The sequence below is a fragment of the Momordica charantia genome (assembly GCF_013281855.1).
Source record: "Momordica charantia cultivar OHB3-1 chromosome 7 unlocalized genomic scaffold, Mcharantia_2.0 BLBB01000007.1, whole genome shotgun sequence".
In the NCBI taxonomy this organism is placed as follows: domain Eukaryota; kingdom Viridiplantae; phylum Streptophyta; class Magnoliopsida; order Cucurbitales; family Cucurbitaceae; genus Momordica; species Momordica charantia.
In genome coordinates, this window is record NW_028275165.1 from 15,003,946 (window position 1) to 15,076,034 (window position 72,089).

Genomic DNA, 72,089 nt, shown 5'->3' on the forward strand with positions numbered 1-72,089 from the left:
TCTCGTGTATTTTGTGTTTCGAAAAATAGGAAAACTAATTACTGTTTGTGCCTTTTTTGTTCTTGATTTTTTGGTGTAATTTTATGTCGATATGGTCTTTGTGTGTGAGGGTGTGAGGTTTATTTGAAATATGTCTGTAGGAGGTTCATTTGAAGTATTTGAGGTGGTGTGGTGGGAGGTTGAAGAAGAAGTGCTCTCTGTTATTTTTCTCGGGTTCGACCTCAGCCGAAGTTGAGCCCGAGGTATTGAAAGATGTTCAACCTCGATGTTGAGCCTAAGGTTGAGCCTCTTCAATTACCAACCTCGAGGTTAACATCGAGGTAACCTCGGGCGCAACCTCGCCCGAGGTCGAGCCCGAGAAAAATAACAGAGAGTGCATGTTTGTTGTTTGAACTTTGTTTGTTTAAATTTGAGTGTGCATGTTTGTTTGCATTTACTTGTAGGAAATGGAAATGGTACCGAAGGTCCCTCCCACGATGTATGCCTCGTCCCAATTGTCTTGTCTATCGCACCTAGCAAAGACAGCCCAGGATATTAAAAAGAAACTTACCCCGTCAGCTTCGTCTTTTTAGGAAGACTGTATTTGGCCATCTCATTGATGTGGATCTATTATTTAACGGGTCGTTAATACATAGCTTGTTACTTAGGGAGTGTTGGGATTTTCTCTACCTTTAAAAAGATTAGAGACTCATGCAAGCGCACACGGTCACAAGTAATACTCGGAAGTAATCCAAGGTCGAATCCTCAAGGACTTGTTGCTTTTCAAAATCAAGTAATGTAGTGAAATAGTTCAAATATGCAATTGTGATTTAGGAAGAAAATAATGGTGAAATGTGTTGTTTGGAGTTTTAACTATCAAGCAATTTAATGAAACTCAACCTCCTTGTCTCCTACCTTAGTTTTGATGCAAAACATGGAAAACACATTATGTTGAGAAAATGCACCAGGCGAAATTCCTAACTTATCTTGGGATTTGAGTTTTACTCTTTCACTACCGCTTTTGGTTGCTGTAGAGGCTAGGGTAACCTACAATCATATTCCTATGTGTGATTACAATCCTAGAGAATATCTACCAACTCATTTGCATTATGGGTCAGATGGCCGATGCCTAGGACCATGTTTTATGCGCTTATTCCTAAGTCACATCCCATATTAATTTCCTATTATTTTACCTAACTCACCTTTCCCAAGGTTGGGCTTTATTGTATAAATCAAGTTCCCACTGGCCAAATGGAAAAAAGATGTAAAGAGAAGTTTTTAGAAATCAACCCAAAAAAGTGTCAGGCGCAATCTGGCCAAAATCCCGAGCGTGTTGAAGATCAAATCTTTTGACTAAGGCATTCCACAAGGAGGTTGATAATTAATTTAGAACATAATTAAATGAAAGTAAATGCACGAAAACATAAAGAAAATATTTTTCATTGAATTTAAATGAATAAACGAGTGGTACAAGGAGTTCTAGCTTAACTCTCTTCTCTCTCGAGCGTGAGGGGAGTTGAAACTCGCTAAAGAACTTTAAAAGAACAGAATGAACAAAGAACGGAAGTAAGAACTCGAATTAAAAGCACTACGAAAGGTAAAAGCGTGAAAAACAAAGAAATGAACAACTAGAACATGAACATAAACCCTAAAAACGTGTTCTACAACTAGAGAGCATCTAAAAGAAGATGAAATGAAGCTTGGAAGGGATGATTTGCTGAGGGATGGATGGCTTCCTTTTATAGCACCATAGGTTGGTTAAAACTCCCCTCCATTTTAGGTGGAAAAGGGTTGAGATTCACCTAACCACCTCACTTGGACTTGGACTCACGGTTTTGAACATGTGGGAAATGTCCTCCTTGCCCTTCATTAATCAAAACGTGCGTTTTGACAAATTGTCCTCCAAAAATGCGCCAGGCGCAATTCTGCAAAAGACAGAATTCTGTTATTTTCTTCCAACGTTGACCGTATTTATCTCATATTTTTCCTAAAGTACCATAGTTTGACTTTTATGCATAAATAATCTATGTATGTTCTACTTTAAGAATATATGGTCCTTTTTGGCAAATAATAATGGGAAATGGGTCAAAAACGTGGTCAAACAGGGCTACCGACACATGTTTCTGCAGTAAAAAGTCAACCCTAACACACCCCCAAACTTAGCCATTTGCTTGTCCTCAAGCAAAAACAACAACAAATCTAAAACAATCAACATGCTGAAAATATGAATGATCAACAATCCAAATGTTCTAAGTGAATGAATCATATAAGTCTCAGGAAAGCCTCCACAGGCTAAACGTCCTAACTTTACTCTCAAGCCAACAACCATAAACCATCCTTTGTTTTGAAAATAAAAACGATTCTAAATCTTCTTCTTTTCTAAAACACAAAACTCTTTTACAAAACCATGGAATATGCACACTTCCGTTTTGATTCAAAAATTTTAACATCAATTGAACCGGCTACTAGCCCCTGTGGTTTTCAACACACTAACATCGGTTTCAAACCACAGCCACTCATAGAAACTTGTTAGGTAGCAACCCGGCATAAAATGATGTCAACAATGGTTTTCACGAAGTCACCTTAATATGTAGGCTACCACCCTCCAAGATGCTAACGCCACCCATTTAAACAAAATGAATGTCTATAGTGGGACTCGTGAAAAAGTAAGTGCATTTTCTTTCCTCTCATGTTTCTTACCACTCTTTTCTTACTCTCACTTTTATTTTTCTTTCCCCCACTCTTATTTTCACTCATGACACTTTTTTGACTTGCTTTTCTTCTTTGGACTCTTTTTCATACTCTTTCTTTCGAAAAAAATTTTCTTGCATATGACTCTTTTATTGCTTGCATTTTCTTTCTTGACTCTTTTTCCAAAACATAAAATGCATTTTCTTTCTTAAAACAAAAAGACACACACCGTCCCCCCCAAACTTAAGGGAAACAGTGTCCTCACTGGGGAAAGAAATTTTGAGAGATGCAAAATTTTGGCACAAAAAGGACAAGGGCTTCCAAAGCAATGAAAAAGTTAAGGTTTTAAAACAAAAAGAAGCAGAACACAGTTTTATAACCAAAACAAAAAGACTGGAAAATGACTCATGGCTTGATCATAAAACTAGGAAATCTAACCTATTCATGCCTTTAAGAATCCTCATTGACAAGATACAAAAACAAAGAACAAAGGAAAGCATTTCATTAAAAAAATGAACATGTTGGTAGTCTTAGAAAAGATGCATTAAGGAAGCTAAGGACAAGCTAGTAGCTAGAACAAGGAAGCATGCAAGCTTGAACTTTAAACATATTCAAAAACACACTTTATAAACATTCCTAACAGCACAACATCCCAACACTAACCTAAAACAAAAACTAAACTAAACAACCATCATGCAAACTAAACTAAACAATCTAACATACAAAATCAAGATCAAAATATCAAAACAAAAAGAGGGAGATACTCCCCTATTCATCATCGGAAGACTCATCGTCGTTGGAATCGGTAGGAAGACGGAAAGAAGATGGTAAATCGGTCGCTAGCTCATCGGGGAAAGAAGGTGCTTCATCACCGTATATCTTCTTAAGGAAAGCATATGTAGCACGTTGAGTGACTAACAAAAGCTCATACTTGTGCCTAAGCTCGTCATACTGCTCCCTAGTCACCACCCCTCGGGTCTCGGGATCCGCGGCGATAATGAGAGAATCTTCCTCTCGAACAATGGAATACCCCCGAACTCTTCTCAGATATGTGAACGGCTCCTTGGGCATCACAACATTGGCATCATCGGCCGCCACTCCCGCCTGCAAGCATAACTCAGTTATTAGTCCAGGAAAAACAAGTGGGCCTACCATTTTCTCCGAGCAACTCCGTATCTTATTTCTTATGAGTTCCCCAAAGTTGAACTCAACGCCCTTCATGAGAATGTACACCATCATCGCCCTATTGCGCTTAATGGAGGAATCGTGAGAAGTGGGTATCAACCAGTTCTTCACCACATACATCCAAACTGTCGCTTGCTCATTAATGTCAAGGGGCTTTAAGGAAAGCTTCCCCGTGGTTGAGATAGTCCATGTCTTATGTAGTCTACAAATAAGTCTACGCGCCTCCTCCACTTGCTCGTCCGATGGATGCACCAAAATCTCATTACCTATGGCATTAAAAACATCCAACAAACCATAGTGAGTATTAATAATGGAAGGCGAGAATTTTACCACTTTACCCCGTACTCTCACTACATCCCCTCGGTTTGGGTTAATGGCAACGTAAAACTCTTTCACCAAGTCCTCTGATACACATGTAATGGGGGCAAACAATGTCTCCCAACCATTCTCCACAAGCCTCCTCCTAACATATTCTGGCACCGGCTCTTGGGCCTCATCAAAACCTCTCTCAAGGAGGATGTCATGTGTTGTGAAGGTGGGCCTTCTCACCTCCAATCTCACCCTTTTTACTCTTGATGGTGTCTGCTCGGTAGAATCGGTCTCCTCTTCATTGGCCTCCTCAAGTGGCTCTTTTTCCCCTCTTTGCATCCTAGCCCTCTTGGCTTTTTTAGATGGACCGGCCTCGGCTTCTTTTTGAGCAGCCAAACGTGCTACAATGGCTCGGGTCCTAGGCCTAGAAATTGCGCCTGGCGCAATTTCCGCCACTTTTTTCTTCTTTTGTGTTTTCTTCACCACTTCGGTCAAGCTCACCTCCTCATCTGAAGTCTCTGCATTAGCAACAAAGTTTGGGTCAGAAATCTTCAAACTCGACAAAGAAGGGGTCTTACCTTGTGAAGAAGAGGAAGATGATTCCGCCATGGCCTCACTAGGGACATCCACAGGACCGGATGTTCCTTCTTGCTCTTTTGTAGGGGGCTCCTCATCAACTTGTTGAGATTCGTGCACTGGAGTTTGTACTCTCACTTCATATTGGAAGATATCGTCATTGTCTTCCTCGTCCTCAAACTCGTCTCCATGCACTTCTTGGGGTAATTCTACAAAATCTTCATCTTCTCTATCAGCATTCAATTGTTCTTGTGCTGCTCCACTGTTTCCATCATCCTCCAATGGATCCTCTCCTCGTGCTTCATTCAACGCCACCAAAATTTCGGCAATTTTCGACGTTGTCCTTTCCTGTTCTAAATCATCAAAAACTAGGGGCTTTTTAGTCAAGATAGGATCTGGAAAAGATGGAGACAAAATACCTTGTAGAGTAGCCGGTGGAGTCTCATCCATAATTGCGCCAGGTGCAATTTGGCATTGAATTTCGACCGTGGCTGAATCTGAATGCTCCAAGGGCTCCGTGTCGTGTTCTGAATCCCCACTACCCTGTTTTTAACCTTCAACATGCACAGCAACAGTAGTGGAAAGAGGGGGAGGGATAGACAGTTCTAAAGACTCGGAAACGGGGTTATCTTGAGAAAGATTCATCCTACGACGTATACTCATGCTATTTAACTCAAGTTGAATCTCCTCACTCAATTTCTTTGAGTTTTCCATGAATTCTTGCCATTTTATGTTTAATTCCTCAATTTTCGCGTAAACCCTCTCATTCTCTTTGTCCCTAATTTCGTTATTTTTACTGAATATCTCTGCGCTCTCTTGAAGTCTAGCTATTTCTTCATCTAAAACAGCACCTTCTTCCTCTAAAGATTGATTTTTTCGAAGATAGACTTTATTAACTTCTCCTAATTTCTTCTCACTATGACCCTCTTTATTAACCCTAGCATCCTTAGATTCCATCTTAATTTTTTCAGAATTTGTACCACCTAAGGATTGATTTCTCCTAGGGTTCATTCTTATAGCTTCCTCATATTTTCTTCTTTGTTTCCTAGGATCAAAAACTAACTTTTCATGAGAAATTCTAGGAGGTTCAAGAGGAATCATACCCGGTTTGGTTGGTGGAGGCAACAACACTCTCTTCTTTTCCTTCTCTTTGTCGTGTGGCTTGGAGGAAGATGAACCTTCCATGGTTCTTGAGTTTGCTTCACGATCGACAACGAAAATCCCTCCAATAAACCCTAAAAGTGACGAAAAAGAGAGAGATGAAAGAGACTTTGAGAATCTTTGAGATTTCTTGAGAGAAGATTTGAAAACAAGTGAGAAAATTATGGTAAAAATCGTGAATGGGGTGTTTTCAAATTCTAGGGCTTTTTGTTTTATGTTTTAAAAGCTATTAAAGACATAATTGGGTTTAAAATTGGGCCTATTTTTGATTTAAAAACAACCCAAAGCCCATTTAAACATAACCCACATAAAGCCCACGAAAGCCCTAATCCATAACTAAAAAAAAAAATCGAAATTGTCTCTTAAATTGCGCCTGGCGTAATTTTGGCGTGGGTCGGATCTTGATCTTGCAAAATTCAAATGAAAAAACAAAAATTAGATTTGTAATCTACACCAAAAAGCCTTAAAGAAAATGTAAAAATTTCGTAAAAAGAAGACAAAAAATATTTTACATAAAAACGCCCTCAAACTGTCCGAGGGATTGTTTCCACTGTTTTCTCATGGGTCTTTCAGTATTACAGAGGTTTTACCTCTGTCAATATACTCGCCATAATATTTATTGACCCGATGCCCATTTACCTTAAAGATATTACCTTTAGAACCCTTTAAATCCACCGCTCCATGTGGATAAACATGTTCAACTACGAATGGCCCTGACCATCTAGACTTAAGCTTACCTGGAAACAACTTTAATCTAGAGTTAAAAAGCAAAACTAAGTTTCCAGGTTCTAAATTCTTGTCCATTATCTTTTTATCATGCCACTTCTTAGTTTGTTCTTTGTACATCTTGGCATTCTCATAAGAAAGCTGACGAAATTCTCATCCAACTCATGTAACTAGAGCAATCTCGCTTCACCTGCAGCAACATAATCAAAATTTAGTTTCCGCGTAGCCCAATATGCTCTATGTTCTAATTCTAATGGAAGATGACATGCTTTACCAAAAACAATGCGATATGTGGACATGCCTAATGGAGTTTTATAAGCAGTTCTATACGTCCACAAAGCATCATCAAGTTTAATAGCCCAGTCCTTCCTATTTACATTCACAGACTTCTCTAAAATTGATTTTATTGCCCTATTTGATACCTCTGCTAGTCCATTAGTTTGTGGGTGATATGCAGTAGCAATCTTATGGTGAATGTTATACTTTTTAAGCATATTACTTACTGCTCTATTCAAAAAGTGCGTACCCTCATCACTAATCAAGCATCTAGGTGTACCATATCTAGTAAAAATAAACTTTTGCAAGAAGACAGAAACTACCTTGGCATCGTTAGTAGGGGTGGCCAAAGCCTCAACCCATTTTGAGACATAATCAACAGCCAAGAGAATGTAATTCTTACCGAATGAAGGTGGGAACGGACCCATGAAGTCGATGCCCCAAACATCGAAAAGTTCAACTTCCAATATTGGGTTTAAGGGCATCTCATGCTTCCTTGTCAAGTTACCTGATCTTTGACAGCGGTCACATCCTTGAGTGAATATATGAGCATCTCGAAATAGAGACGGCCAAAAGAAACCACTTTGGAGGACCTTTACTGCAGTCTTACGTCCAGCAAAATGCCCACCATATGGTGATTTGTGGCATGCCTCTAGAATCTCCTTCTGTTCATGCCCAGCAACACACCTACGAAGAATATTATCAGGTCCTAGTTTAAACAAGAAAGGTTCATCCCATCTATAAAACATGACATCATGAAAGAACTTCTTTATTTGGTACTTACTCAAATCATTAGGAATTATTTTGCTCGCCAGATAGTTCGCATAGTCAACATACCGAGGGACTTCAGAAATAGCTAAAAGATACTCATCCACAAAATGCTCTTTAATCTCACAACTATCATGATGCAAAGAAGACTCTAGCCTAGATAGATATCCGCTACTTGGTTTTCTGTTCCTTTTCTATCTTTTATCTCTAAGTCAAACTCTTGTAACAACAAGATCCATCTAATCAACCTAGGCTTAGCTTCTTTTTTAGCAAACAAATATTTAAGTGCAGAATGATCGGTAAACACTATCACTTTTGTCCCAATCAAATATGAACGAAACTTATCAAATGCGAAAACAACAGCCAAAAGTTCTTTCTCAGTCACCGTATAGTTCAACTGACTACTATTCAAAGTTTTACTTGCATAATAAACAGGATGAAGAATTTTACCTTTCCATTGACCCAACATCACACCTACAGCAAAATCACTTGCATCACACATTAGTTCAAATGGCAAGTTCCAATCTGGTTCAATTATGATAGGTGCTGAGCTAAGTGCTTTCTTAAGTGTCTCAAAAGCTTTCAAACAATGTTCATAAAAAACAAAGGGTCGATCCACTTCCAACAACTGACACAAGGGCTTAGAAATTTTCGCAAAATCTTTTATAAAACGGCGGTAGAAACCCGCGTGTCCTAAGAAACTTCTAACACCTTTTACAGTTGTAGGAGGGGGTAGTTTAGCAATCACATCTATTTTAGCCCTATCGACCTCAATTCCTTTTTCTGAAATTCTGTGACCTAAGACTAAACCTTCACGTACCATAAAATGGCACTTCTCCCAATTAAGCACAAGGTTAGTCTCTTCACACCTTTTTAAAACATTCTCTAAGTTCTCTAAACAAACATCAAACGACTCACCAAACACAGAAAAATCATCCATAAAAATCTCTACCGTGCTTTCTATCATGTCTGAAAAAATAGCGATCATGCATCTTTGGAAGGTAGCGGGAGCATTACAAAGACCGAACGGCATTCTCCGGAATGCAAATGTCCCATAGGGACACGTGAACGTGGTATTTTCTTGGTCCTCCGGAGCTATAGTAATCTGGTTGTAACCCGAATACCCATCGAGGAAACAATAACATTCCTTCCCTGCAAGACGATCAAGCATTTGGTCAATAAAGGGTAATGGAAAATGGTCTTTTCGAGTTACCTTGTTTAACCGATGGTAGTCCATACACACTCTCCAACCAGTCACCGTTCTAGTTGGGATCAACTCGTTGTCGTCGTTTGTAATCACCGTCATACCACCCTTCTTGGGAACGCATTGAACCGGGCTAACCCAACTGCTATCTGAAATGGGGTAGATCACTCCAGCATCTAACCATTTTATGATTTCCTTTTTGACCACCTCTTTCATTTTCGGGTTAAGCCTCCTTTGGCACTCGATAGAATTGGTGGCTCCTTCCTCCAGGATGATTTTGTGCATGCAAAATGTAGGGCTAATTCCTCTTATGTCCGCTATGGTCCATCCAATAGCCCTCTTGTACTTTGATAAAACCTGCAAAAGCAAAGATTCATGTTCATTAGACAAATATGAAGAAATGATAACGGGCAAAGTATCGTTTAAACCCAAATAAGCATATTTTAAATGAGAAGGTAGAGGTTTCTTTTCCAATTCTGGAGGTTCAATGATGGAAGGTTGCAAGGCCTTCAAATCCGCTATTGTCGGCTGCAAAAACTCAAAATGCTCAAATTGGGGCAAAATTGCGCCAGGTGCAATTTTGGATTCTTTTTCTGCGGCCTCCAAATCTGCTTCCAAGTCTTCCACCATCATTTGCTGGAGTTCCTCCATGATTGCTCCTATTGTAGAGCACTCCTCGACTTCATCCGGGAGACGCATCGCATCGAGGACATTGAAGGTTACCTGTTCATCATTGACCTTCATCGTGATCTCTCATTTCCTAACATTGAAAACTGTATCTCCAATTGCTAAGAATGGCCTCCCAAGAATGATCGACACCTCAAGATCTGCTTCACAGTCCAAAATTATGAAATCGGCGGGAAAAATAAACTTATCAACTTTAACAAGCACATCTTCTATTTTTCCTTCCGGTTTCTTTATGGATCTATCAGCTAGTTGTAAAGTGACAGTAGTGGGACAAGCTTCTCCTATATTTAACTCTTTAAAGACAGAAAGAGGCATAAGATTAATGCTTGCTCTTAAGTCACACAATGTTCTTCCTAGGTTCTTACCTCCTATTGAGCAGAGGATGGTAAAACTTCCTAGGTCCTTACATTTAACAGGCAATGGATTCCCTAGAGCATCACTACTACACTTTGTCAAGGCTACCGTCTCATGCTCACCTAACTTCTTACGCCTAGATATGATGTCCTTTAAAAACTTAGTGTAGTTAGGCATTTGTTCTAAAGCATCTATGAGAGGTATATTGATATGCAACTGTTTTAGAATCTCAAAGAACTTCTTAAAATGACCATCCTGATTCTTTTTAACTAGCCTTTGGGGGAAAGGTGGAGGAATCTTAATATTACCTACCTGTGGAGTAGTGCTGGGCACTACTTGCTTACCTTTATCCGCCTTCTTATCTTTTTCTTCTGAAGTTACAGGTTCTGCTTTCTCTTCTTGTTGTGGATTGGAGGTGGATGCAGGAACAGATGTAACTACATGAGTTCCTTCGTCTGGAAGTGAGGGTCCTTCATAACTTAATCTGCTTCTTGTGATAACCGCCTTACAGTGCTCCTTTCCCTCACGATCTCGCTTCAGGTTTTCTGTGTGTCCAGGCAATGTACCTTGGGGTCTAGATTTCTGGTCATTTGCAATCTGCCCCACTTGCATCTCCAAGCTTCTTATCGCAGCATCAGTTCTTGTCATGAACTCTTTCATCATGGCCTCCAAACTTGCGTTGCTACCACTTTGCTGAGTAGTATTTTGACCTCTTTGCTGATTGTATTGTTGAGGCTGCGACGCCGGTTGAGTTGGAAAACCAGAAGGAGTATAGTTTTGCTTGTATTGTTGAGCGGGTGCTTGTACACTACTACTAGCTACTCCTTGGTTACTCCAAGAAAAGTTTGGATGGTGCCTCCATCCAAGGTTGTAAGTGTTTGAATACGGGTTGAAATTCCGCTGGGCACCTTGACCTACATAAAAAATAGACGCTGGATTAGCTGGACAGTTCTCATACAAGTGGTTATCACCACAATAGACACAAGATATATATGAAATTTGCAAAATAGGAGAGGGTTCAGGTATCGCCGAAGTGACGGTTTTGGTTTCCTTCTCCATTGTCAACTGCTTCAACATTTGGTTCATAGCCGCCATTTGGGCTTGCATTGAAGCTACTGTGTCTAACTCAAAGATTCCAGCTGATACTTGCTTCTTTGGTAATGACCTTCCTATTTCGCCTTGGTCATTAATGTCTGTCATCTTATTCAAGATATCAACGATCTCATTTACCGACTTCTCTAACAACAAGCCATTGGCTGCGGTGTTCAACATCATCCTTGATGAACGATCCAATCCTCTATAGAATTGTTCAATCTGCACACATGCGGGCAATCCATGGCTCGGGCATCTTCTAAGTAACTCCTTAAAACGCTCCCAAGCTTCTTGAACTGCTTCGTTCTCCTTCTGTCTAAAAGACACAATGTCCTCTCGGAGGTCTACGTTCCTGGTCAAAGTGTGGTACTTTGCCAAAAATTTCTCCGTCAGTTCTGCCCATGTGTTGATAGAATTTGGTTCTAACGCGTTTAGCCAAGTCCTTGCACCATCCCTGAGAGAAAAAGGAAACATTTTTAATCTTAGTGCATCCTCAGAAACACCAGGAAGTTGAAATGCATTAGCTATTTCAATAAAGGATTTGAGATGGGAGTAAGGATCTTCATTAGTCAATCCTCCGAACTGGCCCATCGTCTGTAACATCTGGAACATGACTGGATTGAGCTCTAACTGTGCGGCTTGGGGTAAAGGATTATTTATCCCTGAATTTAGGTTGTGGAACGCATGAGTGACATAATTCTGCATGGCTACATCTCGATTATCAGCTAGAAGGATCGGATTAGGAATTTCTCCTGCTCAGTTTGCTGCTCCTTCACCTACCATATCTCCATTCACAGGTGGATTTTGTGGCGGTGGAGGATCTTGTGCATTTCTATTCATCTCGATGGTCTCTTCTTCTTCAACTTCTTTCTTTTTTTTTTACTTTCTTTCTCTTTTCTCAACCTCTGCTCACGCCTTCTCCTCTTAAGGGTTCTTTCAATCTCTGGATCAAAGGTCAACCAACCAGACTCTGTGCTCATACACAACTCCCTTAAAGGTTAGATATAACTGTTAATTCCAAGGACAGAGGTATGCAACAATCACACAATGAAACAATTCACTTGAAAAGAATATGATTTGAAAACTTAAGTCCCCGGCAACGGCGCCAAAAACTTGTTGGGATTTTCTCTACCTTTAAAAAGATTAGAGACTCGTGCAAGCGCACACGGTCACAAGTAATACTCGGAAGTAATCCAAGGTCGAATCCTCAGGGACTTGTTGCTTTTCAAAATCAAGTAATGCAGTGCAATAGTTCAAATATGCAATTGTGATTTAGGAAGAAAATAATGGTGAAATGTGTTGTTTGGGGTTTTAACTATCAAGCAATTTAATGAAACTCAACCTCCTTATCTCCTACCTTAGTTTTAATGCAAAACATGGAAAACACACTATGTTGAGAAAATGCACCAGGCGCAATTCCTGACTTATCTTGGGATTTGAGTTCTACTCTTTCACTACCGTTTTTGGTTGCTGCAGAGCAGAGGCTAGGGTAACCTACAATCATATTCCTATGTGTGATTACAACCCTAGAGAATATCTACCAACTCATTTGCATTATGGGTCAGAGGGCCTATGCCTAGGACCATGTTTTATGCGCTTATTCCTAAGTCACATCCCATATTAATTTCCTATTATTTTACCTAACTCACCTTTCCCAAGGTTGGGCTTTAGTGTATAAATCAAGTTCCCACTGGCCAAATGGAAAAAATATGTAAAGAGAAGTTTTTAGAAACCAACCCAAAAAAGTGCCAGGCGGAATCTGGCCAAAATCCCGAGCGTGTTGAAAATCAAATCTTTTGACTAAGGCATTCCACAAGGAGGTTGATAACTAATTTAGAACATAATTAAATTAAATTAAATGCACGAAAACATAAAGAAAATATTTTTCATTGAATTTAAATGAATAAACGAGTGGTACAAGGAGTTCTAGCTTAACCCTCTTCTCTCTCGAGCGTGAGGGGAGTTGAAACTCGCTAAAGAACTTTAAAAGAACAGAATTAACAAAGAACGGAAGTAAGAACTCGAATTAAAAGCACTACGAAAGGTAAAAGCGTGAAAAACAAAGAAATGAACAACTAGAACATGAACATAAACCCTAAAAACGTGTTCTACAACTAGAGAGCATCTAAAAGAAGATGAAATGAAGCTTGGAAGGGATGATTTGCTGAGGGATGGATGGCTTCCTTTTATAGCACCATAGGTTGGTTGAAACTCCCCTCCATTTTAGGTGGAAAAGGGTTGAGATTCACCTAACCACCTCACTTGGACTTGGACTCACGGTTTTGAACATGTGGGAAATGTCCTCCTTGCCCTTCATTAATCAAAACGTGCGTTTTGACAAATTGCCCTCCAAAAATGCGCCAGGCGCAATTCTGCAAAAGACAGAATTCTGTTATTTTCTTCCAACTTTGACCGCATTTATCTCATATTTTTCCTAAAGTACCATAGTTTGACTTTTATGCATAAATAATCTATGTATGTTCTACTTTAAGAATATATGGTCCTTTTTGGCAAATAATAATGGGAAATGGGTCAAAAACGTGGTCAAAGAGGGCTACCAACACATGTTTCTGCAGTAAAAAGTCAACCCTAACAGGGAGGTATTGGTAGAAAATAGTAGTCCGGACACCATTAGTTTCAACTTGTTTGAGAGTAAGGTGTCATTCGGTTAGACAGAATTTGACCTCATAAGCGGCCTAAAATATTCGAGAGCACACGTTAGGAAAGACACGTATCCTGTTAGGCTTAGAACCTTGTACTTCGATGATGACGTAAACCTGACCTTGGCCAATTTGGAGAATAAGTACAAAATGTTACGGTTTGATGATGATTGGGACGCGGTGAAGGTCTCAATCGTGTACTTCGTGGAACTAGTACTTCATGGACGGGAGAGAAGTTTGAAGTTTGACAGTAGTTTGCTAGGAATAGTAGATGATTGGGAAGTTTGCTGCAACTATGACTAGGGATCCATATCATTTGAGAAGACAATAAGAAGTCTTCAACGAGCACTGACTAATAAGACGGATGTGAGTGTTTCAGGTAAATAAATATCATATAATTGCCATATTTATTTGGACCCACTAATGATTGCTAACATTCTCTATAATTTATACAGGTGTGGGGGTATGGGACGATATCTTCCCTGACTAGACGAGTTGCTATAAAAGTTAATGAAGACGTGGTACCCCGCATGCTCCGGTGGAGGTGTGGTCGTTCGATAGGATGGCTCACGCTGGAAAGAGACATATTCCAGTCAACAACAGTAAGTGATTAACTTTATCATGCACTTGATTTGAACCACACCTCAGTGATATCATATTTCGTGTAGGTCACAGCAAAGAGCTTGGAACAAACTGAATCGGAGACGATATTTTTTAATAGGACATTCGAACCACCAGCATCCAATGATGTGGAAAATGATGAAGAAGGGCTTCAAAGTCCGCGACCCGCATTCGAGGGCCACGATGATGTGATCGAATGTCTATCGGTCGATGATATTGAAGACGGAGAGGGCACAAATAAGAAGAAAGAGAAAAAGAAGAAGAAGATCAAGAAGAAGGTGTATAAGCGGTTAGGAAGGTTGGACATGCGTATCGATGCCATGGAAAACAGGCTCAAGGGTGTGGAAGGTGAGTTAAAGTCCATACGGAAGTATTTGCGACGGCTTGCCAGGGTAAGTAGACAAGTTTATTAAATTTTGTATTCCCGTATGTTTTTTAAAATTTGGATGGTGTGATATGTCATTTGATGTATAGGGTCAACTAGTCGATCCTGCTGATATGCGAAGAGCCAAAGTAGGCGGTCATGCTGGTGGAGCAGGCCACATGGACGTCAACATGGCAGAGGTTCACCAGGTCCAAAATGCATCTGATATCCCAAAAGAACCAGAGGTTCACGAAGTACTGAAGGTCAACATAGGAGATGATGCAGGGGTTCGAAACGTGGAAGTGAAGGGATGTGAATCCCGGAGCGGAAACGGATTTTCGTTGCTGATTTTCGGGATACAAAACCGAATTTTACAGAAGAAAAATACAGAGAAAACTTTACCTTTGAAGAACGTTTCTTCAACTAGTTTTCCTCGAACACCACCACTATTTCTTAATCCAATTAATAATTAATAAATATATATATACATAAATAATTAACACTTAATTATTTATTATAAAATTAGAATCATATTCTAAAACATTACTCTCGTATAAGCTATGCACATTATTTTTAACCTATAGTTTTAATATGAATCTTATTCATATTAATTTTATTTGAATCTCATTCAAATAATATCTCTCATAATATATAGTTTTAATTCACAATTAACTATATATTATAATGTATCAATATACATATAATCCAGTAATTTGAACAATTCAAATTCTTCCAAAACCTTGATCCTCGTTTTACCCGTTATGAGCTAGCAAGGGGACCTAATGGACCTACAGATTCAAAGCTCCAACGATGCAAGATTAATCGGTCAAACTCATTGACTGAGTTAATCTAGATTCGTTAACTACGGGTCATTCCACTAAAGACCCGCAGTTACACTCTTCTCACTGCATAATGTTTTCGTGTCCATGGATATATGACCATTAATGACGAGTCAATCCTTCACGAGTATTCGTAACTCAAGTTGGGTCAAATTACCGTTTTACCCCTGAGTTACATCTTACTTTTTAAACACCACTGCTCCTCTAATGAACAACCCGGTTATGGTCCAACCAATAACCGGAAGTCCCTCTCGGCCAATGAGAGGGTGAGGCCCCTTGTTCAAGTCCCGGAGTCAGCATTTAAGAGAACACTCATCTACTCCCCTAAAGTCGGGGAGGAGTGAATTCCATCTTATGAAGTTATGTTCCCAGCTCCCCACTCGGTCTCGTCCCCAAAATGGTAGGAATATTGAGTCGGCAACTCGGGTCACTCTTACCCATACAGATCAAAGGACGAGCCCTCACGGGCAGGAGTCCATAACTCACTCAGGATTGAGAATGAGTTGCCTGGTCATCCTAAGAAATAGCAATCTATTAGTTAACGGTGTTACACCTAAAGATTGCCTATTTCGCGGTCCGATCTTATACAAACTCATTGTACAGGATACCCCCACTCGCATGTCTCCACACGAACGACCTGGATCGAGTCGTCTGTAACCTTTACAGAGTGGGCCGTATCCATAGTGTTGCCAAGATAAGGTACCCCAGCCTTATCCATATACTATAGACCCTTTAGGTTATTCACGGGATATTATCCATTCATATATCAGGGGTATATCAAATATATACCCTGTATATCAACTATATACCCAGTATATATACTGTCCCGATTACATAAAAAATAACCTTGGATGTTTAGTTTATTGGATTTTGGACAATGCAAAGCTATGATTCAACAACAAATTTATTGAATAAAACTTTATTAAATAGACATTTGTTTTTACAAAATACAAACTACGAGTTTAGGGCAACACACCCAACAGGAAGAGGTTGAGTCGGACTCGAACCAATTTTAGACACCGACGTCAGAGGTATTGAAACGTACATCATATACTTCATTTTGTCAATCTGTTGAGGTTCTAAATCGTTTACTTTCAGTCCCAATACGTCGATAGTACATCGACGACAGACGAAGTCGTACCAGACCAATCACAACATGTAGACTCGGACGAAGTATGTCTCATATCACAACCATTGCCACGTCCCAAAATTCAGCGACCGCAACGGGAAAGGAGAGTACCATGGAAGTTGCGTGCGTCAGTTAAAGTGAAGGTGGACGGAAAATGACATAAGGTCATACAATACAATCCAGTTGTGGATATTCCGAAAGAGGAGGATGACAAATTTCAGGTGTGGCTAGATGACCATGAGAAACGTTCAATGCGGAAGACCGCATACTCCATCAGGAATAAGGCCTGGTTCCGCAACCTATTGAGACCAGGTAACTGGTGCATAGCCGAGGTAAGTGGTCATTAACAACACTAAATGTAGTAAATATGTAAACATTCATGTTTCTAAATTGGGTACTGTTCATAGGTCGTCGATGAGCTGTTCATGTTAGTGCGGAAGAAGCTTGAGCAGTGGCCTTACCTGTGTTCTCGGAAGTTCACAACTGGCGATCTAGTTCTTGTGGTACGTGTGTTCATGTCTATCCACTAACTTCAAATTGGTCATAGTGCATAGGTTGATGACTCATTGGGTTAACTTTGACGTTACAGAACTACTTCAGACGTAAGGATGGTCCATATGCATGCATGCAATCTGATAGTTCATTGCCTTCAAGAGTAGCGGCCGAGTACGATTGGGACGGGAGGGGCAAGAGCATCATGGGTTATACTGACGGCATTCATACGGACTACCCTTTGAGGTGGATGGAAGTGGACGCCATATATCTCCTATTTAACATCAGGGGCAAACATTGGGTAATGGTATGTATCGACCTTGAGTAAGGCGAGATCGTAGTATGGGACTCCTTGAATTCAATGACCACAGATGATGCTATGGAGGATCATTTGAAGGTAATGCGCACCATCATCCCAGTAATGCTCTTCAAATGTGATGTAATGAAAGTCCGACCCAATCTACCGAGCCAACCATGGCAGATTCGACGAGTTATGTCAGCACCACAGCAGATTGGCGGTGGCAACTCTGGGATTTTCTGCGTCAAGTATTTCAAGTACGATGTAACCGGGTCCGCATTGGATACTCTTAAGACAGTCTAGGATCGCATATTTTAGGAGGCAACTTGCTTTTCAACTTTGGGCGAATAGACCTATTTTTTGATATTCCATTAGAATTGTTTTCTTATTTTGTACGTAACTTAGTTAAATTTGATAATACGAATGAATTCAAGTATATTGAGTATGATTTAACAGGGACTCGTTTAGATACATTGAGACAAAATATCAATTATTAATGGAGTTTAGGACTGCGTTTTCAATATTATGATCATTTTAATCTTTATTTTTGAAGAACATTGTATTTTACGGTCGAGGTAAGCTGGTTCACGCTCGAGGTTTTTTGCACAACTGAAAAAAATACCAACCTCTGTATCTACCTCGACCGAGTTCGAGCCCGAGAATATTGGCAGAACTGAAATTAAGAACAACCTCCATATTAAATGTACAGAACTTTAATCTCTATTTTCGTAGCTCATTGAATTTTACGATCGGGGTCGAGTATAACTTGGCCGAGAATTATGGAATCAAGAAAAATATGCGACGGCGGCGTCCAACACGAGGAACAAATTTTGGTGGCTTAATCGTCCTCGACACGCAGTCATCCTTTAAAATCCAATATTCCTCATCTCTGAGGGGGTACACGGGTTCGGCGTAACCAAGTGTGAGGGTTTCGATTCGGTACCATTTTGTTCTGCATTACAAAGCATAATTGAAAGACAATTAGAGATGGAATATATATATATATAATATACATCAACCTCGGGCGGGAAACATATTTTCTCGCTCGAGGTGGAGTTCAATATGCAGCCACGCCCGAGGTAAGTTTAACAAACATTCCATTTTGAAAACCTCTAACCCCGGTCGAGAAAGTTTAGTACCTCGTCCGATGTTCATCAAAAACATGATTCTTGGCCGAGAATCATATCACCTCGCTCGAGAATGACCCGAAAATTAAAACGCATAGTGTATGAGGAATGAACATATATGAGTTTAAAACAAAATAACAAAAGTTATTGTTACTTCGACTGTAACAAAAATAAACCAAACGAGGATCAAATAAAAACACATATGTTCAAATGTAGACATGAAGCAAGATTATTGCGCAAAAGGAGAAAGCATAAAAAAATAAAGAACTACTTCTCCCAAAATCTTGAAACTTCTAAAGAGAATATTTTACAACTTTTAAGATTTTTTAGGATTGTGCAGAGAGAATATTCACGATAAGGACATATGTTCTCTGAGGTTAGTAATGACATATACTGATTACTAAGGTACAAGTTGGTGTGCATTAAATTGGTTTTGCCGTGCATTGACGCTACCTCGGGCGGGAATTTTGCTACCTCGGTCGGGAATTATTCCAGCTGTCATCTGTTACATTTAATGACATTTTGGTCATTTCACCTACTTCTGACACATCATTAATGCTAGAAGTGGGTCATTTGGGCAAAGGGTGGATCATTTGAGCATTTCAAAAACTTTTGAAGGTCATTTGAGCAAATTTCCCACAAAATAACCGATGCCGTTCCTTCTAGAACTTGGACACGCCAGAGGTAGAATCGCCGGCCAATTGGTTGTTCGTTGTTAACAATGGGATGATCATTGATTACAATCCCTTTGGCTTTGAATTGAAACTTGAAATTTCAAAGTCAATAAAATCTATACAGGTTGCCACGTGAAGGCGACTGATCAATTTGTTTTTACTCCTTTCATCTACCCATCTTTAATTTCTCCCACTTCTCCGGACTTCTCAATGATCTACCCATTTGAGCATTTTCACAATCAGTTCATCATCTCTCTGTGTTCTCTCTCTCCCCCACTTCCCAATTTCCCTCTCTCTCTCTCTTTCTTTATGCGGGTTCTTGCTGGGACACATTTGTTTTCATTTGAATCTTGATGGCCATGGCGGTTCCTCTTACCTGTAGCCACTCATGGAGCTCTTCCGATTCTGGTCGTGCCCTTCAATTCCTCTTCTCTCGTTACAGCCTCACTGGTTCGTACTTGCTTAAAAATTGCGTCGGAAGTGGAGCTCGACTTTCAGCCAGCCGTGATCGTCGAGTTTTTTGCCAATCTAAGGTAATTCTTGAAGTCCCTTCTAATGGGATTTAAGTTATTCATGTTTGGAAGTGTTTGGTTGGTTCTTTTCTTCGATCTTCGGTTTTCGTTTATATTTTGTTGTTCGTTGTAGTAATTTTTTTTTTCTGTCTACTGAATGTTTCCTTTTGTGTGCCTAAGAATCGTAAGAGTATCAATAATACAGGTCGCTGGGTGGTTGGGGGTCAGTGATGGGGGAATGAATGGGAATAAGCTGCAATTATTTCTTAGATGTCTGGGCGTAAGAAGGAAACAAAGGGGCTAAATAATGTTCTTTATTGTCAAAAGTCTATTTCTATCCACTCTATGCACGATGGATTCTTCTTTTCCTTGACTGATTCTTTGTTTTCCACTATCTAGTTCATGATTTTCTCCTACTTTTATGGAGGAATTGAAAATGGGGTTGGGAATAATATAGCTTTTGGGAAAATGTGTTATATTTGACATATAACTTCCCGCACCAATCCATGTTGTGTTGTCTATCTATTAGGGTGAGTTTGGTAATTGGTATGGCTTTCTGAAAAGTGAAAACTACTTTTTGCTTATTAATTAAAGTACTTCTGGAAAGGTGAAAAGTACTTTTAGTTAGTATGAATTTTGGTTACATAGTGATAGTGAAATATGATTTCAAAAATTATAAATACTTTAGTTAAGTTTGGGATAAAAATGTACTTTTTAAGTATAACACTTCTTTTATAATCACTTGTAAGAATCCCTTTTTAAGTGTTTTTAGAGTTCCCATGGCTATCTAAATAGACACTTTGAAAAATTTAAAGAGCATTTAATGGGTTAAAATCATTTTTCACCACTCCAAAAGTAATACCAAGCTCATCCTCAAAAGCATAAATGCTTTTGGAGAAATGCCTAATAACTGCTTCTTCCGAAGTACCGAAAGACGAAGTGTTTCACTTAGAAAGTATTACTCTTAGAAGTCATTCCAATCTCACACTTAGTTGACAGAAATTGTCATCCTAGCGATGAATTCTGTTATCAAACCTATGTTTACGGATTATTTAAATTGTTAATTCCCTGTAAGACATCAATTTTCGTGAAGTTCTACGAGAGTTATCATAATTATCAATCCTTCATCTTAATTATTTCTTCTCTTTTTCTTTTTTGTCTCCTGTGGATACAGTGCATGATAATTTGTCTGTTTTTTTTTTTTTTGGCTTATGACAAATAGTTGAATTTTCTTCTCTCAATTTTATTGTAGACAGAGACATTGCAGTTAAGGAGGTATTCTCCTTTCCTAGAAAGTTCATTCGTGCCAGGTAATAGTGCAACGGTATCTGATGAGTGGCAAACAGTTCCTGATATTTGGAGGTCTTCAGCAGAGAGGTATGGCGATCGAGTAGCATTAGTGGATCCATACCATAATCCTGCTTCAAAAATGACTTATAAAGAGGTCAAGTTTCCATATTTCTCTTTGGTATATAATTCCATTTTTTTCCTTTTCCTAATGGAGAAAATCCATTCTCAAATATCTGTCAATCCCCATCTAGCTTGAAATTATGGTTGAAGTAGGATCTGTTCCAAAATTTCCCCCTACTACAAAGAACTTGAGGTAATATAGTAAATTGTAGCTCGGGACTTATGTCCTAACAAGTACAATAGCCTAAAAGGTAATTATATATATGGCTGTCAAAGGCTAAATAAACATAGCTGCAAGCTTCAATAGACCTAAAACAGGTGATTGGAATATAGAGAAATCTCATTGTCTTGAAACACACATAACATCCTATACTAGTTGTGGAAATACCTTTTATGGAGTACAGGAATAATATCACAGTCAAAGCTTTCTTCTTCTATGTTTTGATTGCCAGTCCTAATAGAAGGGTCCTTATTAAATTATAGAGGCTCCTTTTACTTGTTGAATTACCAACTTCCTTAGTAGACAATGATATGAATAACTGCTATGGGATACCATCTCATCAAATGAGGGATGGTATCGTATAGTCCACCTTATAGAATATTGAAAAAAGTGCTGCTTCTGCTCTTCTTGCTTTTCAGCACAGTCAGTGACCGTCTTTTTGGTCAATTTTATGCAAGGAAACAACATGCCATCTTGTTTCCTATATTACTGAATTTTAAACGTAATATGTACACACTTTATCTTATATTCAATTTTTTTAATAAATTTTAATTTACAGCTAGAGCAGAATATCTTAAGCTTCTCTGAAGGCCTTAGAGCCATTGGAATAAAGCCGGATGAAAAGATTGCACTCTTTGCTGATAATTCATGTCGATGGCTTGTTGCTGATCAAGGTATGTATTGATTACAAAATATTATATTTAATTTTCTTACCCTGATGTCTTACGAGCTAAAGTATAGTTATACTCTATAATCTTTGTTTTCCTTTTATCCTCCTTTGGATCGGCATATTATGTTATATTTGTGGGACTTCATTGGTGCATCTTAACATTTCACTTACATGTTAATGAAATAGTTAATATGATGCTGAGTTCAACATTCCATGTAATTTTGACTCCAGAATTTGTAAATCTTTAGTTCCTTTCTTTCGACTTTATACTTCTATAAAATTCAAATGATGTGAAAAGTTTCCTTTCCTTGACTAATATTCCTGTGCAAGTGGGCGCACATGCTAATATGTTATGTCTTCTTTATTCCATTTATCCCAATCAAGCTGGCCTTTGGGACAATTTTTTTTTCTGTATGTATATTTTTTTCCTTCAGATTCTTAAATCGTCATGTTTGTGCTCTATTGATAAGTATCAATGCCATTGATGTCCTGCTTTTTGTCATTGTAGTTTATGGAATGCTCTTAACTTGTCATTTCCTGAATAGTAGTGTAAGAAAAGTTTAGAATCTTAATATATTAGTCAAACTTCTTCATGATTAAGCTCCTAAACCTTTGTGTTCCAGGTAACTTCTTGAACAAAGGAGACGAAAAATAGTAGATTCCTCGTTTATGAGGAGGTTAAGACATTTTCTTATGCATATTCCAATAAGATATACAGTCAAATTGCAGTTATATCAGAACTTTTATATGTTGAGAATTCCTGAAAATTACATCCTGATGTAGTAGAGAAAATTCAAATTCAAGTTTGATATGTATAAAGCAAGCATTAACTTCATTTTCCTTTCATTTAGGAAGGTCATATTTGTTTCATAAAAAATTTACTAAATCATGAAATATTTGATAACTATTTGTCTTATTGGTAGTTTAGTTTTTATATTTTTGTTTTTCTTTTTATTATCTGGTTTCAGGTATAATGACTATTGGAGCAATTAATGTTGTTAGAGGTTCAAGGTCATCAAGTGAGGAGTTGTTGCAAATATACAATCACTCTGAAAGGTTTGTTTGAAGCGTAGCTCAATCAAGAGTTGATGCATCCACATTATAATACAAACATAGCCAGCCATAGTTCTGAATTCCATTTTAGTTATTGATTGTGAAATTACATTTTGCTTGTTACTCTTCCCTAAAACTGGATTACACCCAACGAGAATAGTATTAACTAACAAATCATTTTTGATAGAATACTATTTCATTCCATATATTAAAGTTACTTACACCATGGGAGCCCTAAACTAGTATAATTTAAAATTACGATAGAACAAGATACTAATGAACTCTTATATTTAAGCCATTTACATCCATATATATACTGGATCACTCTCTGTCAAGAAAGGTTATATGTAAATCATTCCCAACTTATTATAAAAGTAACCTTCTTGAACTCCATATAAGGCTTTGAGTAAAACATCTCTTATTTGCTCTCTAGTCTTTACACATCTGATGGATACCAAAACTTGTTGTATGTTCTTACGAACAAAATGACCATAAACTTTAATACGTTTAGTTTGCTCATGAAATACTAAGTTTGATGCAATATGAAGAGCAACTTGATTGGCCCACTAATTTAGTTCAGATTGTCATACTGAAACTTGAATCAGTCAAGAGTTGACCTATCTTCATTATTTCACATATAGTGCCAGAAAAGAATAGGAAAACAAAAAATCCTAACTGGAGTGCACAAAACAATGGTTGAGTAAAGGTAGAAACCACGTAAGATCAAATATGGATAGAATTAAAAACCAAGTCTAAACTTTTCCTAAATGGTTCCAGATTTGAACAAATTCTAACCAACTAAGCACACAGATAGATAGTGGATAAGTAGATAATTACGGTCTCTCTTTGATCTTGCAAGATTAGTTACTGCCTCTCTTTGATCATGCAAGATTGGGGAGCTTTTCTTTGCTAGCTTTTTGGGAAGGGCTCTTCTTGGTGCCTGTCCGAAGGCTTCTTTCTTAATGAATCATTTCTTATAAGAAAAAAAAACAGATAGAATGTGGATGAGTAGAATCTAACAACAGTGAGATTTTTGGCCACTCATGTGTTGGTACATGAAATAAAGCATGGAACTAGCAGGTGGTGTGTGAGCATGCACGTTTACTTTGGTGGTTGAATGGTGAGATTGGCTGGACCTGAGATTCTCATTTTGCTATGGGCTTCGACAACTCGTTGCTATTCCAAAATGGTGGTTCAAACTCAAAATTCTAGACCTCACTAGAAAGAAAAATCTGATGGCCCTAGGAATAACCTTAGGTTTTAATATCATATGAACCAACCATTTAGCATTAGAGAATACTCCATAACATTCTAGACACTACATTAGAGTTACACACGTGTATGCATGCATGAAAGTGTTAAACTAATATAGTATAAGATTACAATAGAGGACAAGATACAATAAACTTAATAAACTGTTATATCAACAATATTTACATCAAATATTCAATACACATACTGTAACATTTGAAGTTTCATGTTGTCAATGTCAACCGTTCAACATAATGCTGTAATCTTGATATTTTTAATATTTAATTCGATCCATTTAACTGGATTAGCATGTAGTTCAAGAAACCATATTTCATGTAAATGCATACTCTACTTAGATCAGATTGCCATTTGATATGGGGTCAGAATTCTGCTTTTGTTTGTAGTGTGTGGGGGAAGGTTTTTGGTTTTTTTGGATAAAAAATTCTTGCTATCTTATCTGTTGGTTGATCTTGGACATAGTTCTTAAAATTTGAGTTTTGGTTGGCTCTAGTGAGAAAATTCTTGTAAGTTCTTTGTTTTTGCAGACAGAAACTCAAGTTTGATGTCATTTGAGTGGGATAGAGACATTTTTCATATACTTTTCTTCTTATTTGTTCCTTAATTTACCTTTTTCCTTGTTTTGTAGGGTACGTAGTGTTACAATAGGGCAGTATTTCATTTCTTGACAAATTTCTCTCTCTATATAGGACTCATTACCTTTGTTTTCTGATATTGAGACAGTTAAAATTTTAATATAAACTATTTTCCCTTATAAATCATATTGATTCCAAATTTTAATCTCCACAGTGTAGCCTTAGTTGTGGACAATCCTGAATTGTTCAATCGGATTGTAGAAACATTTCGTTTGAAGGCATCCATGAGGTATATCATTCTCTTATGGGGGGAAAAGTCAAGCTTGGCTGATGAGGGATTGGATGGTATTGTAGTTTTTGATTTCAATGACATCATGGATATGGGACGAAAGAGTCGTAAAGTTATGCTTGATTCTCATGATGCTAGTAAGTTGCTAAGCTGTCTGTCGAGAAACTCAGATCATAGCAGGTTTTACTGTTTGATTTCTTTTAACTCAAGTCTCATTTTTCTTTTTTTTCTTTTTTTGAAGAAAAGAAGCGATATCCCATCTGCCTGTATTAACTTAGTTAATAATGTAACTGTAAGGTTGACAAATGTAGAAAGAAGAGATTCCTTGTAAGCATAAGTTGAAGCTGTTAAGTCAACTTTTCATAAAATTTTTGGATGCAGAGCACTGTAAACTGGCACGCTAAAAAGATGAGATTTGACTATATTATTTTTTTAATTCTTGAATCACAAGTTAAACTTGAAGACTTAGGCTTTTTAAAACAACTAGGTGCTTTTGTCCTTTGAGAACCATATCAGGACTTTGTGGAATTGTTTAGACAAGCTAGTGGAGGTATTAGTAGGCAGGAAAAAGCAACACGTTCCTCTTATTAATTTGACATCTTTTTGTCTTCTAACTCTTTTTCCATTCAGCGGACTACTAAAGTGAATTGGATTTTTCCATCTGTTTTTCTTGATAATTAGATTTAGTTTTAAAGATATTCAAACTGTCCGAAGTTGTGTAGCTTACATGCTTGATATATATATGTATATATATGTGTGTATATATATGTATATGTATATATATATATATATATTGACTTTTCTCATGAAATTAATCCACAGAGCAGGATTATATATATGAAGCTATCAGCTCGGATGATGTTGCCACACTTGTGTATACAAGTGGGACAACTGGAAACCCTAAAGGTGTCATGCTTACCCATCGGAATTTATTGCACCAGGTTTGTGTGATTAAGCTTGCTCTATTTATCGGTAGTATTAGAGCTATTTGAACTGTAACTTTCACTAATTTGTCACAATTAGCCGCCTAATAGTCATTGATAAGTTTACAGAGGTCAGACTTCATTTTCAGCAAACAAAAGTCACATGTAGTTGTAGGAATTATAATTGATGATGTTTTTTATTTGATATTCTCATTGTAGATTTACGGTAGCAGTTCTACCGTAATTATGCACCAATAGTTCTTTTGGTTATGTCCGTTCTTGTTATGCTATACATGAGTGATGCACAAAAGAGGAGGAATTGAAGTGAAATGTTACAGAGACAGAGAAAAGAGGAGAGATAGAGAGGATGTGAGGTGGAGGGAAGTTGAAAGAATTATGAGAGAAGAAGATTGGTGGGAGATAATAACTCGATCTTTTATATTTACCTTTCTTATACTTAATATGCTAAAGGGCTATTTATACGCATCTTTACATAGATTTACCATATAAATTGAACTTTAGAAGTTATTTGAAAAGACTAAGGAGATTTCTCTTCAGACAGCTTCATCAAATAGATTAAGCAGTACTAACTGCTATTTTGTCTTCATTAAATTATCCATGATATTTGTGTTGATTTACTACGCATTCTTAAAGTTTAGGCGGTCAGGTCTAGGCTTAAATGCTTATTATAGAAGTTGTTTTCTTTTGATAATTTTTTAAATAGAGCTCTTGACTTATAAAAGGCATATCCTATATTATAAAATATTTGTTCTAATGTTCTTTAAAGAACAATATTTGCTTACATTTGGTTTGACTAAAATGTAAGGTCTCCACTAAGGCCGCTTTGTGTGCCAAACATTTTCTAGATAAAGAATTTGTGGGATATTGTACCTGCTAAAGGTGGAGATAAATTTCTAAGCGTGCTTCCACCTTGGCATGCATATGAACGGGCTTGTGAGTATTTCATATTTACATTTGGAGTGGAGCAAGTTTACACGACAATAAAAAACTTAAAGGTACCTTTCCACCCCTTTTAAGATTTCATAGTTATTCTTATGCTTTAAAATGAATATTCTCTTGGGATTGAGGTTGTTGGTGAGAGATTATTTCTAAGAATCTAGGTGCTTTGTTCATAGTAGCAAAAGTTTAGATTTGATCTTGATTGCTAATGGTGTTCTTGAGGAGGCCAGCATTCACAAGAAAAAAATGTCAGTTCTTTAGATCAACTTTAAGAAAGGTGAAAACCATATTAGTTGAAATTTCTTACTTTCTTTGGGAGCTTTATCAATCGTGTCTAAACATCGATGCCCGCTTGCAAAGTAGGTGTCCTTGGATTTTGCTATGATTTATTGTGGTTTCTTGTTATCTAGTAATGATCCCATTATCACTTATTTGTTTGACTAACTTTCTACTTGTTATTGATGAAGATTTGGGCAGATGATAGAGACTAGAAATTAACAGAAAATGCTAAAGATATAATAAAGGAAAGTTACAAAGTCCTTAAGCACTTTTCGAGGTCACTTTCTCACAGACTATTCCCCAAAAATATTCTTGCTTAAAATCCTCTAACCTACTCTATTCATAAGTATTCCGTTAACAAACTTCTTAGCTAATGTCTAATATGTCCTCCTAATGACCTAATAATATTCTTAATATTTCCCTACTAATATTTCTAACACTCTTCAGTTCTTTTTCTGTCATTGTTTCTTCTTTATCTGTTCTATTTCTTTCTTTTTTTCTTCTTCCCTTAGGCTCCTTGTTTATTTTGTATTCTTACTTTTTCCATCTTTGTAAACTCCCTTTAGTTTGTATTTTTATTAAGCTTTATTTTTTACATTTTGAATAATGAGATATATGAGAATTCTCCCACCTTGTTAACATCAGGAATACTAGAAATCATGTAAGTACATCCCAATATTTTGAGAAGGTTAGCTCTAGACTTTCTATCAATATTACATTAACCTCTCATGTATTACTGTATATATCATATTGAGCTGCAAATCGGCTAGCTATATTATTTCCTTATTTATTTACTATTTACTTCCTTTTTATATGTATTATATGCCATTTACACAGTAATGGGAAAGTTGGAGTTTTAACTCTATCATATTTGTTTTTGTCAGGATGATCTTCGTCATTGTCAACCAGACTATCTGATTTCTGTTCCATTGATATATGAAACACTATACAGGTACCTGGGGTGTCTCTGCCTTAGCGATGATGTAATTCATGTACTTCTATTGAAATAACTAGAAGTCAAATGGATTGTGTTGAATTGTTTGCCTAATTATGATGTTTTGTTGACCTTTCATACATGATTATAGATTCCAAAGTACTTTTCTGTGAGGTATCTCCTCACTGGAATTTACTATAGAAATGGAAAACTCCCAAAAGGGATTACAACTAACCCACCAATTCGAGAGGGTGGGTAATCTCTCCTCCTAAGCCTTCCCAAGCAATACAAAATACTCGATACCCTTCTAACAAACCTCCTCTTCCTTTTATTCCCCCTACTACGTCCCTTACAAGCTTTTCTCTCTCTTGGCCGTTATGGCCTCTCTAAGTTAATTCCCCAATCTACCCCTCCTACTATAAGTGTTAACTATGGGGGGCTTAACAACATTCCCCGGGTTCGCCACCACCTTGTCCTCAAGGTGAAAATCTAGAAACTGTTTGCACATGTACTGGAGTGATTCCCATGTTGCTTCTTCTTCCGGTAGACCCTTCCAACTCATCAGCACCTCTTGTTCCTTGGTTTCTTCATTGGTTCGCAAAGCAAAGATGTCCTCTGACTCAGCTTGCCAGACCAAGTCTTCAAAGAGCTGAGTGGGAATCTGGGATGTGGCTGCAATATTCCCAAGTACTCCCAAGTACTCTTTTCAGCTGTGATACATGGAAAACGGGGTGGATGGTCGCATCCGAGGGCAAGTCTAGACGGTAAGCGACCTTTCCAACGCGTTGGAGGATGGTGTAGGGCTCGAAAAAACGAGGCCGAAGCTTTTCATTCCGTTTTTTAGCTATGGACTTCTGTCGATAGGGGCGTAACTTCAGATAAACGTGATCCCCAACGTCAAACTCTTCTTCACGACAAACTCTTCTTCACGACGACCCTTATTAGCCTGCCTTTTCATCCGCTCTTATGCCAGTCGAAGATGGTCTTTAATTCGATCGAGAGCACTGTGTCTCTAGTCTCTCCGCTAGTAGCTGGTCCAGAGTAGCATTAGAAGTCCGTTGGCCATCGTATAGGATAAGTGGAGGTGGAGCTCGTCCATAAATAGCCTGAAAGGGTGCGACCCTGAGGGAGCTATGGTATGTAGTGTTATACCAATACTCCGCCCAACTCAACCATTGATCCCATAGTCGAGGAGTTTCACTGCAGAAACAATGAAGATAAACTTCTAAGCATTTATTCACAATTTCAGATTGGCCATCCGTTTGAGGATGATAGGCTGTACTTCTCTGAAGCTTAGTGCCCTGAAGTCGGAAGAGCTCAGTCCAAAAATGACTGATGAAAATCTTATCCCTATCAGAAACAATCGATCTAGGAAAACCGTGCATACGAACGATCTCCTTGACAAACAGAGAGGCAACTGTTTTAGCAGTAAAAGGGTGGCTCGATGATAGGAAATGAGCGTATTAACTCAATCGATCAACAACCACTAGGATGGTGTCCTGTCCTTGGGATTTAGGCAACCCCTCTATGAAATTCATAGCAAGATCCTCCCAAATTCTATTAGGTAAAGGGAGAGGTTGCAACAACCCTGCAGGTGCCATAGCTACTGTTTTATTAGGTTGGCACACGCCACATTCTTCCACATATTTCTTAATATCTGCTTTCATTCCGGACCAATAGAGTTCACCTGTCATTCTCTTATAGGTACAAAGGAATCCCGAATGTCCTCCTAGCATCGAATCATGAAACATATGTAAAATTGCCGGAATCAGACTCGATGAACGCGATAGTACCAATCAATTCTTGTAGCGAAGTGTCCCTTGTTGAACGGAATAACGAGGCACACTATTCGGATCCTCATTCAGGTCCATGAGGATGTTTGCCCAATGGGGGTCAGCTGCTACCTCTACTTTAATTATCTCCACATCAATGATGACGGGAGCTGAAATATGAGCAAGTTGGGGCAAAGGTAGTAATCGAGACAGGGCGTCGGTTGCCTTATTCTGTAGCCCAAGTCTGTAACGTATCTCAAAATCGTACCCAAGTAGTTCCGTAACCCATCGTTGATATTCCGGTGGAACCACCCTTTGCTCAAGCAAATACTTCAAAGCTTGTTGGTTAGTCTGCACCACAAATTTTTGGCCCAATAGATAAAGGACGCCAGCATTGGATGGCTAGGACCACAGCCATCAGCTCCCTTTCATACACGGACTTCACCTGATTCTGGGGAGATAATATATGGCTGAAGTAGGCTATTGGTCGCTGATTTTGAGTGAGATCCGCCCCCAATCCCGTGCCCGAAGCATCTGTCTCAATGATAAAAGGATTGCTAAAATCCGGTAGAGCTAAAACCAATAGAGTTACCATAGCTTGCTTCAACTTTTCAAAAGCCTCAGTTGCTTGTTCAGTCCACACAAACGAATCTTTCTTGAGCAGTTGAGTAAGGGGAGCTGCAATGGTTCCACATCCAGCCACAAACTTTCTATAATAGCCTGTGAGTCCCAAAAATCCCATCAACTCCTTCAATGTAGTCGGTTGAGGCCATTGCAACATTGCTGAGATTTTTTCAAGATCTGCCTCTACTCCTTGTGCTGATACCCAATGTCCGAGGTAGTTAATTTGTTCTTGGGCAAAGGTACACTTCTTGTAGTTGGCACATAAGGAATTATTCCTCAGCACATTAAAAACCACGCCCAGATGCGTTAGATGGGTTTGCAAATCAGGACTATAAACCAATATATCATCAAAAAAGACTAATATTAATCGCCTTAAAAACGGATGGAATACCTGATTCATAAGGGATTGGAACGTGGTTGGGGCGTTTGTAAGCCCGAAAGGCATCACTAAGAATTCATAGTGGCCTTCTTTATGTCCTGAAAGCTGTCTTTGGAACGTCACTTGACACCATTCGTATTTGATGATAACCAGATCGTAAGTCGATCTTCGAAAAGACCTTGGACCCGTGCAATTCATCCAACAATTCCTCAATCACTGGAATTGAGAACTTGTTCGGTACCATTGCTTCATTCAATGCACGATAATCCACACAGAATCGCCAGCTTCCATCTTTTTTCTTCACCAAAATGATTGGACTCGAGTAAGGACTCACACTTGGCTGTATTATCCTAGCGGCTAACATTTCTTCAATCAGTTTCTCGATTTCGGTCTTCTGGTAATGAGGGTAACGGTAGGGCCTGACATTGATTGGTTGCTGGCCCTCCTTCAGAGGTATCTGATGATCAACGACCCTGCGGGATAATCCCATTTGAGGTAATGAATCTCGTATTTCTTGCGAATGGCTGCTAGCTGCTTCCTCATCCACCACTTGAGTGGTTAAAGCACGACATTCGACTAGGAATCCCAAGTCATCCTTCTCCCATCTGCGGGATAATCGTTTAAGGGATACCTCGAGTCTAGTCAGCGTGGGATCTCCTTTGAGCACAATTCGTTTCCCATCCCTGTTGAAAGACAGAGTCAGAGTTGGCCAATCCGCTTCCATCTTCCCCACGTTTTGTAACCATTGCATCCCTAAGACAACGTCAAGTGTGCCTAGGTCCAGATGGAGAAAGTTGTCTTTGACAGTAAACATTGGTAGAGTAATCACTACCCCCCTTACAGATTCCACTCCCTTTAACAGCGGCTCCCGATCCCATGATCACTCCATAATTCAGGGTCTGTTCGCGGAAGTTGGAGTTCCTCAACCAATGGAAGAGAAATGAATTTGTGGGTGGCTCCACAATCTATCAGCACAATTACCTTTCGTCCCTGCAATAAACCTTCCAGCTTAATTGTACCTAGGGTGGATACGCTGATAATAGCGTTCAATCTGCATTCGACCATTTCTTTCGGTCCACCCGTACTATCTCCCAGTTCTGCGCTAATTTCCTTACCCCCCTCAATGAGGTCGTCGTCGTGGACTACGAAAACCCGCAGCTCCTGGTTTCGACACTTATGGCCCACGGTGAACTTCTCCTCACAGCGAAAGCAGAGTCTCTTTTCCTTTCGCTTATGATATTCAGATTCTGTCAGGCGTTTGTATGGTGGATCCTTCCTAGTAGTTTGCAGCATCGTCGTAGTTTGTGTTAGGCTAGGGCTTTTGCTAGCAAGAGTTACGGTTTGAGTCGCCAAGGTCTCTGTTCCTTTTTGAACCGTCTTGTTCTGAATCGGTCCGGTTTTCACTGCCGTTCTGGAGGTTCCCCCTGCTGCTTCTTGGACGGCCAAATTGATATCCTCAACCAACTGTGCCTTCTTGATCATCTGGTCCAAACCTTGCAGTTCCATGGCGAGAACTTCTACATGCACCACCGAATCCAAACCATTAAAAAATGCGCTCTCTAGAACTTCCTCCGATAATTGAGGAAGTGACGCCACTAATGCTTCGAATTGCTCGCGGTACTCGTGCACCGACCCTTCCTGTTTTATGGAGAGCAGTTTAGAGCAATGGCGCCGCTCCTTCGATGGATGGAAACGATCTCTCATCCGAGTCTTAAGTTGGTTACAATCGCGAAATCAGTCCCTATTATCGGTATGGTGGAACCAAACTAGGGCAATTCCTTCGAAGCTGATCACCGAGACGATCATCTTCTCCACATCGGTGAGTTTTTGTGTTTCGAAATACCGTTCAGCTCGAAATATCCAGGACTCCAGCTCTTGCCCCGAAAATATCTGCATCTCAACCTTCTTAAATCGGTTACGGTCTCCTGCTCCCTCCGATTGGATTGCCAGTTCTCCAATACCTTCTACCGCTTTTCCTCTTTGAATTGAACTTTCTCCCACTACGGTCGATGTCGGAATCGTCGGAAAATAGGAATATTTGGGAATTCAAGGAAACGACTTATAGCGATTTGGGCAAGTATTTTACGATTAAGAAGCTACAGGCCCCACCCCGTCTCCACTGGATCTGTTCCCGGGGGTTGTTCTCCAGTAATCTCAGCAATGAACGCTTTAAGCGTCTGATGTAATTCATCGGTTGACTGCTGTTACCGATCTGATTTAGCATTCATGGCAACGATGGTCTCTTTTAGATTAGCGATATCCTGTTTCGTTGCCTCAAATTGCTTTTCCAGTTCCTTCTGCGCCATTCTTCTCTGAGTCTCCAGGTCGAACTGCTTTGATACCAAGTTGTGAGGTATCTCCTCACTGGAATTTACTATAGAAATGGAAAACTCCCAAAAGGGATTAGAGTTAACCCACCAATTCGTGAGGGTGGGTAATCTCTCCTCCTAAGCCTTGCCAAGCAATACAAAATACTCGATATCCTTCTAACTAACCTCCTCTTCCTTTTATTCCCCCAACTACGTCCCTTACAAGCTTTTCTCTCTCTTGGCCGTTATGGCCTCTAGGTTAATTCCTCAATCTACCCCTCCTACTATAAGTGTTAACTATGGGGGGCTTAACATTTTCTTATCTATTTTACTTTTACTTTTATCATTTGAGATTGGATTGCCATAATTAGTGGTAATTAGTTTCGATACATTTACATATCAAGTATATTCTCAACGTGATAATTTGGAGATAGTGGTTCTGTGACTACTTTTCCACAGATTTGTTCAAGACCTTTACCATTGTTCAAAAGAATACAAGCCATCTTTGTGCTATAAATGCTCTTTATCTTGAAAAATTTATCTTCAAGATGGGAAGATAAAGATCAAGCAAAGTATTGGGCATTCTTTTTCTTTGTTTTGTTATTTGTATTCTTTCATTTGCATTCTCTTTATTTGTTCTGTTGTTTGTATTCTTTCATTTATTTGGCTGAAGACTTGGTTTCTCATTTAAACAAAATAAAAAATGTGTCTGTCACTGACTTTGCTCAAAACGGGGCACACACTTCTTAGTGTTCCATATCTCTCACCCATGAAACTTCATTTTTCACAATTACGTGTTCAAACCTTTCTCATTTTGTTGATCTCATGCTTCTCAAAGCTATATATATATATATTTTTTAATTATATCTACTTTTTTCCAGTGGAATTCAAAAACAAATAATGGCAAGCTCCAATACACGTAAGCTTATTGTGCTTGCATTTATACAGATTAGCTTAACTTATATGGAGTTAAAGAGGATTTACGAGGTATGTGATTTAAATATCTTTTCCATCAACTATTTTCTACTTGTACATTTTGAATTCTTGTTCATAAATATCATGTATTAGAGGGGAAATCTTCTATTCTTTCCATGGAACCTTACATATTCTGTCAGAAACTTTTACGTTTTGCCTCTTCGTTAACATTGCTATTAAATTAGCTATTGTCCCGGAGCTAGAGCAAAATTTTGCTCTAATCTTGCCAGATCTAGTGATGCATGACGATCTTCCCAAATTAATTAGGGATGCATGATAATCTTGCTATTTAGGTCAGATTTTTGTTAGATTGGAGTGCCTCCTTGTTTTAGTTTGGCGCCAACTTTTCTCAGGCTATCTTTTTGTATGCCATTTTGTAATTCTTTCATTCTTCTTAATGAAAGCTCGACTTTAATTAAATAAAAGAAAAACTTCCCGGATTTATATTGCTTAGTGGTGCATTCACGTCAACAATTATTTGTGAAACCAAAGTTTCCATATAAATTTCAAGAGAAGTATAAATTTTGACTTTTGTTTCTCTTTGCCTTGGTGGTTAAGGATTTTGTAATTATTCGTTATGTCTTATTGTGTTAGATTAGAGCCCTTTTGGTTTAGTTTGGCTTACTTTGCTAGGGTTGTCTTTTTGTATGCTTATTATATTCTTTCAGTTTTTTTCTCAATGAAAGCATGTTACATTTTAAAAAGAACATTTGGCTTTTTTTTTCTATGGACATTTTGTATAATTTTGTATTATTTCTTTTTATTTGATTCAATATCTTTTCCAAAAATGATATAACTATTTTATTGACACCTAGTTTCATCTCACCTAACTGTTGTATGATTTCGTCTTGGCTCACAGGGAACCTATCTAACAAGAAGCCAGGTTCAACCTTCACATCTTGCCTCAGCATTGGATTGGTTATTGGCAAGAATGACTGCTTCAATATTGTGGCCAATTCATATGCTGGCAAAGAAATTAATCTACAGTAAAGTTCAGTCTGCAATTGGAATATGGAAGGTATTCTTCTTTTTTTGGTCCATTTAGAGTGAGTTTGACATATTTTTTAGTTTAAGCGCTTTTTCTTAAAATAATTTTTAATAAAATGCTTTTAGTTATGCATTTGGTTACATATTTAATATCTTGCTTTTAACAACAAATTTTTTTGATTGTACTATATTATAAATTGATTCCACTCATCAGAAATGTGTTGTGTTTTTTTTTCTCCTGATTTTCGGTCAATCTATTTAAAGTAACTATTTGGATAATCACTTCTCAAGTGTTTTTTAAAAAGAGTCTTTAGATAATCCGATTTCTTAAAATGTTTTTTTATTTATTACTAAACACAAATAAGTGATTGTATTAAAAAAATAAATTCAAAAGTCATCCCAAACACACTATTAGTACTTTAAAACATACATACTCAACAAAATTGCTTTTTCTTTTTTTAAATACAAAAATTCAAGCCTATTTTGTATCAAATCTGAGTACAATTACTTGTTCCAAAAACAAAAATCACATCAAATAAATAAGAAATGACCTATTTAATCTAAATTTTGTCAAATACACACATTATTACTAATATATGTATATATATACATACATATATATTTTTTTTAATAAGAAATAATTTCATTGATGGTTTGAAATTATAAAAGGGGACAATGCCCCGTCAAGAGGAGTTACAAAATAAGTCTCCAATTAGATAAAAGACTCAAATACCTATAATGATAGAAAGGGGGAGCATTTACACCATGATATAACTAGTAAGACTATATCATTAGGAAAGGGTCGCTCGTTGTCTTTGAAGATTCTGTGATTCCTCTGTAGCCAAGTGTTCCAAAATAAAGCTCTAACAAAATTCATCAAAAGGAGCTTCTTTTCTTTCCCAAAGGGGTGTTCCTCTGATGTAAAATGTAGAAGAGCTTTAGGGTCGGTAGGAAGAGCTGTAGACCAATTAAAGGCACTGCAAATGTGGTTTTAGAAGATGACCGCCTGGTTGCAAGAGCTAAAGAGGTGTTGCTCTGAATCAGAGGGCTGTTTTTGCAAATGGGCACCAATGGGGGAGATACACCTGAAAGGCAGTCTTCTTTGAAGCTTATCCTTGGTGTTAAAGACTTTTTTGCTAACTTCCCATAGGAAGAATTTGACTTTTTTGGGTATTGGACCTAGTTGTCCTTCCATATGGTCTTGTAATTGAAATCGGGGGAAGGGTTATGTGTTCCCAAAGAAAGAGCTTTTAATAGAGAGGAGGTGGTGAATGTACCAGGAACTTCAAGCTTCCCAAGGGGATGTCTGGTGATGAGGTTAGGTAGGGCAACTGTTGCTAGGCAATTAGTAATATCAATCCAGTCCACAGTCTTTCAATTTCCTCCTCATGCGAAGGTTTCACATATTTGAGTCTGTCATCTAGAAATCCGTTATAGGGGCCATCTTTTTAGCATATAGGTCATATAAGATGGGGAAGGTGCTGGCTAATGATTCTTCCAGCAGCCACTTGTCATGCCAGAAAGAGATGTTGGATCCTTGTCCAACCTTGTAAATGATGTGGTCATAAATCAGCTTTTGGCAATGATAAATGGCTTTCCAGGGACCTTTGGCAGAGGCTAAAGAAAAGTTCCCATGTCTGAGAATGTGTGATGATGGGCCATATTTTGCAAATATGACTTTCCTCCATAAGGCTTTTCTCTCGGTGGCATATCTCTAGACCCATTTAACAAGCATCGCCTTGTTTTTGTTCTGTAAGCTGCTGAGACCAAGCCCACCATTTTCAAATGGGAGGAGAGTGTTCTGCCATTTCTCAAGGTGAAGGCCACTGTTTTCAATGTCTCCTTTGCCAAAGGTAGACCAAGGATGGCATTTTGTAAAGGGAAAGGTAATAAATGGGGAGATGTGATAAAAGTAGCTTGAATGAGGATAAGTCTACCACCTTTGGAGATGAAGAGTCCGTACAAGAGAGGATTCTCTTCCTAATTTTCTCAATCACAGGATTCCAAAAGGAGAGAGATTTTGGCTTACCATTGAGAGGAAGACCCAAATAAGTATTTACCTAACGGCCCACTTTGCAGCCAAACCTTGCCACCACCTTTTCCACTTCCTATCTGGTGATATTTAAGCTGATAAGTTCAGATTTCTGCTGGTTAACATTGAGGCCGGATGCTTCTTCAAATAGGCTTACAATGTTGAAAAGGTTGATGAGGGCTTGGTCTTCTAGAGCAGAAAATAGATAGTACCATCAGCGAATTGTAAATGGTGGATCTCTATGGAATTGTTCCCCAATTCAAAGCCTTTTATCAGATTGTGTTCCCCGCATGAGTCATAATCTGCTGAAAACATCGACTACCATAATGAATAGAAAAGGGGATAGGAGGTCTCGTTGGCGAAGACCTCTCAAAATCTGCACTTATCGGCTTAACTACCGTAATGAATATAATATTACTAATATAAGTGTGACTAAAAGAATGGGAATGATCTTAATATACATTAACGGACTGGACGATTGTCTCTGTATTTGATACATATTAAAAGACGGATGAAGTCTCTCTTCTAGTTGTCTTTTTGCCTATTCTAACTCATAATCCAGTTGACTTGTTACTTTTCTTTTCAAGTTTCTTTATTTCGTACTATTGTCCTCTCTTCACATTCCTTTTTTTCTTTTCCTCTTTTTGTGTTTTCAGCTGGTTTTTGAATGTCTTATAATACCCTTTACATGAATCTTATAATTACATAAAGTTTTCTCCCAGTCAACTTATTTCTTTTGTGTTATATATTTTATCCATAGAGCATCCAATCATTTCAAAAATCAAAGATTTTTCTTTTTTTCTTTTTTTTTTTTTTGGGATAAGAAACAGAATGATATAAATTAGAACAACAAAAAGGGAGAACAACCTACGGGCGAGGGTCGAGGAGGCCCTCCCAAAGAAAAACTATCACAGTACAACTTTTCAATCCAGTGAAAGAGAAGCTAGACTGTAATTGCAAAAGAATCTCCTATAAGTAAGGCACCAAGATGTAGTAATTTGTACATTTTCACAAAAAATATCAAAAGGTTGGGAAGTGTCGTTGAAAACTCTTTGGTTTCTTTTCTTCCATATACTCCAAAAACAAGCTCTCCCAACACAACTCCAAAGGACCCTCGCTTTTCCTTTTAGAGTACCATCGTGAACTATTTCAATCAGCCAATCATCGACCTTCTTAGGAAGACAGCCCGAAAGGCCACATTCTCTCGTTATAAAAAACCAGCAATTTGATGCAAAAGTGCAATATAGAAGCAAATGATCAATGTTCTCCTCGTTTCTAAGGCATAGGGAGCAAACAGAGGGAAAATCATCCAATTTTGAAGCTTCTTCTACTGTTTCTCATGAGTATTTAAGCTTCTGTAAGCTACACTCCAAAGAATGACTTTGATCTTTTTTGGACTGGAGAATTTCCATATCAAAGTAATAAGAGGGTACTTTAGAGAGGGAGTCACTTCCGTAAGCTTTTGGAACATAGATTTGGTGGTAAAACATTTCTCCCCTCCCAAAGCCCATTCCACCTTGTCTTCACCCACCTACCATCTAAAGGAGTTTAGCATCTCCATCAACCTCATCAAGAAACTATAAGTAAATTGCTAACACTCTAATTTACATGCTTAACATGTCACAGACACAAAACCCAGAACCAAACTTTAAAAGCTTCATAGACAAAATTGTCAGTAGAACAAGTTACGCTTGAATTTTAAACCAATAGATTCAGTTTGAGAAGATGGTTGTTCTGTCCGTACTATCGTCTGGATAATGTCATCAAACATCTTGTTTATTTTGGGTTGTTGGCGACTATACTTTTTATTCACAAGGTTCTTGATATTAGGACAGCTAACTATCCCTAGAATCTGCAGGCAGGCATAAGTGGAGGGGGCAGTTTGCCTTCACACGTGGATCAATTTTTTGAGGTTAGATGCTTAAATCTGTTTAATGATTGTAAATGAATATCTTCGCTTACAATTGATATGATTTAGCATTCTTGCAGGCAATTGGCATCACAGTGCAGAATGGGTATGGTTTAACAGAATGTTCTCCTGTTATTGCTGCTCGACGACCTACCTGTAATGTAAGTAACGTTCGTAAAGAAGTTCATCTCTATGGATAGATGCCTTACTTCTGCCTGTCACTCTCATTCTATCTGGGACGACATACTATCATATATTTTAAACATCTCTTTAATTGAATGGAATGCTCATATAATGTCTTAGTTAATTTTGGAGTATATGATTGCAATAGTTTGACAGAGTAATAACAATGTTTTCCAAAAAAATTTTTGATATTCCTTACCAGCATCCTCTGACTGTAATAGATCATATACTGTTTTTGGCCATTCTTCTTAGTAATGGATGAAAATCCCTATAATGGGCTAAAGTGATGCTAACCTTAGCAATAAACTATGATAGATTAGCAACCATTGGTTATTTCCCTTGATCAATTATTGGAAATTGGTCTTGTAAATTTCAAACTAGTAGCTTTAATCATCCTGATTATCAAATGGCTTTCAAATTGTTTTAGTGAGCTTTCTTTCTGTAGATTAAAATTCAACGTACCACTCTTTGATGTCGTTATGCCCAATTCTTTAAGAAAAGGATATTATATACTCATTTTCTCCCTTGCTAAGATTAACTGTGTTATTTGCTCCATTTTGTTTTCAACCTTTTCCGCACCTATTGGCAGATTATGTGACAGTTAAGCAGATTTTAACTTTTAAAGGTTCTTGGTTCGGTTGGACATCCAATTCGGCATACAGAGTTCAGGATTGTAGATTTTGAAACTGGAGATGTTCTCCCAGCTGGATCAAGAGGCATCGTTGAAGTCAGGGGACCTCAAGTGATGAAAGGTTACTATAAGGTATTTTCATCTCTCGGTCATCTATACACTTCAATTTTCTTATGTTGTACTTTTCTCTATTTGAAATATCATTTTCATCTTAAATATGATAATTAGATTCTACAACTAAATATGATTGCACTATAGATGATGTATTTGTTATTTTTTCCTTGAAAGTACTAAGCTTTCTTTGAGATAAAATGAAAGAATACAAAAGGGTATACAAGAAGACAACCCTAGCAAGAGGAGTCGAACTAAACCAAAAAGGGACTGCAATCTAACAAAATAAGACCTAAAGAATAATTACAAAAGTCCTTAACCACCAAGGCCCAAAGAAAAATATGAAATCTAACATGAGACCAAACCTCCAACAAATATCTCTCAACCCTCTAAAAATTCTATTGTTTCTCTCCATCCACGAATCTTGGCAAGCCAAAGAAAACATCCCTTATCATGAAAGAGCGAAAAAGTGAGCAACTTCATCAGCACACTACCATCTCTAGGACGAGCGAGCCTAAAACCAAACTCTTAAAAAACACTGTTCCAAACCAAGTGTGCAAAATTGTCTGGGATTTGTAATGACTGTAGTTTTGGTATTCCTCAAGGAATGCCACGTACAGCTGTATAGTTGAATATCTCTCTTATGGAATTACTTATGTGCATATCTAAGATTATCTTCCAGAAACATAGACGATAGGTGTTGTTATCTCTTTTCTTTATTTCTTTAATTATTCCTTTAGGACTCAATTGTATAGGATTCTATGTTGTGAAGATATATACTATTTCTTTTGACCATATTTCTCATGGTTTAGAGCTGATGATGCTTCTTAATATTTGATCAATTAGGCTTTCATTACCCACAGGTGTGTAATAATACATATATTTCACATAAAGATGAGCAAGTGAATTTATTAGTTTGGCATTCCTCGTTCTTTTTTCATTTATATGCACATGTATATATTACTTTGATCAATACATGAAATAAATAGTGCACATTGTTGAGTTTTAAATCCACCAGACTAGTAATGATTTTAACAAATTCTCTTCAATTGATATTATCTTAGAACTCATCTGCTACACAACAAGTCTTGGACGAAGAGGGTTGGCTTAGCACTGGGGATATTGGGTGGATTGCTCCTCACCATTCAAGAGGCCGAAGTCGGCGTTCTGGAGGTGTAATTGTTCTTGATGGGCGTGCAAAAGATACCATAGTTCTCACAACAGGTTAGAAGCTGAAGAAGTAGATCAACAATTTCCAAAAAGGAAAAATATTTCATTTATTTTATTTCCTTTTTGTATTTGTTTCTTTCGTAAGCATTTTTAAAGGAAAATAAGAAACTGGGTTTTTCTTTTTCTTTTTTGGAAAGAAAGTAATTGAAAGGGAGAGTATTAGGTTGTGTTCTTCTCTTTTAAAAGTCTGAAATCATTCTTAACTCTAGTTTTATCTTTTCACAGATCTAGGTATGAACTTATCTAGTTTGTATTTTGTACTAATAAATAATATTTAGTTTGAATGAAGCATCTCATTGGTCATTTCAGAAGCAAGAAGAGTGTTTTTTCTTCCAAGGAAATTATAAAGGGAGCACTTTTATAAATTATACTAAGCAAGAAATTAATGCATCCAATACTATTTTATGGTGAATTGAAAATAGGTAACTTGAATTTTTAATCCAGTTCTTATCTTAATAAATTTCTCATTCATCCAGTCAAATTTTGCCTGCAATTAGTTTTCTCAAGTATGTTAAAATTTTCATTGATCCTCCCCCACCCACCCACCCAAATTTATTTCTAGCAAGACAGCTTTCCGGTAAGTTTACTTCATTGGAAACTCTGGTAATCTTTTTTTCGTATTTTCAAAATTATATTTCTTGGTGAAAATAGGTGAAAATGTTGAACCAACGGTTCTTGAAGAAGCCGCTATGAGAAGTAGTCTCATTCAACAGATTGTGGTTATAGGCCAGGTGGAGTTCTATTATTAATTATAGTTTGTGTATAATAGATGTTGCTTGATTTCCTGAACTACCTCTTCTTATTTTCCCATTGGCTTTACCTTGTCCAGGACCAACGACGACTAGGAGCGATTATAGTTCCCAACAAGGAAGAAGTGTTATCTGCAGCAAAAGATTTGTCTGCTGTAGATTCCAGTTTCTCTGAGCTTAGCAACGAAAAACTTACAAACATGATTTATAGTGAAGTAAGAAAGTGGTAAGACTTTTTGTTTCTTCCCAAATTTCTACCATTCTAAGGATATCAAAGCTATGGAAAAAGTAGGAAAATTGTTGGATAAAAATTATTTTTGGAAGAAGAGGTTGTTTTCAAGATTTCAATCTTATAACTCTTTATCTGCCAGTCTGAACATAGCTCAACTAGTTAAGACATATATCATCAACTAAAAAGTCAGAAATTTGAATCTCTTGCCCTCAAAAAAGGAAAAAAGAAAAAAAGAAAGTCTTTATCTTTTATTATTCAGTTTCAATATTTAGGTGAATGGAGTATTTGGTAGGTACTTGAGAAGATCTTCTTAATCCTGTTTGGATATTAGTAGAAAAACCTTTTCTTGTCTTCGTTCGTGGATGTAGGCTTATTGGTTGAACCACGTAAATTCTATTTATTCTCTTGCTATATTTTGCATTTGTTGTAGTTTAGTTTACGTTTCCACTTGGCATTATTTATTTCATAACAGTCAAAAGGTTTTCTTTTTTTTTCCCTGTTCAAAATGATTTCTTCCGTGGCGTTGAACTGCTTTGGGAACTTTATTTTGCTTAGAAACCCATCTAAATCTTAGAAGTTTTGAATTCCCATAAATATTTGTGGTGTTCTTATGTTTATCTCTAGCAATTGAGTAAGTTTTCAGTCCGGTAAGAAGAACGAAAGCTTGTCGATTGCAATATAATGTTTCGATTTCATGCAGGACCTCAGATTGTCCCTTTCAAATTGGACCAATCCTCATTGTCAATGAACCATTCACAGTATGAAATTCTTGCTCACCATCATCTTTATTGAGCTCGTTAGCTCAACATAATTGCTAGTAAGGTCTAAAAACTTGCATTTTGCCCCATCCTTTTCATCAACTCCTTTTACTTATTGAATTACAGATTGAAAATGGCTTACTGACGCCGACGTTGAAGGTTCGAAGAGATAAAGTTGCTGCTCATTACAAGAAGCAAATAGACAATCTATTCAAGTAACTTGGGAATTTGTCAATTAAGTGAAAGCTCTGTTCATTTTCAGGTAAGCAAATGCTCATAAATTTGAAGGCAAAGTGTTTTCTGGTGCAAGCTTTGAGATTATCTGATGTTTAAGAAACTCTTTTACCATTTGAACTCTGTGGTAAATAGTGTGTCTATTCTAAGCTTGTTCGTCATGTTGATAACCATGACCAGATGAAGTCCTATCTTGGATAAATCTCGAAAAAATAATAAAAGATTATAATAACTCTTGATTTTTTCCAATAAAACGTGCGTATTCGGACCCGGATTTATATAACATAAAATAGACATGTATTCTTAAATATAACGGAAAATTTGAAAAATAAGTTGAAAATAATATGCTATGTATGTTAAAGAGATGGAATGAAAATCTTCTTTCGTTTCTCGTCCTCTCTTTCTCTATCCGACTCTTCTACTTCAAACAATGTTTTATAGTGATAATGAAGTTATCGACTTTAGTATAGTTCAATTAGTTGAACTCGGTAGGTTCGAGTTTTGTTTTGTTTTGTTTTTTTTCCTTAACTTTTTAGTTTTAGTCATCGTATAAATTTACTTCCATTGTATTGTACTTGCCTCTTTAGAAAGAGATTGGTAAGAATTCCAACACCCAAAAGTCAGCAAAATGACTTTATCTTCTTCCTCTAATATGCCAATGAAACCGGATCTCGAAAGCTATGGTTTATCCATGGAGGATCCATTTTTTGGACCCATTAAAGACCATTAGAGGTGCTTTTATATATTAAAATTTTTGTTTTAAATACTACTGTGGTTTATATAATTTTAAAACGATCATTTTGGTTTCTGTATTTTCAATTTTTTTCATTTGTCTCCGTACTTTTAAAATATCTATCTTTGTCTCTATATATTTAAAATGTGACCACTTTGATCCTTTCATTTTCATTTTTATATCATTTCTTTCAATCATAATTTTAGTACGACATTTCACTCACTAGCTATAAGTTTGCATTAAAGGTTTCTATTTTGTATAAAAATTTATGTTAAAAAATTTTGTAGAACGAACTATAAATTGATCACTTTGTAAAAGTACAAAGATCAATACAGATATTTTGAAAGTATAAATTGGTCACTTTGATCCTTCCTCGCCGTTTTCAGCCTCAATTTGTCTTCTTGGTTTTTCTTCGTAGTCCCTTTGAATTTCTTCTTCATTTTCGTTTTTGTTGGCGATTGTCTTCGATTTTATGTGTTGAGGAGTTGAATGGTTGTTTATTTGCGTTGATTCAGTTTTCCGATGTTTAGATAAACGAATACATGTATAATATTGCATCGATTTAGATTTTTTTACGTTGATTTCGTTTTCCGGTGTTTTTGTTTGTTTTGTCCCTTTTTTTTCGATTTTTCGTTTATGTTGGAATTGAGGTATGTGGCCGTAGGAATTTGATTTGAAATGTTTAAGGTGGTGTGGGAAATTGAAAACGAATAAGTATTTCGGGCGAAGTGGGATGGACCTCGAGCGAGGTTGAAGAGATTTGAAACGTCACTCGAGGTTTGGTAAGCATCTGCCATTTTTCTCAGGTTCGACCTCGGGTGAGGTTGAGCCCGAGGTAATTGTGCTCAATGTTTCTATGCCTCTGGAAAATTTCTCGGTCGCGGTCTCGCCCGAGGTTGGGACCGAGGACTTTTCCAGAAGCTTAGAAACATCGAGCAAGGTTTTAAATTTCTCCCAAACGTCGCTTGAGATTGAGCCGCTTTCAAATACCTCGGGCTTAACCTCGTCCGAGGTCGAATTCGAGAAAAATGACGGAGGCTTAGAAACCTCGAGGTTGCGTCAACTTTTTCTATCACTAACCGTTGACTTTAGCAAAAGCTATGAAACCCTACTCGAGGTTCATCGTTTCTTATGAAACTTGACCGGGAAACCATAATTCCCGCCGGAGGTTCATAGTCAGCCTTCACAGAATCATGCCAAAATACGAAACTAAATTTAAAAATGACAACCTCTTTCAAAATCAAAGCAAACAAAACAGCAAAATTACTTTTCAAGTGTAGTCCAATCTTAAGGAGAAATCGAAAGTAGCAAAATTAAGGGCAAAATTGACTATCTCTAAGATCAGTATTGGATGTAGCAGTGGTACAATGGTTGTTGTGAATTAAATGATTCCCGATCGAGAATTAATATGATCCCAGTCGAGGTTTTTTCCAGCGGTCATGTCTTATAATTAAGGGCGTTATGGTCATTTCATCTCCTTTGATAAACATCGTTGAGACTTGTTAGACACATAATTGAAAATTTAGACAATTTTAAAATTGGGATTTGTGAGATATAAATTTGAAATTTCAAGGTGCTTATTAAACAATTTAAAAGCTTAGAGGCTTCGGGGTATAAAATTGAACGTTGCCTATTAGACGTTTTTTAAAGTTTAGGAATCTATTAGATGCAACTCTAAAACATTAAGACCTAAATTTGTAGCTTAATCTTATTTTTTAAAACATAAAACATAAAATAGTTAAATTGAAGATAGTTAAAATTGAAGGTTCACAACTCACATTTGAAGGCCTGCTATTTTATATTTAGTATCAAAATAGAAGGAAAAAATATGGTTAAATAAAATTGTTGGAAGAAAACTTAAAACAGTTCCAAAATAATGTGAATCAAATCGTATATAATGAAAAGTCATGTCGAGTGTAACTTTTGTGGTGGCTCTACGATGGAGTCGGACAAAATTATGTTGGCAAGAACAAATTCATCGTGGCAGTGAAAATTCGTCTATCAGCAATAGTAGAATTAGAGAAGAGTAATGGAATCTCTAAGCGTAATTGAACTTCAAACTTGCTACATTCATCATTTTATTTATGGCTAGCAGCCTCGTTTCTTTTCTTAATATGTCTTAGTGCTAGTATATGGTCTCGGGGTATATAAACTTACAACGATGTAACTTAAGCAAGATTAGAATTTTAATTCATAGTTAGGAATTATAATTGATTCAATTTTGTAACGCTTTAATTGATACAATTATTAGGTTTCGGTTTTATTAATTAACCTACAAAGTTGAGAGGTATATAAATAATTCAAATATACAAAGTTATGATTTATGAATGATTAATCTTATTTTCTAAACAATAAAATAAGATATGTCCATAATGAGCCATGTGGATTGGAGAATCAATCAATAATGGGTTTTCCAGAAATTGTCGTGGAGAAAAATCTTTTGGATATAAGATCACTCCACAGTGGCAGTCCTGAAATTGAACGACTTCGATCCTCTTCTTTTCAGCTGCTTGCTCCAGCCATCGCGTCGTTGCGTCGTCGCCGATCCAAATTTGGAACGGAGTGGAGTGTTCGTCGTTTGGTTTTAGATTTCGACGAGGAAAGTTCCTCATCGAGATCTTGAACGAGGCTCCTCTGTCTTCGACAACAGTAACATGAATTAATTTAATATAATTTCGCTAAACCAAGGTACAGTCAGCAATTTAGTATGTATGTCATCTTACCGTTAGTCGACTATGGTAAAATGAGTTCATGAATCATTTAAGAAATTTTTTTAAACTTTAGTGACTAAAAGTGTTACTATTAAAATCTCATTGACTAAATAGACACCAACTTCAAACGTTGGAGGCCAAAAATATATCTTTTCTTAAAAATTTCAAACTAATAAAAAACGTAGTTGTAAATTATTCATAATCTATGTTTTCATCGTTTTTTACCATAGTAATGTAATGTTAATATAAAAAAATATATACATTTTTAAGTATAAAATTTTACAAAAATGATATAATTCACATATGATATAAAATACACTACATTTTATATTACAGTATTTTAATTTAAGATAAAATAGTTGTAGAATTTGATTAAAATAACATGCTATATATTAAATAGTTGTATAATGAAAGTCTCCTTTTGTTTCTTTTCCTCTCCTCTATCCAACCTTTACTATAATTCAACTGATAGGGCTACGTCATCTACAGTATTTATTATTTTAACGTTATATTATAAGTGTATTTGTTATAATTTGAAGGGTTTAATATATCTCTAAACTTTTAAAGTATATGATAGTTTCTTAAAATGTCAAATAAGTGTCGAATTCTTTTGTCTAATAAGTTCTTAACCTATTTATAAAAATTTTAACATTTAAGAGTATTTAGACACAAAATTGAATATTGTGTTAGAATAAGATCCTAACTTTTTAATTTTTTGTCCATAGATCTATGAACTTTAAAAATTAAAAAAAAAAAATCTAATATGTCGTAAAAATGAAAATTTTAAGGATTAAGTTCAAGGTCCGACTTATTAGTTACAAAATTGAAATTTCAAAAACTTACACTTTTAACCTTTAGGGACTTATTAGAAACAAAATTAAATGTTTGGTGACCAATTAAATATACTTTAGAGATAATTAATGTCTTTATCCGCTATTTTGCAAACTTATTTTCACAAATGGTCCAATATTTACAAATTTTACCGTCTTAGATTTCTGGATTTAAAATTGTTTGAAAACTAAATTATTGTGGGACCTAAATCAATCATTCTCATAATAGGTGCCTGAGTTATGCTTGGTTTAGCATGTGTGCTACCATTTATAGCTTATATATATTAAAAAATAAGAAATGAAATATGGTTAATTGTGTAAATTGATATAAAAAATCGTTAAAAAAAAACGCAGAAAAGTGTCCAAATAATTTGAGAAATTTAATCATTTAAATCTCTTAACATAATTGATCTCCCCAACTTCTTGCAAATCATCCATGGTGTTTATGACCAACTGCCTCTTTTCTCTTATTTATCTAATTTTTTGTAGCATTATTTTAAATTGTAAAATGTTCCTAATGTATTTATTACCTCAATATTATCCGCTTTAGGTATAATCATCACGACTTTACTTTTGGTTTCATCCAAAAGAACTCATACCAATGAAGACATTGTCTCATTCTTATATACTCACGATAATCCTCTTACTTAGCCAATGTAGGATGTTGGTCGCATTTTCAAAAATCGTCGCCTCAAACAAAAAAGTACTACTTATATCTTGCTCAAATAGTCGTTCATCCGTTTACAACCCTCTCATTATCTTAAACAAAGTACCATCGAGTCTCCCCTCAAGTAGACATTCATCCGTCCAACTCTTATCCAAGCTAACTCCTCTTTCTCAGAGCACACCGCTTGTCTGATATAACTCAACTATGGATCGTACCATGACTACCATCTTTTCCAAGACTCACCACTTCTTTGTCCAATACCAGTAGCGGATCTAGAACTTGACGTCTAGGGGTTTAAATATGTATCAGGACAATTTTGAATGCATTGATATGTATTAATATTATTGATAAATATTAATATTAGTTTATAATTTGATATTTGTTTGTCGAATGACTGAATTTTTTTATTTAAATATACAAAAGGAATGAAACTTGAAATGATGTTTTTTTTTCTTTTATGAAAATTATGATTTTTTTATGTAATTAATTTTAAATATAATTTATTTAAAATAAAAAATATTTTAATTCATTTTCAATATAAAAAATAAATAAATATAAATAAGAAATTTTAAAAATTATAATATAATTATTTCTAGATATTATATAGATAAATTTTAATTATTTAAAGGAAGATTTCAATAAAAATTCGCAACCTACAAAAATCTATATTATTAACTATAAATGAAGAAAAAAATTTATATATATTTTTAAAATAAAAACAACTTTTTTAGATAATATAAAAATAAAAAAATTCTAAAAATATAAATACAGAATAAAAGAATAGCTTTTTTTATTAAAAAAATAGATATAATAAAGAAATAATATAAAAATGAATTTTTTATTAAAATTATAAATATTAAAAGAAAAAAATACTAACAGGCCATTGCAACTAATGGTATAATTAATAAATTATTGCTTAATATAATATACGAGATTGTGAGTTCGATTCTCCAACCCCACATGCTGTACTAAAAAAAATATCTTATAATTTTAGGGGCTAGAGCTCCTTCAACGATCTTAACTGAATCTACCTTTGCTCAGCGCTCGATGATTCTACCGACATAACTAAGTCGTAGGTACATATGAATCTAACCATAAAAATAAGATAGAAATGGTTAATCTTATTTTTAATTTAAACAATAAAAAAAGATATCTCCATAATGAGTCATGTGGATGTGTATCAAAATCAATAATGAGTTTTTCAGATATTCTCTCGAAGAAAAATATTTTGGATATACATTACTCCATCAATCTCTAAAGTTTGATTCTTTACCTTTATTATTATACTACTTTAAAAGGAAAAAAAAAAAAAATTTGACTTCATCCAATTGACTAAATGGTGTCATAAGTTTTAATTTGTTTAATACAAACTAGTCAATAATCTTTATTAAAATGGGAATAATTAAATAATTAGTTCTAAAAAATTCCTAAAACATTCTAGAATCATTAATTAACCAAAAAAAAAATCAACCTGAATATCAAATCAGACAGCTGTGGGATCCTCGTAATGTTTAATTAATACAACATAGTGGCTTCCGATTCATTAATTATTATGAAAAGATTAATAAATTATATTAAATAGAGTACTCGAAAAAATTAATTAATAATTAAAATGAATCCTTCCTAGGATAAGTCAATGGTGTGTATATAATTTTCTAAAGTTAAAGTAACTATTCAGTTTTCTAAAATTAGCGTTTCATAATGGTTTATATTTTTTGTAGAAATTTTAGAAACAACACAATTAAGTTTCTTGTTTATGGTTGGTATTTCAATTTTTTTCTAAAACATAAATAAAAATATTATTTTATCATTCTTGATTTATAAAATACATAATAAACATGGCATAAAAATTATGAATAGTCAATTTTAAAAAATAAATTTCACGTAAAAAATAAAAATTTTAGAAAACGAAAAGTAAAAAATTGTCACAAAACATATTTTGGTTTATTTTCTTAAAAGATAATAAACAAAAAGTAATTATGGAATACAGTTCTTTTCCTTTATTAAAAAATAGAAAATGAAAAACAAGAAACAATAAATATAAATTTACTGAACCATCTAGCCAATCAACTGAACCATCTAGCCAGGATTGAGATGGGTGCTGAGAAATTGAGAGGGCAAAGTCGTTTCTGCAGGCAACAATGGTGGAGTCGTGCCATGGTGTGAAGAGATTGGAGGCATAAGCAGTGTTGGAAGGTCTTCGTTATCTGCTGTCGCGTGTGCCGTCTCTTCCAATTCGAGTGGAAACCGACTCAGAGGAGCTTGCTAAGCTTTTGTTTGATGAGGATGAAGACTTAACAGAAATCTGGTGGATTGTGCAAGAAATAAAAAATCTGAAAACTCTATGTGAGATTATCTCTATTGCAAAAGTGGATAGAAGGGTCAATTTCTGTGCTCACACAGTTGCGAAAAGATCCCGTGAGAAAAGGGAAAATGTATTCTGGGATAGTTGTATCCCTAGTTGGCTGACTTGTCTAGCCAATCACGACCTTCTTTAGTTCTTTTATTTCTTTTGTCCTAAACAAAAAAACAAAAGAAAAAAAAAAACTGAACCGTCGTTATAAAAAGTAGAAAATTGAACTCACGACCTTATGATCGGACATAAGTAACTTTATTTGTTGAACTAGTTGACAATTATATTTATCTAATGAAAGATAAAGTCAGCACCAATAAATATTCGATAACTAAAATATAGAAATTAAAAAAAAAAACTAAAAAAAGTAATGAGTTGTCTGAAAAATAATGAGTAAAAGTTTTTATTTAATTATCTTATAGCTCCACTTAATAAACCTGACATCATTTATAGGGCCAAAAATTATTTGTAGTTTCACATGAGAATTTAATTTAAGGATAAGGTGACACGTGTGAAAGAGTCCAAACATGGGATAAGGTATTGTATTGAGAAAAATCAAAAGTGAGAGTTGAAATTACAGATACATCCCCTCTGGACATGCTTCAATTGCTGACGTGCGTTACGTAATATATCTATTTAATTAACATTTTTTTGGAATGATATTAAATGCCTAATTAATGTTGTCATAAATTTTTTACTCATTATAGAAAATTGATAGGAAAAAGAGTTACAAACGTTTCGAATGATTGTCATGTATTGAAAAATATTAAGTTTAAATAATAATTGGTCATTGTTCTTGTATATGTGTCGATATTGTATTCATAAATTTGACATCGACGTGAAGTGTAAATCTACATTTTTATAATATTACAAAAAGAAATCGGTAAAATATAAAAAATATCAACAAAATCTCATTAATATACACATAATATTAATATTAATTATTTTTTAATTTATTTAGAAATGATGAAATGTGCCCAAACGAGCATAGCTCAGCGCTAATTGACATCAACCTCTAATCAGGAGGTTCTGAGTTCAAAATTTATTTTTATGACCTTTTTAGAAATATCTGTCGACATCGACATTTTATCGAAACATATTCATAAAATTATAACTCTGATACTTCCATCAATATTGACATTTAAAACCTTGGTCACTGTCCATTTGAGTTTTTATGTATTTTTGAAATATTTATTTTAGTTTCTATACTTTCCATTTTAGTTCATTTTAATCAATGAAATTCCGAAATGTTTGTCTTTTTTCTTATAATTTTTAAAAGGGATCATTTTAGCTCTTTCATTTCAATTTTATCTCATTTATCTCTATTAAATTTTGGTAGGAAACTTCATCGCTAAATTAATGAAACCTAGTAATAAATTTGTATTAAAAAATTTCTATTGATTATAAAATATTTGTGTTAAAATTTTACACAGAAGGATTAAAATGGTCCTCTTCAAAAGTGCGGGTATTAAAATAGATGTTCTAAAAGTATAGAAAGTATAGAGATCAAAATTTATATTTTAAAAGTAGATGGCCTAAAATGAACCAAAACCGACCAAAATAGTATTTAGACAAAAAAAAAAATTTACAAACTTATTGGAGAAGTTGTATGTTTAGTTAACTGAAAAGTTTATATTCTAAGAAAGAATTTAATTGTTTATTTTTTTGTTTGATAGGGAGTCAAACTTTGGACTTTTAAAGAAGTTTCTAATCTTGATGACTTAATTATCCAAATTTGAGTTTGGAATCGTTAAAAGATACATCATATATGTTAGAATAAAAAATATCACAATTTTTTTTGCAAGGAAAAAGATCACAATCTTAGTATGTGTGAGAAATTATTGGATATTTTTGTTTGACATTTTTATGTTAATTATTTGATATTTTAAAGAAATTTTGGTGTTTAAATGAAAGAATAAAATAAAATATCTTCTTCCTTTTAAAAAAATTCATGCCGCTTAAGATCTCTTGATCTATTATTATTGAGTTAAGTTAAGTTTATGACGGTGCTGTTATATAATATAAAAATGATATAGGATGTTTATAAAAATATAACTAAAAAAACTCAACATAAATAAAGGGAAACCCATTTTTACCCATAAACTTTGTATTGGGACCTTTTTTTTTTATATTATTATTTTTAGAACCTATTTTCAAAATATATTTATGTTGAAACTTATTTTTTTAATGTTGCAGTTTTTATTTGTTAAAATCAAAATCGCGTCTGATTTCAACCAAATGTGTTTTTTGGTTAGTTCCGAATTATTAATTTATAAATGTAAGTATAATTTTGGGAATAATAGATAATTATATTATAATAATAAAATATTATTATTATTTTAGAATCCCACATAGATGGAATATTTTAATCGTATGATCTCTTAACCTCTTAACCTCTTAAATAGAATGAAAAAGCCTTAACCATCGAAATACATGTACAAAACACACACACACAGATATATATATATATATATATATATATATATATCAACTTTTGTAAATTTACCAGGTGGATTCACCAAATTAAAAATTCACGGACGTGATAGCAACGTTCCCAAGAGGTTAATATGCAATATTTCTCTAAATTATAATAAAAATATAGTGTGTTTAATAAATATAAGTGTAGCTGCTCGGTAGTTAAGATATATATTTTTTTAATATATAATTTTTAATTAAACAATTGTAGGGTGGGGGAACAAAACCATATACTTTTAAATGGTGTTAAAGTATTTTAAGTTGTGCTCAAATTGAGATTACCAACTCAAAGTTATGATATAACAAAGTTTTAAATGTATGTGGAGGTTTTTTTTTTTGATGAATTTTTTTGGAAAGGTTATAATAAAAATTTTGTAAAAATTACTTAAATGAAGCATTTAACTGTTTCTTAGTAAATTAAAAATAATTAATATTAATATAATGTTTATGCTAGTGTATTTTATTTATATTTTACTATGGAAATGTCGATTCACTCCTCATGTTGACGTCGAACGTCGAACAGATGGATTGATAGAAATATCAACATGTCTACCAAAATTTAATACCTTATGGATGTAACTAAAGATTAAAATACTAGTTTTGTACTAAAGACTTTATATCATGTGTAAATTTGTATTGAAATTCAGAAAAGAAAGATCAAAATGATATTTTTTAAAAATAGATGGATCAAAATGAATATTTTTAAATACAGGCATGAAAATAAATCAAAATTAAAATTATAGAAACCAAAATGAATACTTTTAAACTACACCATACATGGATCAAAATAAATAATATTTTAAGGAATAAATAAATATATGATTCTATGTGATGATAGTTATTGATTTGGCATCGTACACTAGAAATAATAAATAAAGAAAAATAATAATCACGAACGTCTGAAACTCTGAAGAACACTCTTGTTTGTTTTCCAACGAGATGGCCAAAATTGTAAAGCAACAGCTGCCTATTTATAATCTTCCTCTGCATCTCGTGAACTCATAATTCTTATTTTCTTGCTTCGATTTCTCAGTGGACAGCGATTCTTCAATCCACGGAGCCATGGCCGATGAAGCGACAAACGGGAATGCCCACGCTTGCTGCCGCCATGGACCAGGCTACTCTTCTCCTCTCCACGCCATGTCCGGCCCCAGAGAGTCTCTGATATACGTCACCGCCGTCTACTCCGGTAACGCCATCGCCTGCCCTCATCATCTTCTTCTCCGTTAGTTTCGTTGTCCGTATCCGTAAGCTGTTTGATGAAAATCCCGGAGTGTTTTGCGTCGATTTTGAGGCTTAATCCACTTGATTCTTGTTTTTGTGGCTAAGAAATCGTTTCAGAGAGAGTTGAATTTGCGTTTCAGTCTGGATTTTTTGTTGGTTTGATGGTGGAATTAGAAGATTGGGTTATTGTTCTTAATTGGTGGTGGTTTGTAAACAGGGACTGGGAGAAACAAGCCGGATTATCTGGCTACTGTGGATGTTGATCCTAACTCTCCTAATTATTCCAAAGTTATCCATCGATTGCCCGTACCGTATATTGGGGATGAACTGCACCATTCTGGGTGGAATGCGTGCAGCTCTTGCCATGGAGATCCTTCTGCAGATCGCCGTTTTTTGATCCTTCCGGCGCTCGTGTAAGATATTCAAGTTTTATTTTCGTCCTCTGAACACATTTTCTTCCCATTTCCAGACTAGTTTTTGGGTTAAAATATACATCTGGTCAATTTTTGTTGAAGGAATGATTTAGTGAAATAAAAATTTAGTCCCTGACATGTAACAAATTTAATATTGGTTAAGGACTTTGTCAAACTTTAGTTTAAAATTTGTGGAGCTTCATACGCATAAGTTGTCCTGTTTTTAGACTACGAAGACTAAATTTATTACTGAAGATGGATACTTCATTTTAATGGATTTTTTCATGATGGGGACAAAATTGTTACCTACTAAATTTAGGTTCAATAAAATTATGGGGACCAAATGTGATTTCTAACCCTATCTTATTTTTAATCTAATGGAAATACATTAATGAAAACTAATCCTATTTTGATTCCTAAAATCATACAGATTGTGAATTGGTTTTAGTGAGCAAGTAGATTCTAAACGCCATTTTAGCAAGAGTGCCTGAAAACTCATCCTATTTTTCATATTAAAAATCTGAGTTCAAGAGTGATTTTGGGTTGGAATATAAGTTAAGTTAGCAGTAAAGCAGAGAGAAACGAGGAAGTGAAGAATCTGATTCTACTCTCCAACGACTGTCTAAATGTACTTGAGTTTATCTAGATGATTTAGTTTCTGAATGGAAAATTATGACTATAATTACCAAGCAAGCCCTTGGGCGATGTTCCATAACTGGGCAGTTCATGATTTCAAATATTATCATCAATTGTTCTAGTAAATTTATGTTTGATTCTTTTCACATTCAGCTCGGGTCGCATATATGTGATCGACACGAAAATGAATCCCACTGCTCCATCTCTGCACAAGGTTGTTGAACCTGAAGACATCATACAGAAGACTGGATTAGCTTTCCCACACACATCCCACTGCCTCGCCTCTGGTGATATAATGGTGTCATGTTTGGGAGATAAAGATGGAAATGCAGCAGGAAATGGGTTCCTTCTTCTTGATTCAGAATTCAAAGTTAAAGGAAGGTACTTGATATTTTGCTAATTCAAGTTTTAAATTTAAGTTTCCGATCTAAACAATAAAATGAATAGAAAGTGAAGATATTGATACCTAGATTAAGTCATAAGTTTGGTTCTTGAGATTTTAGAGTTTCGTCCTATAGATTTTTTAAGTTAAAAAAAGTGTTTAATAAGTCCATAAACTTTCCATGTGTCTAATAGGTCTCTTAATTTCAAAAAGTGTCTAACAAGTCTTGAAACTTTTGATTTTGTGCCAAATCAATCTTTGATTTATGAGATATTTCTTACAAAAAATTAAAAATTCAGGAACTTTTTAGATAACTTTTAAAGCTTGGAGACTGTTGGACATAATATTGTTCAATTTAAAGATTTCTTGCAACATATATCATAATGGATCCGCGCCATAGAGCTATTGATTTCAATTTTTTTGGCAATGAAGCAGCTTAAAAGTAAATGAACTCTGTCATTGCATTTTGGTTCAATTTTCCCAGAGCATTGTCAAACCATTTTTTCTTAACCAATTATAAACTAGGTGGGAAAAACCAGGGCATAGTCCCCTGTTTGGATATGACTTTTGGTATCAGCCCCGGCACAAGACAATGATAAGCACATCATGGGGTGCCCCTTCTGCTTTCACAAAAGGTTTCAACCTTCAACATGTTGCTGATGGTCTTTACGGTAAGCATCTTCATGTGTATAGCTGGCCTGATGGTGAACTGAAACAAATGTTGGATCTTGGCGACACTGGTCTTATACCCTTGGAAGTGAGTGTGTAATACATTTTCAGATGCAGTCTCCTTTCTTACAGCTTATAACATTTTCTCATTTGTCACTAATGGCTGTTGTTTGTGTCTATGTTCACTATTGGTCAGATAAGATTCCTGCATGATCCTTCCAAAGATACAGGTTTTGTTGGGTGTGCATTGACAAGTAACATGGTTCGTTTTTACAAGAACCAAGATGGTTCGTGGAGTCACGAGGTACAGATAAAAGAAATTGCGTGCCCATCGATGTGCTTGTTCCGTTTTTCTGTGTCACATGTTTCATTTGAAAAGTTCATATTCAAATATCTGGTTGTTTGGTTTTTTCCTCTTCAGGTTTCCATTTCAGCGAAACCATTGAAGGTTCAAAACTGGATACTTCCGGAAATGCCTGGTCTCATTACTGACTTTCTGATCTCGCTCGATGATCGCTTTCTGTACTTTGTGAACTGGCTACATGGAGATGTGAGACAGTATAACATTGAGGACCCTAAAAGTCCTAAGATGGTGGGCCAAGTGTGGGTCGGTGGACTGATCCAAAAGGGGAGTCCTGTAGTAGCTGAGGCAGAGGATGGTACAACATTCCAGTTTGATGTCCCTGAAATCCAGGTTTGCATTTCTACCACTAAATAGTTGATCTTTACAGTTTCTGGTAATTTGATCCTTTGACTTGATAACTTCTTTAGCATTGAGAATAAATTAAATGATTAAAATCTACCATTTCTCATCCACTTAAGCCTTTGTGCCCGAGGATAATTTAACACGATAAGATCTTGAGTTCAAACTTCTGTGAGGCAGTAGTTTTCAGGTATGTTTCAAGAATCAAATTAATGTTGGAGTCTATGCAAGAAGATAAATTTAACTCGTATATTTTCTGTAAAAGATTAAATTTACCGTAATTTATTGGGTTAAGTGATACTTTAGCATGGTAACAAAGTAGAGGTCTTGAGTACAAACTTCTATAGTGTCATTTCCTCCCTAATTAATATTGATAACCATTTGTTCTGCCTTCTGCTAATTTCTCAACCACATTTGGGAACGAGCATTGAAGTATGTTGATAAAACATACTTTAAAGTTTAACTTCCGAAAACGTGCATACCCACAGCTAGTATCAAGATATCATGAAACTGTTGGTAGTTCTTAAAATTTGTTGTTGAATATCACAATTAGACAAGTAGCTAGCTCCAACAGCAAAGTTGGTCTTTTAAGACACAATAAACGTAGGACTAAAGTAGCTCAAACTGTGGACACGACCCAAAAGAAAGGACCAATTCTACAACTTAACAACATTTCTAACAGTAGTTGATTTCTCAAGGACACAAGACCCAATCGTTTTGGTCCGGTTCGGGTCCCTTCACCCCTAGCATTTCTAACAGTAGTTGATGTCTCAAGTATTCTTCGGACTTTCAGGGGCACCGTTTGAGAGGAGGACCTCAAATGATACAGTTAAGTTTGGATGGGAAACGGCTTTATGTGACCAATTCCCTTTTCAGCGCATGGGATCGTCAGTTTTACCCTGATTTGGTTGAGAAAGGTTCCCATATGCTGCAGATTGATGTTGATACTCAGAAAGGTGGGCTCGCTATTAACCCGAATTTCTTTGTGGACTTTGGAACCGAGCCCGAGGGGCCTTCGTTGGCCCACGAGATGCGATATCCTGGAGGTGATTGCACATCAGATATATGGATCTAAGCAATGTATGTATGTTCATGGAATTTCTCAATAACCATTCAGCTTTGAGGATGAAGCATGAATATTTGTACACTCTGTTTTTCTTACTGTATGTTGGCCTGTAGCACTCTTTGAAGTTAATCAAATAAATAAAATGTCGATGATGGAAGTTGTTCTACTCTTACCTTATAATTGTTTCCTCCTTTTTCAATTAAGAAAAATATATTTGTGTTCGGCAACTGTTTCTTTTTTACAGTGTTTATTTATTGTTTCTTGTTATCTAAAATTTTAAATTAAAGAAAAAGTAAAACTTTTATATATATTTTTTTTCAAATTAAACATTCAAATCTTTTATTTTATATTTATTAAGTAAAAAATTCTAAAAAAATGCTTTTATCTGCGTTTTAGAAAAAAAAAATTAGAAATATGATAATGAAATTTGATTTTGTTGTTTCTAAAACTTCAAAACAAATTTTGAAGATGTTTCTTAAAAATGAGAAACGAGAAACAGAAACGTATTTAATATTTAACATTATTAATTACTTTTAGTGTAGTTTATTATTGACTTAGGGTAAGGTATACTACACGATAATTTAATGAGTGTACTTCTACTTAGAACATAATTTCTTTTATGTACGAGAAAGCACTAATTAATTACTTCCAACTATATTTTAAAGTGATTTTAGAATTTATTAAATCAGTTCTATGTAACATCATGAAGATTTTGGGAGTAATTTTAAGCATTTTTTGTGCATTTTAGTAGAACCTTGTTCAACCTTATATTCTTCAAGCTTGGGGACTTGGGCAAGCCTTGGAATACAGAGCCAAACAATAAACCAAACAACAAATTATAGTGCCAGGTTTGTGGAGAGCTAGGGCATGGTACCTTGATTAAAAAAAAAAAAAAGAAAGAAAAATATTTACCCGTGCGTAAAATTTTACTCTAAACTTTCAATTTTATCAAATTAGACCTAGATGTAGACAAGTATTCCAACTTTTACTTTCTGTTTGATTTCTACTAACTCAATCGCTAATTTTAACCAAAAGAGCTTTGCATGAAATCAAGTTAGATCCACGTAGAAAATCTACTATTGATAACTCAATAAACTAAAAAGTTTCAAAAGAAAAAAAAAGAAAAAAAGAAAATCAACTTTAATGTTGGTTTTTTCCCCTTCAATCTTATCAATTTTATTTCGTTGGTATGTTTATAATTCATTGAACACACATGAAAATAGTAGTGTAACTATTCTTCAAACAAGAACCTATCAACCGGCAAAATTACAATACTTCATTCAAGTTTAAGGTAAAGATTATCATACTTATCTAAGTTAAAAGATGCAATTTAATGACATAAAAAATATAAAGTAAAAATCTACACATCGTGTCAAATTCAAGGTCGAAATCAATTTTCCCTCATTTGTTTGTTATAATAGAAATCGACCTTAATTCGAGCTTTGTAATCTCAAACCTCAAGCCTATGGCAACCATTTCCAAACCACCTTAGGGTATGTTTGAGAGTGATTTTTGCCATTATCAAAATCGCTTTCATTTCTATTGATCATGTTTCGCAAATTGAAAAAAGGATTATAGGAAAGTTTTTTTAAAGGCATCACTTGGATAGTGATTTTGGAAAATCAATTATTACTTAAATCTCTTTTTTCACAATCACTCATTCTACCATCACTCCCAAACACACCCTTAGTATCTCCACCATTTGAATATTTTACAATCGATTCGCAAGATCTTGATTGCATGTACTTGCCTGGTTGAAGTATCTTTACTTGGCTGCATAAGAATAGAGACATACCTTGACAAAATGTATTGTTCGTTTGCTTAGTCAATTCAGACATAGACTAAGCATTGACTAAGCAGATGAAGGCTCAATAGGTCTACTACTCCGTATGGTTAAAGCGTGTTTAATAGGTCAATGACTATTTGGAGTGTTCGTGGGTTGGGTTGCATCGGGTTCGGGAAATTTTGGGAACAACCTGAAATTTTGGGTTGGCCATATATAGGAACCGTCAAGTTTAAATTAGATGACCAACTCAACCCAATATTTTTGGGTTGGGTTGTCGGGTTAAAGTTGCTACAACAGGTTGGGGACAGAGAGTTGATTCAAGATGGAGACGAGGTCATGGGTCATGGGATTTGATGCAACGAGCCGGCAACGAGCTTCACAGTGGCGTGACGAGGCTTCTGGATCTGCTAACGGCGGTGATAGGGAGCTCTGTAATGACAGTGACAAGGAGTTGCTTCAACGAGCTAGCAATGGAGAGCTAACGACGACAACAGAGAGCTTGAGTGAGAGAAGAAAATGGTGAAAGGACGAGAAGAGCTTGAGTGAGAGAAGAAATGATGAAGGGAAGAGGAGAGGCTTTGATTGAGATACAAAATAGAAGAAGATAATATAAAAAAATCCTTAAACGAAAGGGGTGAGATTAAAACTAAATTGAAGATAAAAATATTATTATATATTTATAATTTAAAAAGCGCTCGCCTGCGTATATATATATATAAATTTGGGTCGGGTCGGGTCGGATGACTTGAATTTTTAAAGATTGAACTCGAGACCTGATCGAGTTGGAAAAATCTCAACCCAACCCAATCCTTACAATTTCGATTAGGTTAGTTGGATTGTTGGATTTTTTGACAGCTGAATGACTATGTAAAAAACCACGAATTTTAGCTCATATAATCAACCTCATCACTTTTTGGTTTTGTGCAAACCCCCTCACAGATTACTCATGAAAATATAGTCGTAGAAATGAAGAGGGAAAAAAGAAAAGGTTTTATTTTGATGTGTTGCCATAGACTTGGAAGACAGGTGTGAGAGGACATGGGGCAACTGCAAGAATCACAAGGCTTTGCAATGCCCATCTTTTGTCCTCTTCCAAAAGCATTTATAATCACTGGTCCCACCTGAGCCCAACACCTAAAAACTTTTTACTTCATTGTTTATCCTATTTTATTTTCTCTCTCTAAATCATGAAATGCTCTGTGTCACGACCATGGTTCAAAATTTCGTTTGACACGCCGACGACATGTGGATGTGTCGATGGTTTCGATATCGATATGGGAGAAAAAGTCATTTTTCCCCAATGTCGTCCACTTGATATGTGGACCAAATGTTTTTTTTTTTTTTTGATATTGAATCCCTAAATGGTTGAGAAAATATAGATCCTAGTTAGTTGAGACTTAGAGGAAGATTTGTTTTTCAAGAAAAAATATAGATCGAAAATTTTGAATCCAAACCTTAAGAAAAAGAAGATTTCTGTTCAAAAACATCCTTTCAAATTTCTGTAAATTCAAAGCTTGTGGAAGAGCAACAAAAAAAGTCGAAAATAATAGTAAAACATTATATGACATTGGGCATTTTGTATTTTTCTTTTAAAGAAATTAAAGTTACATTCTTATCCTTTTGTTTCAAAAAAGAAAAAAAAAACAAACGCTTAAATTAACTATAAAAATCTAACAAAATCTTAAAGAAATATATTATATTTATAAAAAAACTTAATTAACTAAAAAAAATCTAACAAAATCTTAAAATAATTGATTGGAAAGAAAAACAAATTTTAAATTAAATTTAACTAACCAAATTTTAAAACAAACAAATAAAAGAAAATAAATTTAACTAATTATAATTAAACATTTAAATTTTAGAAAAGTTAAATTCTTATCTTTGGGTCAAAAAAGAAAAAACCGAACAAGCAAACGTTAAATTAAATTGAACTAAAAAAAATCTAGGAAGAGATAATAGATTTAAAATAAATTAAATTTAACTAAAAAATATAACAAAATGTTAAAAGTAATTGATTTAAAAGAAAAAAATAAATTTTAAATTAAATTTAACGAACCAAATCCTAAAACAGACAAAAATAAAAGAAAATCAATTTAACTAATTATTATTAAACATTTAAATTTTAAACTAAATCTAGTTTTTTAAAAATTTGATTAGAAATTATCAATAAAAAGTAACATTAAACTTTAATTTACTAATTCAAATAATTTTCATACATGTATAAATGATTTTGTTTCAACATTTTCATCGCGACGACATTTTCATTGCGACGACATTTCCATAAGTATATTACTTATATATTTAAATACGATGGTTAAAAAGTTATTAGTATAGGTTAATTAAGCTACAATTAAAGTCTTATTTACTAATTTAAAAAATTTGCATCAATATCCACTATTTTTGTAATTTTTCTAGAAATATCCATCGACATCGACATGTCTGTAAAATCGGGACCTCGACATTTCCATCGACATCGACACTTCGAACTTTGTTATGACAATGAATGTGTTTGGAGAGATTTTTTTTATTTTTTTATTTTAGTATCAAAGTGTTTTTAAATGGAAGTAAAAAAAAAACTGTTTGATTATTGAGGTTTGAGTTTATCCATTTAGTTCCTAAAATTTTAAAATAAACACTTTTAATCTTTGAAGTTTGAAAAATTGTTCTAAATAGTCTATGAACGGTTTGATAGTTAATTGACTATATAAATATGACATGGCAATCACTTGTTGATTTTGGACTTGCCCACTTAGCAAATTATATTACTTTTATATTACCTTTTTGGTGATTGGAACATGTGAGTTGGTCATCACCTTCCTCTTTGTACTTTTCCTTATAAAGAAACTATGTCAATTACGCATAAGAACTCCTGTACAAGGTGAACCCCCACAACAATAATAAAAATAATCTCAATAATAAGATGATGAATCAACCCCAATAACAAGATGATGAATCAACCCCAAGAAAGTTAAACAGATTTGTGCTTGAAAAAGATGAACAATGATCAAGAATAAAGGAGAATTTGTTCCTATATTCAAGATTTCGAACCCTCCACAACCTAATTGATCAAACTAGATTGAAAGTTCTAAAACATGCAATCAAACACAAGAATACAAAGAAAGCTTAAAAGCTTGAGAGAGACTAAATTCAATCTGAATTTTTCATTCATCAAATGTTGTGTTTGAAAAGCAAATGTACATCCATATTTATAGTAATTGAAAAGACACAATGAAAAGACACAACACTTGGCTTAAGTAGTCCAAATACAGCCACCACCCATTCAAATCCATTCATGAACCCTTTTTAATGAAAATATATGGATTTGAAAAATACATAATACATTAAATATGTGGATGAATTTGAATTTTTAGATTCATGAAATTTCTTGGATGACAAGATGCCTTTTTTAAAGCCTGAAGGAATGCAATTTTTCACCAAACGTGAACACCTTAGCTTGGAAGTGGCCATTCAACTATTGTTATAGTCTTTTAGCTCTAGCTCTTGTGATTGGACCTTGTGGCATAACGATTGGCTCATGATTGAGTTGACTTTGAACATACTCTTCATTTGAGCTTGCTCCCCTTGTAGGCTTTCCTCGTGCACTCCGTGATCACACATTTCTATATCATTTCTTCCTTCTTCCTCCAGCAAACTCCATAGTCGCTGGCGTCAGCGACACTGTCCCATCCTCCCTTGTTCTGGATGGGAGAAGCTCCCTTCCTTTCAATCTGGTATAAAGGGAGCCCTTCGTTCCAAATTTGGAACAAGGGAGCTCACTTGTTTCAGATTTGGTTCTCCCTTCGTCAAATTTGAAAGGAAGGTAAGCTTTCCTTCGTTTGAGATCTAACAAAGGGAAAGTTTCACCTTAGTTTTAGATTTGGAAAGTGGGAAGCTTCCTTCGTTTTCATTTTAGATATGGGCTACAACGATTTCGTGGTGGTAGAGTCGATGAAGGAGGAGAAAAGGGGATTTCGTTTCATGAAACGAAGGGACGTTCCAAACCTAAGCCACCACAAGCTTCGATTAAAGTAATTATGGTGCAAGCTCGTCGGAAGAAGAAGAGAGAAAGATGGGGAAAGAAAAGAAAAAGAGAAGGGAGAAGAAGGGAGAGAAGATACCAGGGATTACGAATGATGGTAAAGGAGGATGGGAAGACGTCGTCGGTGCCAGCGCATGCAAAATTTGCTGGAGGAGAAGGAAGGAAAATGGAGAGAATAAAGAAAGAGGAAGTGAGATGGTCACCTTACATGATCCAATCGCAAAAAGCAATATAAAATTAATATAATTTACCAACTTGGCAAACTCAATCAACGAATAATTGTCACGTTATATTTTTGTTAGTCAAAAAGCGAGATCAATGACTATTTATAACCATTTTTCAAACTTCAATGTAAAAAATCAAGCCGAAGTTCAACTAATTTAGTTTGAAATTAGGAAGTTAACTAAGATTTTGTAAACTAAATTACTTCATTTTAGTTCATATGGTTAGAGCCTCTTGTATAAATATGGGTGTTACTCACCACTTAAAGAATAAAAAAAAACTTTTTCCTATACAAAGCTTCATGGTATCAGAGCTTTGATTTTTTTCCCCCTCAAACCTTAGCTTTGTCATCGGAACCCTAGCCATCGTCGCAGGAGCCCAAGTCAAGCTGGACTAGCTTTCTTCCTCAGACGAAGCCGCTGCCACCACTGCTGCCCTCAGATGTAGCCGTCGCTGCCCTCAAATGAAGCCACCGTTGCCATCACCGCTACCATTCTTTTGTTTTTCCTTCCAGAGAGTGACCTAATTGTTCTATTTGTCTCCTCTTATTTATTAAACAATGTCCAGATCAAAATCATAAATTCATGTTTCGCCCTTCACTGAGAAAAACCATACTCATGTAACATGTCACAAACTCAAAGACCGTAACTATCTTCAATGGTCCCAATCTATGATGATGTTTACATATGGTCGTGGGCGAGAAGACCATATCACAAGAAAAGCAGTTTCACCCAAGGCTGATGATCCAAAATTTCGCACATGATAGGCCGAAACCAACCAAGTAATGAGTTGATTAATCAACACTATAACCACTGAGATTTCTCCCATAAGGACAACACTGCTGAACGTTTCCAGATAGAGACTACTCTCCAGGATCTCAAACATGGTGACTCGTCTATTACGCTTTATCATACCACTTTAACTCGTCATTGACAATAGTTGTACTTGTTTGACATTCATGACTGGAAATGTTCTGCTGATGCTACTATTTTCGGAGAAATTGTTGAGACAAAAAGGATTTTCAAATTTTGACAAAAAGGATTTTCAAATTTCTTATGGGCCTCGATAGATCTCTTAATAAAGTTAGTGGCTAAATCCTTGGTTCTACGCTTCTTCCTAGTCTTCGAGAGGTTTTTTCTGCAATTCGTCAGAAGAAAGTTAAAAACAAATAATGTTGGGACCCACTGAACATTCTCCCCCTCAAAGTGGATCTGTTCTCATTTCCAACATAATTACCAGAATAATCCAATCGCTCTCGCTGCTTGAGGAAATTCTCAACCATATGGTAATAGTCGGCAACGTAAAGGGCGACCATGGTGTGACCATTGCCATAAACTGAGATATATCAAAGACACTTGTTGGAAATTACATGGGAAACCAGAAAATTGGAAGCCAGATACTGCCAAATCGGATCGAGAACCTACGGACAATGCTGCTGTCTCTAAAAGTTATAATCAACAACCACTTACCAAATTTTTTTTGGACATGTTACAACAACTCTTGAACAAAACAAGTACACTGACAGTAAGTAGTTCTGTGAATGTGCCTCAACAAGGTAACCAAAATCCCATGGCTCTTCATACTCTAATTTTTCCATCTGGATAGTGGACTCTGGACATCATATCACATGACAGATGATAGATCATTGTTCTCATCTTTTTAACTTCATACAAGTAATATTTCGTTCACATTGCCGATAGTACACCTACTCAAGTAATTGAAAGTGTTCAAATATCAAGCTCCTAAACTCTTGAATCAATTTTATTTATGCCAACATTGAAATATAACCTACTGTCTGTGAGTGAGCTGAATAAGAACTTAAATTGTGAAACTAAATTTTGTGCCAATTCTTGTATTTTTGAGGACCTGGGATTGGGGAAGATGATTGGCATTGCTGAATTATATGTAGGGTTGTATCTTCTTGAAGCAACGCGTACTCTACCAACAAAGAGAAGCAGTAAACTTGTAGTTCCATCTCATCGTGAGTCCGTTTGTGTTTCTAAGTCTTTTAATAATTCAAATAAAGATAGTAGTCTTGTCATGATGTTGCACTATCGTCTTGGTGCAACTTTACATACCTTGAACATTTGTTCCCTTCTTTATTCCTCAATAAAAAAAAAAGTCAGCTTTTTCGATGCGAAATTTGTCAACTCTCCAAACACACACGTGATCAATTTTCACCTCATACTTATTCTCCATCCCAACCTTTATCTCTTATTCATGGAGACATTGGGGACCTTCAAGAGTAAAAAATATCAATGGGCATGTTGGTTTGTTCTCTTTGTTGATGATCACACCCAATTGAGTTGGACATTTCTTATGAAAGATAAATTTGGAACTAGCCACCTATTCACAGTCTTTTATACAATGATCCAAAATCAGTTTCAAGTTGATATCAAAGTACTTAAAACTAACAATGCTCGTGGTTTTCTGAACTCTACTATTGGATCCTACCTTCAATCTCATGGTATTGTTCACCAGAGCTCTTGTGTGACACACCCTAATGGTGTAGTTAAACGCAAAAATTGTCATCTTCTCGATGTAGCCCGATCCCTCATGCTCACATCTCACACGTTCCAAAAAACTTTTTGGGGTGAAGCTGTTCTCTATCTCATAAATAGGCTACCCTCCTGCATTCTCAAATTCAATACACCTTTACAAAGTCTACTTACACTCTATCCTACATCCCATCTTGTGTCTCCACTATCACTAAAACTATTTGGATGTGCTGCTTTTGTTCATATATATCCTTTGCATCGTAGTAAACTCGATGCACGTTCCATGAAATGTATCTTTATTCGATACTCAACAAATAAGAAAGGGTACAAATGTTATCATCCTAAAAATCACAAATTCTTTCATACCATGGATGTCACCTTATTCGAGAATCAACCATACTTTTCCAATTCTGTTGTTCATGGGAGCATTATGATCTTGAACCACATAATTAGGATTGCATTCCTACCTTTCGTGACCTTCTTTTCAACCAATTTCCCAGAAAATCCTAACCCATCTCCTGAAAGTCCTCTAGTGTCCTCGTCTGAGCCAAATCTCATATCTATTCCTGAGCCTGGAATGCAAGTTTATTCGCGAATAGTAAGACGGCCTGAGGGGAACGAGATACAACCTACACAAATTCAGCAATACCAAAATCTACAGTAAAATCCCAGTGTCCTTGAGATAGTACACGAAACAACAAGTGATGATTTGGACAAACCCATTGTTGTACAAAAAGGTGTTCGCTCATGTACTCTGTCGCAACGTCATCACGACGCGGAGCGGCCGACATCATCGTCTGAAGGGTCTCTTTCGAGATTAGGGTTTGGAGTCGCCACCAATCATCTACGAGGTGTGATTGGTCACCTATTTTAAAAACTTGGTCTACGAAAAACAGATTTTGGTTCGGGAGTCGGTTGAGCGTAGGGAAGGTGTTAGCACCCTACGACACCCGTTCGAAAACGGTACCATATTTTGTAAAAAATTATCCTATTATACTTTGCTCCAAAAAGAAAAATACTTTTGTGTTTGATTTTAAATGTCCCAAATTTATTGGTTCATATTTTACGATAAAATATGAACCAACAAGCATGAGTGGCGCAAAGACCATTAGAAAAACAAATTATCACTTCGAGAATATTGGAAAGATCCAATTTCTGTCATTGGGATTTTCGAAATAATTATTTAGTAGAATAGAAAAATTAATAAATAAAAAATAATAATTTTAGTGTGGGGGCCATCAAGACTTGAACTTGTGATGTGAAAGTCCATATGTAAATTTCTTACCAATGTGTCAACATCCTAAGATATCACTTAATATTTTATATAAATGTTTTAAGATTTGAAATCTTATAAAAACGAAAGTTTTTTTTATATTAAAAAAACATTTTATCTAAAATAGTTGTTTGGTAAAATAATGATATAAAAAACATTAGTTTAAGCAAGCAAAGACTCAAACCAAAGACATGTGAATTACTCCTAAGTAACCTACCACTATGCCAACACCATATGATACAACTTAGTATTAATTCTTATCATACAAATCTTTATTTAAAAAAATGTTTAAAAAAAAAATAATAATAATACTAAAATGAATAATAATAATAATAATAATAAAATAAATTTATTTTATTTTAGATTTGAAATTCCTCTAACAAACTTCCTTAAAACAAAAAAAAACATTTAAAACATGTTTTTAAAATTTAAATAATCAAATCATATTTAAAACAAATTTTTTTTAAAAATAATCAAATCATATTTCTTATTTCAAAAATAATCATATCATATTTCTTATTTCAAAAATAATCCAATCATATTTCTTACTTGTTTTTAAAATTTAAATAATCAAATCATATTTAAAACAAATTTATTTTAAAAATAATCAAATCATATTTCTTATTTTAAAAATTATCAAATCATATTTAGACAAATTTATTTAAAATATATATATATATATATATATATATATATATATATATATATATCAAATTTAAAACAAGCTTATTTAAGACAAATATAAAAAAGATCAAATCATTTCTAAAACAACATTTTTCTATACCACGTACTGCAGTGAGAAAATTTTGGGTGTGCCCGCGGGTCTGAAACCGTGAAGGAGCACTCGAGGTCGGATTCAGGTGGTCGGTGATCCATGCGTCGTTGTTGAACTTGCGCCAGACTACTGTGGTGCAGGTTGTCTGAACTTGTGATCACCGGGGACTTGTGTAGTCTGTGTATCGTCGGGGTTGCCGGCCTGGGTGAAGAGGAAGAGAAGGTGATGGTAGAGAGAAAGAAGGAAGTGAATTCTTCTTTGTATGGGTTCTGTCTGTCTTTCCTCCCCACCGCAGCCCTCCTTAAATACACCTAAAACTAACGATAAAAAAGAAAAAGGGGGAAGAGAAGAGAGAAAAAGAGGGAGGAGAAGAAGGGGAGGGGATACACGTATGAAGGAAAAAATCAAAGGGGAGAAAAACTGTATTTTTTTAATCTTAAAATCAATTTAAAAAAACCAATTATTTTGAAATAAAATCTAATTTTAAAACTTAATTTGATTTAATTAAAACTTTACTTTAAATTTTATAATAAAGTAAATTATGTTATTTTAAACTAAATAAATAAAAAAAATAATAATAATAAATAAATCAGTAATAAATTTAAAAAAAAAAAACGAAAGCGAGCCGGACCAAATATGGTGTCTACAGCTTGCCCCCTTTGTGTATTCTTGCAGAAAAAGGGTAGACAAAGGCAAAAGACTGAGTATTGGGAAGGCGAAAAAGAAGAAGAAGAAGAGAGGAAAAAAAAAAAAGAACCTGGCTTGACACAGGCTTCGACCACGATCTATCGGGTTCGATTTAACCAACAGAAAACTAAAAGGCAACGGACCTGGCTTGAAACAGGCTTCGACCAGGATATATCGGGTTCGATTTAACCAACAGAAAACTAAAAGGCAACGGACCTAGCTTGACACAGGCTTCGACCACGATCTATCGGGTTCGATTTAACCAACAGAAAACTAAAAAGTGACGGACCTGGCTTGACACAGGCTTCGACCACGATATATCGGGTTCAATTTAACCAACAAAAAACTAAAAGGCAACAGACCTGGCTTGACACAGGCTTCGACCACGATCTATCGGGTTCAATTTAACCAACAGAAAACTAAAAGGTGACGGACCTGGCTTGACACAGGCTTCGACCATGATCTTTGATCGGGTTCGATTTAACCAACAAAGCTAAACAAGCTTGCTTGAGAAAAAATGAGTCGTCATGAAATTATCTACCATAGGGCTTTTTGGAGACTTCTCCAAGGCAAATGCATGAATGACGCATAAAACGGTGCATGAAATGTGTGTTTGATGCATGATGATAACAGGAAAATTTGTCTTGGATGCAAAAATAGAGTGAAATCACTTGCTTTTATAAAAACTTGGGATTGTTCAGATAGCCCGATCACCGCATTTCGCTTTCCTTCAAAAATCCTTTTAACTGGATCGAGAGTAACTAGAACAAATGGGACGACGACTTTGCCTTGATAACTTTGTAATGTCGTACTTGCCCCAATGTTCCAGAGAACAAAATGTCCCTCGGGCTTCCTGTGCCTTTATGTTTGATTTCGAGTAACGCATAGCCTTGGAGACGTGAAAAAGCTACCATCCTTCGTATATAGAAAGAGACGAATGGAGACCAGACTTTATAAATGACAAGAGACACACGTCTCAAAGATGTGGTTTAAATTTATAGGCTATAATAGAGAATGGATACACAAAATTGCCTTTCAAGCATAATACTGAGATCAAAGTGAAATTTTTTGAAATACATCATAAACTATGCATAATATTTTCGAACATGATCTGCCTTGACTGGATTTCAAAATTCAGTGCCATCCATGTTGGCCAGAACTAGTGCTCCTCCGGAGAAAGCCTTTTTCACCACAAATGGTCCTTCATAATTCGGGGTCCATTTGCCTCGATGATCTTTCTGTAATGGGAGAATTCTTTTTAGAACTAAATCTTCCTCTTTAAACCTTCTTGGGTGCACCTTCTTGTCATAGGCTTTCATCATTCTTCTTTGATAAAGTTGTCTTCTGCATAATGCCGTCAACCTCTTTTCTTCTACAAAGTTTAGCTGCTCATAACGTCTTTGGACCCACTCAGCCTCTTGTAACTTAGCTTCCATGATAACTCTCAATGATGGAATTTCTACTTCAATAGGGAGAACAACTTCCATACCATAAACTAAAGAAAATGGCGTTGCCCCAGTTGAAGTACGGACTGAGGTGCGGTAACCATGTAAGGCAAATGGAAGCATTTCATGCCAGTCTCTGTAAGTTACAGTCATCTTTTCAACTATTCTTTTTATGTTTTTGTTGGCGGCTTCTACTGCACCGTTCATCTTAGGTCGATAAGGGGTTGAGTTGAGATGTTTGATCTTAAACTGCTCATAGAGCTCACTCATCAATTTGTTGTTCAAATTCCTTGCATTATCGGAAATTATGGTTTTAGGAAGACCATAACGACAAATAATTTCCTTCTTGATGAATTTGACTACAACTCCTTTTGTCACATCTCGGTAAGAAGCTGCTTCTACCCATTTAGTAAAATAATCTATGGCAACCAAAATGAATTGGTGCCCATTTGATGCTTTAGGTTCGATAGGTCCTATCACATCCATGCCCCACATAGAGAAAGGCCAAGGAGCTGTCAAAGCATGCAAATGAGAAGCAGGAGCATGAGTCTTGTCCGAGTAAATTTGACATTTGTGACATTTTCTTGCATATTTAATACAATCTGTCTCTATAGTCAGCCAGTAATAGCCAGCTCTTAAAATTTGTCTAGCCATCATGTGTCCATTTGCATGAGTGCCACAAACTCCTTCATGAATTTCCTCCATAATCCTATTGGCATCTCTTCCTTCGACGCACCTTAGGAGAACCATGTCATGGTTTCTCTTGTACAGTATCTCTCCGTTTAAGAAAAACTTTATTGCCAACTTGCGAAGGGTGCGCTTATCATTTTCTGAAGCATTTGGTGGATACTCTTTACTCTTTATATATTGCTTGATGTCATGAAACCAGGGCTTACCGTCGGGTTCTTCCTCAATGCTCATACAAGAAGCTGGGACATCTCTCCTCCCAACTTTAATCGGACGGACATCCTCATTGAGTTCTAAATTGAACATCACCGCTAATGTGGCCAATGCATCTGCTACTTGATTATTTTCTCTTGGCAAATAATCAAATGAGATTTCATCAAATTCTTGTGACAAT

At 35.6% G+C, this 72,089-nt stretch overlaps 2 protein-coding genes, 1 non-coding gene and 1 pseudogene across 5 annotated transcripts; 3 read left to right on the forward strand and 1 right to left on the reverse strand.

Annotated features, from left to right (window-relative positions):
- Positions 1 to 11,246: 11,246 nt before the first annotated feature.
- LOC148210433 (small nucleolar RNA R71) lies at positions 11,247 to 11,353 on the forward strand. The gene has a single exon (XR_015792471.1). It is a non-coding gene; the product is annotated as a small nucleolar RNA R71 (small nucleolar RNA).
- Positions 11,354 to 19,247: 7,894 nt separating this feature from the next.
- On the forward strand, positions 19,248 to 43,675 carry LOC111016178 (putative acyl-activating enzyme 16, chloroplastic). 3 transcript variants are annotated; one of them, XR_015792175.1, is made up of 18 exons: positions 19,248 to 19,745; positions 20,977 to 21,168; positions 21,914 to 22,028; positions 22,993 to 23,080; positions 25,136 to 25,347; positions 26,033 to 26,151; positions 27,000 to 27,149; positions 28,257 to 28,324; positions 34,272 to 34,377; positions 35,225 to 35,383; positions 39,243 to 39,296; positions 39,374 to 39,454; positions 40,102 to 40,239; positions 41,283 to 41,442; positions 42,100 to 42,179; positions 42,278 to 42,423; positions 43,130 to 43,246; positions 43,314 to 43,675. XR_015792175.1 is itself a non-coding variant. In XM_088126385.1 (18 exons), exons 1-18 carry the CDS (start codon positions 19,566 to 19,568, stop codon positions 43,404 to 43,406), a joined length of 2,199 nt encoding a protein of 732 aa, XP_087982511.1. In that variant the 5' UTR covers positions 19,250 to 19,565; the 3' UTR covers positions 43,407 to 43,675. The 3 variants fall into 3 exon arrangements, 2 of the variants coding, with proteins under 2 accessions (XP_087982512.1, XP_087982511.1); XM_088126385.1 differs by having other exon boundaries at positions 19,250 to 19,745; positions 43,130 to 43,187; XM_088126386.1 differs by lacking the exon at positions 27,000 to 27,149 and having other exon boundaries at positions 43,130 to 43,187.
- A 10,414-nt stretch (positions 43,676 to 54,089) lies between these two features.
- LOC111016187 (selenium-binding protein 1) lies at positions 54,090 to 58,455 on the forward strand. Its single transcript, XM_022291483.2, has 7 exons — positions 54,090 to 54,379; positions 54,632 to 54,827; positions 55,617 to 55,844; positions 56,371 to 56,602; positions 56,711 to 56,818; positions 56,936 to 57,208; positions 58,011 to 58,455. Exons 1-7 carry the CDS (start codon positions 54,253 to 54,255, stop codon positions 58,290 to 58,292), a joined length of 1,446 nt encoding a protein of 481 aa, XP_022147175.1. The 5' UTR covers positions 54,090 to 54,252; the 3' UTR covers positions 58,293 to 58,455.
- Positions 58,456 to 70,648: 12,193 nt separating this feature from the next.
- The window catches only part of LOC111018303 (uncharacterized), a 7,221-nt pseudogene continuing 5,780 nt past the window's right edge, over positions 70,649 to 72,089 (reverse strand).

Bases quoted from the DNA above. Each gene is read 5' to 3' on its own strand.
- LOC111016187 (XM_022291483.2), top strand. From the start codon at position 54,253: ATGGCCGATGAAGCGACAAACGGGAATGCCCACGCTTGCTGCCGCCAT. The intron at 54,380-54,631 runs GTAACGCCATCG...GTTTGTAAACAG, and splicing joins CGTCACCGCCGTCTACTCCG to GGACTGGGAGAAACAAGCCG. The intron at 55,845-56,370 runs GTACTTGATATT...ATTATAAACTAG, and splicing joins GAATTCAAAGTTAAAGGAAG to GTGGGAAAAACCAGGGCATA.
- LOC111016178 (XM_088126385.1), top strand. From the start codon at position 19,566: ATGGCCATGGCGGTTCCTCTTACCTGTAGCCACTCATGGAGCTCTTCC. The intron at 26,152-26,999 runs GTTTGTGTGATT...AACATTTTCTAG, and splicing joins ATCGGAATTTATTGCACCAG to ATAAAGAATTTGTGGGATAT. The intron at 43,188-43,313 runs GTATGAAATTCT...ATTGAATTACAG, and splicing joins TTGTCAATGAACCATTCACA to ATTGAAAATGGCTTACTGAC.